This window comes from Schistocerca serialis, chromosome 2 (genome assembly GCF_023864345.2).
Source record: "Schistocerca serialis cubense isolate TAMUIC-IGC-003099 chromosome 2, iqSchSeri2.2, whole genome shotgun sequence".
Lineage (NCBI taxonomy): Eukaryota > Metazoa > Arthropoda > Insecta > Orthoptera > Acrididae > Schistocerca > Schistocerca serialis.
Genome location: NC_064639.1, coordinates 470,342,621 through 470,414,709, shown reverse-complemented (window position 1 = coordinate 470,414,709; position 72,089 = coordinate 470,342,621).

Sequence of the window (72,089 nt, the reverse complement as noted above, 5' to 3'; positions counted from 1 at the left end):
TGTTAAAATGGACCGTTTATCAATTGCGGAAAAGGTCGATATCGTGTCGATGTACGGCTATTGTGATCAAAATGCCCAACGGGAGTGTGCTTTGTATGATGCTCGGTATCCTGGACGACATCGTCCAAGCGTCCGGACCTTTCGTCGGATAGTTAGGTTATTTAAGGAAACAGGAAGTGTTCAGCCACATGTGAAAACGTCAACACGACCTGCAACAACTGATGATGCCCAAGTAGGTGTTTTATCTGCTGTAGCGGCTAATCCGCACATCAGTAGCCGACATATTGCGCGAGAATCGGGAATCTCAAAAACGTCGGTGTTGAAAATGCTACATCAACATCGATTTCACTCTTACCACATTTCCATGCACCAGGAATTGCATGGCGACGACTTTGAACGTAGTGTACAGTTCTGACACTGGGCAAAAGAGAAATTACGGGACGATGACAGATATTTTGCACGCGTTCTATTTAGCGAGGAAGCGTCATTCACCAACAGCGGTAACGTAAACTGGCATAATATGCACTACTGAAAAACGGAAAATCAACGATGGCTGCGACAAGTGGAACATCAGCGACCTTGGCGGGTTAATTTATGGTGCGGCATTATGGGAGGAAGAATAATTGGCCCCCATTTTATCGATGGCAATCTAAATGGTACAATGTGTGCTGATTTCCAACGTAATGTTCAACAGATGTTACTACAAGATGTTTCACTGCATGACAGAATGGCGATGTACTTCCAACATGATGGATGTCCAGCACATAGCTCGCCTGTGGTTGAAGCGGTACTGAATAGCATATTTCATGACAGGTGGATTGGTCGTCGGAGCTCCATACCATGGCCCGCACGTTCACCGGATCTGAAGTCCCCGGATTTCTGTCTGTGGGGAAAGTTGAAGGGTATTTGCTATCGTGATCGACCGACAACGCCTGACAACATGCGTCCGCGCATTGTCAATGCATGCTGCGAGCATTACGGAAGGCGAACTACTCACTGTTATGAGGAACGTCGTTACACGTATTGCCAAATTCATTGAGGTTGACGGACATCGTTTTGAGCATTTATTGCATTAATATGGTATTTACAGGTAATCACGCTGTAACAGCAAGCGTTCTCAGAAATGATAAGTTCACAAAGGTACATGTATCACACTGGAACAACCGAAATAAAATGTTCAAACGTACCTATGTTCTGTATTTTAATTTAAAAAAAACCTTCCTGTTACCAACTGTACGTCTAAAATTGTGATCACATGTTTGTGACTATTACAGCGCCATCTATCAGAAAGCGAAAAAAGTGGGCCAACTAAAACATTCATATTTCCTTAAGTAGTACACGAATATGTAATAAAAATGGGGGTTCCTATTTAAAAAAAACTCAGTTAATATCCGTTTGACCTATGGCAGCGCCATGTAGCGAGCCAACCATAGCGCCATCTCCTTTCCCCCTTCAAGCCATACAAGTTTCGTCCTTTGTGGTTTTTTCGTTTGACGCTCATTTCGTGAAATATTTGGCCCGGTCGTGATCAATGGACCACCCTGTATAATGTCAGTTAAGGTTATTTATACCTGTATTTGATGGTTTCTTTAGTACTGCACCAATGACTCGATAGTTTTGATGCTTGAGCGTACCTTACTTTATTCCTTATGCACAAGTTTTCTAACAAAAAGTACTTTTAGCCAGATCTGTACTATTCAAGCAGTATGTTACTGTTGTTCACTTAAGTGTACAGTAATATTCTTTGTTTGGTTATCACTTATTTCTTACGATATGTTCAAGTAAGCACGTTTCAAGTAATAATTTATATGGCTGTATTGTAATAATAACTTTTGTCAGTATTATTATCAGTAGATAAGAACGTACATGTGACAAATCGTATTATTTTCTACTCAAGGTTCTTTGTGACCTGCAATTTTTCTATTATGTTATTCGCGACGGGATCTTAACAATTTTTGTCCACATGTGTGACCATGCCTCGCGAATTTCTGTACGTCATATTGCACTACCTGCGAGGGCACAGACAATATATCCGCCATTGACACGGTTTATCGCTCAGTCCATGGATGGACATTCCCTCCTGCATCCCCATGCATCGCGGTCTGCAATATTTTACGGTACGTTATTTTCATTGAAATTTCCCCATGAGTTACCTTCTTCATACTGTCTTTATTACTAAGAAGGTTCTTGTCAATACTTCCACATTTCCCAATAACTATCAGGGGCTCTGGATGGATTACGCCCCCCATATCTAAGCGGTTATGTTCAGCATACTGTCATCGATTGCGGATTTATGGAAGGTTTTTAAATTTTTGACTTGGTGTTCTGACCCATTCTTGGTTCAAATGATATAAAACAAACAAATCTTCAACATGTGAAATTTACTGAATAATTTATGACTTTTAAACCATTGCAAGTACAGAGTAGAGCGAGTGCTGATTTGAAACGCCTCGTCGAAACGGAACGACTGGATACTTTTCAGCAGTAATATTTCACTGATAAAAAAATCAGTTTCATTGATTTGTTGCTAATAATTAATTAAAACAAATCATACAAGATAGATACACAAATAGCAGGGCAGTGTATGATAGCGGGTGTCGTTATACACATTTCAACGTGATTGGTTTGTGATATTTGTAGTTATGATGTGCTGTCTTTGTTTATCAATAATTTTTGCGTGTTTCGCCCATATTTGTTTAACCTTTGTACATAAGTAAATTCTGATCAGTGCATGGGAAAGAGCTTCGAATTCGTACGGAAAGTGGTGTCTCATAAATAACTGTATTGTTATGTAGTGCCACAAGTGGACAAAAACTATTCGCACTCTACAAAGATAACTGCAAGACATTAAAACATTAATCCTGACCGAACTATTACACCTTCAAATTTATGTAATGTATTTTTTGAGAATTTCAGCTCACATATAATGGCGCAAACAGAATTAAGATCGCTCTCCTATGTAGAGTCTTATGCAAAGAAGTGGCGATCAATGGAAGTAAGTTATGCGACGTAGCTTGGGGAATTTTGGATTGGTTTCACAGTTTCTGCTTTGTTAGGCCTGCTTTGGTTTCTCTCGGGTTCTTTGTCAAGGTGTGAGCGTGGGGTTGATCGGCTATTCTGTTGTTCTGCGCAAAAGATTAATCTGAGATGTACCCTTTACCCTGTGGCTCCTGCAAGATGCAGTTTCCATCCCCACACTAGTACAGAAGTCAGACAAATGCTCCTAACGTTCTAAAGAGAAATGCCTGAAAAACTTTCAGCAATAAATATCTTCTGGAGTCGTCCGCTGTAAGGAAAAGCCACAAAAATTCGCAAAATTCCTTACGTAACTAGTGAGATACTTGGGTACAGGAGTAGTGCTAGTTAGTGTAAGAAAAACATGAAACTAACGAAAATTATTATTTATTTTGCGAAAATTCTAAGAAATCACAATGGCACTTTTAGTTATGAACTGATCAAGTTATTTCCAGGTTCTTTTCGGAATGTAAATTTACCTCTTAAGGATACGATTCGCGAATGAAATTTCTATACAAAGTTTAATATTGTTATTGACTTGGCAGAATGGCTGAGAGCCACGCCTACTCAACTTGAATAATTATCCATTGGAATGTTGCTAGGTACAGTCAAGACTGTCGCGTGTGAAATGCAGTGAAGTGTACTGTTGTGGAGGAAATATGGGGCTCGCAAGAGCTGTATCGTACGATACAATAAGCAGCAATGACTGCTGTCTGCGCCGCTCGCTGCTGACAAATAAGATAACTCTTGTTCTGTCTGCATTGACCTTCACCAATCAAACTCTCCCTATGCCTTGATGAAGTCAAGGACTCCTATTCGCCCCTAGTCTAACTATTGGAGTGGTACATCCGTCAGATAACCAGTCCACCCCGATGCCTCTCAAAAATTCGCTCGCAGGCGTTTAACTATAACTCTGTCCGTTCACACCGCACAATAAGTGTGTCGGCCAACACAGTGAACATCGCTTAATCGCAAGGACTCAATATAGAGTCGCACTTCGATCGCTCTCGACAGAGGTGCTCTCCCACTGAAGTACTGAGGAGAGACTTGTTCCTGGCTCCAAGAGCGACAACGGAACGGCGTCTCTCCACGCCATGCGTGAAGGGATATATCTTTCGGTCTCTTCCATTACTCCTTCAGCTCAAGGCGTCAGATCAGCATTGCTGTTCTAAAATGGGAGAATGACAATTCGTTTAAGGTGACCAATCCGGAAACCTGTAGTATCGGCGCTTGGCGTTTGCTGTCTCCCTGTGAAAACCTCTGAAACTGCGTGCTATGTGTAAAGAATACGTAGGCTGGCCGCTCCCACACAATGAAGCGGCATTTGCTTTTAAGCCGAACACGGGGTCGCTCCTCCTTTCCCTCGGGCGGACGCTGTCCGCTCCACGGGCGGCCACCGGCTAACTAAAAGCTCCTGTGACCGTATGTATGTGTGTACGCCAGCCGCGAGTATTTCAAACACGGTGCGCACTTGCGATTTATTAGTTATTTGCATATCGTATACATGCATTCATACAACATTGACTTTATCTTATCGAGTTAGGGTTCGACTGAAGCGTCTTGATGTGCGGAATATGATTGTGAGGGCGGAATATGTAAGCAATGAAGGTCAGGAGACAACAACGTCTTACAAAGGAGGAGCCTCTTGTAAGGATTACAGACTATCTTCACGGCAGAGTGTGTTGACACACTTCTGCTACACGTTGGTTTTGTTGAAGTTTAAGGGTTTGGATGTGCATAATTTTCATTACTCGTGATTTTACAGAGAGTACTTTACTTGTATGCTCGATCACTTCTTCCTCATTTCTAGCTTGTGATTACGGATTGGATATAGTCACCACGAAGTCTAAACCGCCAAAAATATGTGGCTCCAATAGCCAGATTCCAATTTTGGAGGAGCTACTGATAACACTTCGTACTGTCGCAGCTCTACTATATGACTCCCCTGAAAACCGAGCAGTCTTTGTCTAACTAATTTTGCTCTCAGAGTTTGTGCGATGTTATTTGTCAGCTGCTACGTTGTAAGAAGCTGCACTTAAAAGTTTCAACGTCTATTGGCTGTAGCCGACGAGTGCAGGCAAAGCGTGATTACACCATCAAAAACATGTGTATTTGTAAGTACCGGTACGACGTACACGGTATTTGTTTACTTTAAAATGTACCGGTAAAATGTACAAGGCGTTTGTTTTAACTTCATACAACTAAATATATCGAAAACTACGCATCGAAAGGGAAAAATACGGTATGCCTAAAGTTAATATTAGTAAATGGGACAATCTGCCTGTGATATAATTGGCCACATCCTATCCACCTCTCCTGAGCTGGAGGGGTCAAGTTAGTACTTTCGAATTGGACACCCCAATTCCAAGGCATATTTGGATGCTAAGCCAAAAAATACGTACCGTATACTCAAACCGCTTTCTTCCATTCGTGGTAGCTGTCACTGTAATGGATAAATACTTTTAATGTCTGATTTTGCAGTTAAGAACCGACGCATCTGACTCTACATTTCATTTGCGATGCGGAGGTATACTTTTCTGTTATAAGCCTTGACATTTTTGTTTGAAATTTACTGTAGCGTGGGAAGTTTGATCGAACACTACAAAATTTTTAGCCTGTAACACGCCCGGGAGTACTAATGGGGGGTGGGGTCCTTTAAACTGTTTGTCGTTTCGGACTGTTGCTTGACCGTGCGCCCTGTCCACACCACGTACCTGATAATCCCTCGGCGGTCGTACTGTCCTGCTCCACACTGCTGTTGGCTTGCCTGAAATTATCTATCGAAATATGCAAACGGGTTCAGGGTAGCCACTGAACGTTAAAACACAACACTGTCCGACTTCTGGTATGAACATCTATATTCTGAGACGATAAAAGAAAGTCACACGTTGCACTGTTTACATTGGAATTCGTGTTTATCCCAATTAATGAATGATTATCTGTCCACAAAAATCACTAGGACCAGCGTACGCGTAACCGAACACGGCGCGGATGATTGTTGATGATGCGGAAGCCGAATGATCGCACGAAAGTTCTTACGCTCGTCACGCATACACAGATATCTGGTACCAGTCCTCCTTGACACTAGTAATGATATTTTAACACTGGTCGTAAAGTTAATATTTCAGTTCTCAGTTCTCACTTGTACGAGCGTGTGAGTAACCTTCGTGGCGCGACTGATTGTTGATAATGCGGAAACGCGATGATCGAACGCACGTCCTCACGCTCGCTAAAAGACACTGGCACTTTTTTGCACTCTTCTGTGATAACTAATTTCTGCTGATTCACGTTAGTTCATTCTGGGAGACCGAACAAGGCGCGGATGATTGATATTGTACGGTACGACACGCAACGAGAGGATACACAAATACGTTATCAGCGACACTACTCATTTTTAAATTACTTCCTGATGCACTTTCCTCTCAATTATTTACTTATTTTATCACTTTACTGTAATAGCACTTGTAGCAACACTTCAACTTCCATGCCTACAATGCCTTTCACATCCAGAGCTACACACAAGGCAACATAACAGTTCCATGTCCCGCGCTCGACTCTCTAAACGCAGCTGCCCGCAAACATACTCCACAACTAAGCCAGCGATATGACAATACGCTTACAACCCGTATCAATGTCAGCTTAGGAATCAGATTTAGCGCTGTCCAGGGCAACGATGTGGATATGGACGCTTCATATCGGTGAGTCGGCATTGGGTTGTCTGATTTCGATGAGTATCCTCGGCAGCCGCACCTGTCACTATCGCCAATTAGACATTTTACTTCATTACAAAGGTTGTTTCATAGTGTTCCTCTGGTAGCCAGCGCAAGAGTTAGCGCGGTTTGATGGAATCACACGGAAATCAGTAAACCTGATGGCGGGTTACGAGAGCGGCCATCGAAATCAAGAATCCTGACGATTTGGAGCCTCACCGCAATCAACCCCGTACGGAACAGAAAACTACGTTACCACAAAAGGAGCTTGTCTGCCAGAAATGTCAAAGCCATATTACGTAAGGTACTGTACAATCACACTGCAAAATTCAAACAATGTTTCAATAACAGTATCAACCGTTAGAACACAAAAGTTTACTTTTACATCGTAAATGAAAAGTAGAATCAAATACGTCAGTTCTTAATAGCGAATGTAGGCATACTTGACAATTGCCGATTACAGCGCCACCGGTCATGAATGGGAAACAATGGTTTGAGAAAGTCGTACGTTCTTTGTGGCGTAGCATCCGGATATGCAATAAAAATGGGGCGGGGGTCCCATTTCAAAAAAGAAACTTGACCTCGAATGTGTAGGAGTAGTTGTAGTAGTAGTTTTAGTACAGACAGATGTTCCAGTAACTAATACTTACTTTCACCTAGAACGTTGTCTTCGTATGATGCGTCGTTTTCAAGATAGTTAGTTCTCTCCAGTTAAAACTCTCTATAGGGAATGTAAGGGTACAATTTATGGGACGAGGCCATACTTTTTAGACTTATTTTTCACTGCACAGAGCATTGAGTGATGTAATGTCTTTCTACGCCAAATTATTAATAAAGAAACGTAGTTGCATGTTATACGAATTGCAAACAAGTGTTATACGTGTGTAAGGGTTAACATATTTAGATTTAGAAACAAATATTTACTTTCTCAGAGCACAAAATGAACTTGGACCACTCCACGCCAAAATTAATTACGGTCTGTAGGGCTAGATACGTGAAACAGCTACATACAAATTCACACACATTCTGTCGAGCATGTGGCATCAACAAACAGGTAATTTTCTAGGTATGTTACAGGCATAGTTTAACAAGTGGTAAAATTCATAAGTCCTTACACTTCCGGCAGAAGAAAAACATGCAGGCAGTGAGTCATGCCAGGATAGTTCGGTGAGTAGAGTATTTGCTCGCGAATGCCAGATATACCTGGTTCGAGTCCCGTTCTGCCGCAGACCTTTGAGGCAGACGTTTTGAGGCCTAGTGAGCCACTGCACCGATGAACTCCGTGGAATAATAATACATTCTAATTAAACTCTTTCTCGCTGTTAATTCGTAAATATTCCATAACATACATTTTGTGCAAAGGTGTGGGGAGTAGGTGATTATGGTGTTGTCAGTAAGCGGTGTGCATGGTGCATTGTGTAGGGCTGCTGCCGTACGTCACATGTTTCTTATCATCAATACAGCCAGGAATAGTGACGTTGTTCTGCATGCTCCTTGAGTAACTGTTTCATATTTGTTACACACCGTCTTGTATGAGCGACAGCCATAGCCATAAGTAGACATGGTGAATTACAAAAAGCGTTCGCTACAATCCTGTTCGAATTATATTTACAAGCCGGCCAGAGTGGCCGTGCGGTTGTAGGCGCTACAGTCTGGAGCCGAGCGACCGCTACGGTAGCAAGTTCGAATCCTGCCTCGGGCATGGATGTGTGTGCTGTCCTTGGGTTGTTGTTGTTGTGGTCTTCAGTGCTGAGACTGGTTTGATGCAGCTCTCCATGCTACTCTATCCTGTGCAAGCTTCTTCATCTCCCAGTACTTACTGCAACTTACATCCTTTTGAATCTGCTTATTGCACTCATCTCTTGGTCTCCCTCTACGATTTTTACCCTCCACACTGCCCTCCAATGCTAAATTTGTGGTCCCTTGATACCTCAGAACATGTCCTACCAACCGGTCCCTTCTTCTTGTCAAGTTGTGCCACAAACTCCTCTTCTCCTCAATTCTATTCAATACCTCCTCATTAGTTATGTGAGCTACCCATCTAATCTTCAGCATTCTAGTGTAGCACCACATTTCGAAAGCTTCTATTCTCTTCTTGTCTAAACTATTTATCGTCCATGTTTCACTTCCATACATGGCTACACTCCATACAAATACTTTCAGAAATGACTTCCCGACACTTAAATCTATACTCCATGTTAACAAATTTCTCTTCTTCAGAAACGATTTCCTTGCCATTGCCAGTCTACATTTTATATCCTCTCTACTTCGACCATCATCAGTTATTTTGCTCCCCAAATAGCAAAACTCCTTTACTACTTCAAGTGTCTCATTTCCTAATCTAATTCCCTCAGCATCACCCGACTTAATTCGACTACATTCCATTATCCTCGTTTTGCTTTTGTTGATGTTCATCTTATATTCTCCTTTCAAGACACGGTCCATTCCGTCAACTGCTCTTCCAAGTCCTTTGCTGTCTCTGGCAGAATTAAAATGTCATCGGCGAACCTCAAAGTTTTTATATCTTCTCCATGGATTTTAATACCTACTCCGAATTTTTCTTTTGTTTCCTTTACTGCTTGCTCAATATACAGATTGAATAACATCGGGGAGAGGCTACAACCCTGTCTCACACCCTTCCCAACCGCTGCTTCCCTTTCATGCCCCTCGACTCTTATAACTGCCATCTGGTTTTTGTACAAATTGTAAACAGCCTTTCGCTCCCTGTATTTTACCTCTGCCACCTTTAGAATTTGAAAGAGAATATTCCAGTCAACACTGTCAAAAGCTTCCTCTAAATTTACAAATGCTAGAACCGTAGGTTTGCCTTTCCTTAATCTATTTTCTAAGATAAGTCGTAGGCTCAGTATTGCCTCACGTATTCCAACATTTCTACTGAATCCAAACAGATCTTCCCCGAGGTTGGCTCCTACCAGTTTTTCCATTCGTTGTAAAGGATACGCGTTAGTATTTTGCAGCTGTGACTTATTAAACTGGTAGTTCGGTAATTATCACATCTGTGAACACCTGATTTCTTTGGGATTGGAATTATTATATTCTTCTTGAAGTCTGAGGGTATTTCGCCTGTCTCATACATCTTGCTCACAAGATGGTAGAGTTTTGTCAGGACTGGCTCTCCCAAGGCCGTCAGTAGTTCCAATGGAATGTTGTCTACTCCGGGGGCCAAGTTTCGACTCAGGTCTTTCAGTGGTCTGTCAAACTCTTCACACAGTTTCATGTCTCCCATTTCACCATCATCTATATCCTCTTCCATTTCCATAATATTGTCCTCAAGTACATCGCCCTTGTATAGACTCTCTATCTACTCCTTTCACCTTTCTGCGTTTCCTTCTTTGTTTAGAACTGGGTTTCCATCTGAGCTCTTGATATTCATACAAGTGGCACTCTTTTCTCTAAAGGTCTCTTTAATTTTTCTGTAGTCAGTATCTATCCTACCCCTAGAGAGATAAGCCTCTACACGCTTACATTTGTCCTCTAGCCATCCCTGCTTAGCCATTTTTCACTTACTGTCGATCTCATTTTCGAGACGTTTGTATTCCTTTTTGCCTGTTTCATTTACTGCATATTTATATTTTCTCCTTTCATAAATTGAATTCAATATTTCTTCTCTTACCCAACGATTTCTGCTAGAACCTTGTCTTTTTACCTATTTGATCCTCTGCTGCCTTCACTATTTCATCCCTCAAAGCTACCCATTTTTCTTCTACTGTATTTCTTTCCCCCAATCCTGTCAATTGTTCCCTTATGCTTTCCCTGAAACTCTGTACAACCTCTGGTTCTTTCATTTCATAGAGGTCCCATCTCCTTAAATTACCACCTTTTTGCAGTTTATTCACTTTTAATCTACACCTTGGGTTAGTTAGGTTTAATTAGTTCGAAGTTCTAGGCGACTGATGACCTCAGAAGTTAAGTCACATAGTGCTCAGAGCCATTTTAACCATTTTTTTAATATTTACAATCAATGTTGAGAAATAGACCAAATTATCTGCGTGGTGAATCATGACGTTACAGTTGTAACATGGACAGGCCCGAACAGTCCTTGTCCATGAATAAATGATGCAGTTAGTGGATCGTGAGGTAAGCGAAAGTTGTGGGTCCATGATTCCTCAACCGTGCATATAGATAATAAGAACCGTGAAGTAACATCCTCCCAACTAAATGGAATAAAAGACGAATAATAGGATAGAACACACAGACAAAAATTAAAACACGTCGAAGAATCCTAAACGCACGACACTAGACCGGATATAACTAGTTTACCGTAAGATAATGTAAGAAAATGTGGGAAGTATTGACAAGAACCCGCTTAGCAATAAACACTGTATAAAGATGGTACCTAATGGAGAAATTTGCATGAAAATAATTTACCAAAAAACGCAGCAGATCGCAATACAAGGAGATGCAGGTGGAAAAGGACTCATCTACTGACTGAGCGATAAGCCCTATCGGTGGCGCTAATCGGGTCTGCGCTTTCGCAGTGAGGCAAATGATCAGCAAAACTTCGCGTTGTGTGGTCACATTCGTTGATAAAACATGTTAAGATGCTGCTCCGAATAATATAACACAACAATTAGAGATGGCAAGAACCATGAGCAGAAAATACTACGATTTGTCATATTTATGTACTTAACTACCAAGAATAATCGTGGCGAAAATCGTTATCAGGATATAACTGTATTTTCGTGTGCTTATTTGAGTGTATTATAAGAAATAAGTAATATGGAACAAACTATATTAATGAACAATTCTGTGCCTTCGGTAACATAATGCTTGCATAGTACAGATCTGACTAAAAATAGTGTATGTTGTAAAATCTGTGTGTACCGAAACCCAAACCATAAGCGTAAAGTGATGAATACTGAAGCAGTAAAAATACGTAGTCATTGGACCAGCACTAAAGAAACGACCAAGTGCAGAAGATATAGACAAGAGCCATTTTTATTAAAGAAATCCAAGTTGTCCAGAATACCGCGATGACGTAGTTCGAGTTGTTCGTTTAAGAGTCTGCTCGGGAAACTGCTCAATGGACCTCACAGTTTCATTTCCATAATGATTCTAAGTGTTTTTCCCCTATTTTTTTGGTACAAAATGGAAAAGTTTGAGGTCGCATCAATAGTCTTATGCTCTTGTTTCCGAAAACGGGCATTTAGCGCAGATCGAGGAGCCGAGCCATGAAAATTTTCTTTACATCTGATATTAGTAACCCTACCGGTTCGACCTTAGTAACGTTTTGGACAATTATTCCACACCTGCTGCTTTGAATTGAGGACTTGAAGACCGGACTCTATGCCTATACCTATCACCTTATTTATAAGGAACAAAAAAGACATGTTTGATAATTTTCACCCCAACTGACGCCCAATGTTTCCCGAGACAGTACCGAAATATTGGATCTTGTGGCGTGTATATGTTTCTATTCTGTCATACATACGCGTAAAGGTAGTAGATGCGCTAACGATCTTCATTTTTTTTACATTTAGCTGTACTACAGCTGTCATCTACGAACTTCCAATCCCAGCCATTTTAAGAGCAATGTGAATAATGATTTTCTACTCTGTTTCAAAGGCTTCCCTAGATACGGATACAGAAGCAGGAACCTAAAGACGGCTATCTTATGCTGCACAGGGTGACATGATTTTCTACGGATGATTACATCCGATGTTGTCGCTCTTTCTGTACATCTCGAACAGCACCTGATCGACATGTAAACCAATGTTGAAATCTAAATAGGTTAGCTTCCCGTCTTCGCTATACTGCGCAGAGAGTGGAATGTTATCACAGAGCCTGCTAATATCCTTAATGACTGACATGTAATGTTTCAGTATATCGTTACGAACTAGAAGTACGTCTAAGCGTAGGCTTCCGCGGTCATTGTCACAATCAATAAATTTTTTCTGGGTTTTTGCAGCATTGTCAAGGCGGTAACAAACCCAGAAGAGAATTGTAGACTAGAATTACGCTGTCCACGTAGCTACTCCATACGGTGATTCTATTAGTGTGGGTAGGGAAGTGGATCATGTCGTCAGATTCTAACATGTTGCCAGTCAATACATCAATGGTGATCCCATCGCAAGGGCCACTTTTTGTACTAAAATATCATAAGCCAAATGGAAAATAATTGAATGTGGAGATGACTTCCAAGAACCTGAGAGCGTTATTAATCTCTCTGTAAGATCTAGCACTATATATTTTTAGATTACGGAGTACCATGCCTTGAACTTAGTTCTTGAGAATATTCATGTACATATTTTTGACATTAAAGGTGACCATTCGCATTCGGGGTTGGACTTGAAGTAGAAAAACTCTCTATAATATGCTGCCCGGTACGGACGTTATAATAAGCTGATGTTGATCATACCGGTTTATGTACCTGGGTTAAGGGTTATCAGTATTGTAACGTGCACCACTCCGAGCATTCACTGTCTTTACCACTGGGTATTATTATTTCTTTTTTTGCGAAGTTGCAAGTACTGCTCTGAGATGAATACGTTGGCACAAGAGAGGAAGTCGTGGCTGGCCGCATAAAGCCAGTCAGAAGGCTGATGACCTAAAAAAAAAAAAAAAAGAAAAAACAAAATTTGCCCAGGGCCTTGGAGCGGAAGGAAAATTATATATATAATTTTTTGATCGGTTCTGGTAAAGATGGGGTACCTATAGAGCCTTTTCCAAAGTAGCAAAATAAAATCTGATAAAAGAAAAAAGGCATCAATTTTGTCAGAGACGCAAAATGTTGACGAAGCCCATAATTTTCTTGCAGAGAATGATATAACCAGTTCTAATATGGACACAATCAATAGATTTTCTGCTACTTGGAAGAAGGCCCTTAAAGCTACCACGCACTGCATGAACAGGGAGTTACCAGTGTCATGCTTCTTAGCCAGACATCCTCGGAATACGACGACATGACCCACTTCCTTACCAAGAGAGTAACTGCCCAAAATAATATGTAGACGACCTTCATTTATATTGGGACACAGGAACAGCGCAACTCGTTCATTTATGATATTAACCGGCTCCACTGAAACAATCAGCTCTCTCTGTAGCAACGCTCATAGTTAGATATCAGCCCGCATCTCGTGGCCGTGCGGTAGCGTTATCGCTTCCCACGCCCGGGTTCCCGGGTTCGATTCCCGGCGGGGTCAGGGATTTTCTCTGCCTCGTGATGGCTGGGTGTTGTGTGCTGTCCTTAGGTTAGTTAGGTTTAAGTAGTTCTAAGTTCTAGGGGACTTATGACCACAGCAGTTGAGTCCCATAGTGCTCAGAGCCAGTTAGATATCAACGTTGGTGACTTTCCAGATTTACAGAAAGTCATCAACAACGGATGTAGTCATCCACAGAACATCGTGTCAACCAAATCAACATAAAGCAACCACCTTTGTCACATAGACTCCATTCTGTACCTATGTCAAAGGAAGTCTTCGAGAAGGAGTAGGAGATTGTTTTTTACGTTGTTGTTAAAAATGCCAACCATTTGAAGTTCGTAGATGACATTACATGTAGTACTGTTAAAAGTATAAAATAGAATATGACCATAATTCCATCTACATCCGTTATGAGTATGTAAGACAAAAGAAATACATATCAAAAGAGCCCTGATGTCGGTACCGTCCCTTATAAAATAAGTGACAGGTACAGGCATGAGGGCGGTCTTCAAGCAACAGGCTTGTCCAAAATTATGCGTAACAACTGTTCAAAGTTTCGCACATGGCACAAAGGTATAACCTTTTAACTTTTCGTCTCCTAGATCGGCACTAGGTGCCCGTTTCTGGGAACAAGGGTATACGGCTATTGCTGCCACCTCATAATTGTCCACTTTGTATAGAGAAAATAAGAGAAAACACTTATCATCATTTAGGAAGTGCAGTAAAGAGATCCATTAAACAGTTTCCAGTGTAGTCGTTATACAGAGAGCTGTAATGCGTCATCGTAACATTCTGGATAGCTTTGATTTTTTAAATAAAAATGTCAATTAACACTATATGGGACATATCGGCTTGAGAGAAGACACTAACTGCACATATGTAGGTATTTAAGATGATTGTCGTTTATTTATCCGTCTCAGTTGCACACATTTTTTATTTTCTTACATGTTTCGATCACTCTGGATCATATTCAGATCTAAGTAACTGCATCAGTAACCCTTCTTGTCTACCCTGAATAACATACCACAGTACTGACAGTACACTTATACGTTGTGAGTAGATGACGAGAAATAGAGAAAATTATTTACGTAGTGAAACACTGCATTATAGTTGTAGCGTGGACGGGAACGAACATTCCTTTTCCCTGAATAATGGAAAAAAAACCGGTTTGAGAGCACAGTATTTTTTGACGTATCATCCGAAAATCCGTGAAATCGGGATGAGGGTTGAGCAAGAATGTGTAAGTAGGCTGTTTAGGTTTTTTTTATTGGTAACGCCACCTCTGTATGAAAATCACTGGCTGTGCTGTGTGCAGTCTGTGGCTGCTTTGCATTGTTGTAATACTCGCCATTGTAGTGTTAGGCAGCTGGCTGTGAACAGCGCGTAGCGTTGCGCAGTTGGAGGTGAGCCGCCAGGAGTGGTGGATGTGGGGAGAGATATGGCGGAGTTTTGTAATTTGTGATGAACTGCTATATATATATATATATATATATATATATATATATATATATATATATATATATATATATATATATATATATATATATATTATGACTATTAAGGTAAATACATTGTTTGTTCTCTATTAATATCTTTCATTTGCTAACTATCCCCGTCAGTAGTTAGTGCCTTCCGTAGTTTGAATCTTTTATTTAGCCGGCAGTAGTGGCGCTCGCTGTATTGCAGTAGTTCGAGTAATGAAGATTTTTGTGAGGTAAGTGATTTCTGAAAGGTATAGTTTAATGTTACTCAGCGCCATTCTTTTGCAAGGATCTTTGATAGTCAGATTGCGTTGCGCTAAAAATATTGTGTGTCAGTTTAAGCACAGTCCTGTATAATTTTTAAAAAGGGGACGTTTCATATGTCGACCCTTAGCCGAGGATACCTCACTGGAATCTTCTGATTTTTTCTTGTAGTTTGTGTAATTAGTGTAGATTTTGTTTATTGCTAGCGCGTAATTGTAGAGAGAATCTCCTTTGTAGTTGCAGTCTTTCATTGTTGTACAGTAAAACAGTTTTGGCATTCATGTAGATTTGCACCAAGTATTTCGCAGCTGCGCTTGCAATTAAGTAGACATTATTTCCATTGCTATGTTATTTTATTTTGCTCTTCAAATTGTGCTTTTCTGTGTTATCGTGTGAAATATTGTGAAAATTATGGCGTGTGAAAAACGTAATACTAGGCTCCAAAGTAAACTGAGAAATGACAGTGAAGACGAAAGCAGTGTGTTAGCGCCGCAGAGTAATGAATTAACTAATGTTCAAAGTAGTAATTTGGTAATTTCGCATAGGGAAATGGAGCGGGTTGCAAATAATGGTGTACACAGTGAAACAATTAGTGAACAGGGAAGCATTATCGATCGATCGGTCGGCAACAGCTCGCCTCAGGAATCCGAAATGACAGGAAACAATCTCGCAAATACTGTAGATTCAGGTTTTGGGTCCTCACCGTTTTCTCAGATAAGTCAAGACACATTTTCTGTTTGTCAAAATGTGAATGTTGCCGGTGCAAATGCACTGCCGAAAAGCATAGAGGAACAGGTTCCAGACACTAATACATTATTATTGCAATTAATGCAACAAATGAAACAAAATCAGAGACAAACACAGCTACAGTTAGACACAATGGAACAAAATCTTAAAAAGTTAGACACAATGGAACAAAATCTTCAAAAGTTAGACACCACGCTTGAACACACACGTGAAGATTTAAATACTGAGTTACATAACATCGAATCGAAATGTCAAAAAGTCTGTAATGACGTAAAAACACAAATTTGTGAGCATTTCCAACCTATTTTTTCGCGTCATGAAAATGCATTACAGAATCACGAAGCAGCCATAAAAGAACTGCAAACTATTGGTCATGAAAAACACGATACCTTGCAAGCTAAAATTGACTCAGTTGCATCTACCGATTCGGTTACGCAACTTGCAAAAACTCAAGAAAACTTAAAGGACACAGTAGATTCGATTTCAACACAAATGGACACTCTGAAACTTGGTTCAGAAAAACACACTGAGGAAATGTGTTCACTATCGGAGAAAGTAGCCGAACGTTCGGATCAGGTCACTAATTTATCTACGAAGGTAGATGATAATCTGAATGACACAGAAGAGTGCAAACAAATTAGGAAATTCAAACAAAATCAGAATGAAATTAATACGCAACACCAAAGAGAAATCCGGGAAGTACAAGATCAGCTGACACAGGTAATACAAGAATTACGTATTTCAGAGGACACTCGCGCCCCAATACGGGAAGAGGGACATACAAATACGGAACAGCCACAAAATAATAACACAGCGCATTTCGGAAATTATGAAAGAAATTGGCAAGGTGCACCGAATTTGGAAATGGAACCGCCGAAACGACGTAACAATGACCGATATGCGACTCGCCCACATGATGACTTTGACTATAAGCTGTTCATAACTACACGTAAATTCAGAACATTTAAGAATTCTGGCAACGACATTCATCCACAAGCGTGGCTCCATCAATTCTCTCATTGTTTTCCTCCCAACAGGTCATTAGAGCACAGATTAGAATTTATGTGTGGCTACTTAGAGAATGAACCAGCTGTAAGAATGCGATCAGTCATTCACGATTGCCACAGTGAAGGAAAGTTTTACCATGCCTTCCTCTCAGCATATTGGTCTCAAGCTACACAAGACCGAGTAAAACATAGCATCATGATGATGAAACACTTTGAACAATCTGAATTTTCCAGTCTTGTCAAATATTTTGAGGACATGTTGCACAAGAATCAGTACCTGTCAAACCCATACAGCCCCTCAGAACTCATCCGCATTTGCTTAATCAAATTACCTGAACATTTACGACATATTATTTTGGCAGGACGTTGCAAAGACGACATTGAAGCTTTTCAGGGACTGTTACAAGAACTGGAAATTGACACTGACAATCGGGGAACGCGGAAACAGGAGCACTACAATTACAGGTCACATCTGTCACAATTCCGCGATGAAAGAAATAATAACTGGACACGACAAGGCTATTCTCACAACACACATCGTGACCAAAACAGACACCACCCGTATGACAACCGTTGGCAGAGTAGTAATAATTACAGGGAAAGATCACCTCTCCGTGGTAGTGACTATCACAGAGACAATCAGAGATACAGACAATTTGGGAACCAAAATAATTATTATCATGGGAGACAGAATAGCTTTAGACGCAACGGTCCAGCGCGCAGTTACGATTCAGGGAGAAATTCTCCACCACATGACCGACAAGAAAGAAACTATGGCATCTACCGACATGGCGACACACGATATGATCGTAACGACAGACCTGAATTGCATCAGAACTGGCGGGATTCAAACAGAGCAGGGCACTTTCGACAACGTGAATTTGTAGAAGCTAGGTCTCCTAATCCCAATAACGACGCGCGCCAACAAAGGGACAGACAATGACTCGCACCGCAGGCAGCCGCTTGCGCCGGCTGGCTCAGAGAAAAATAATATAGACGCTAACCTTAAGAAAAATTCCAGTATTGTTTAACGACGTATACCGCACGATAATTGCGTTGAAGCTGAAACTCTGCGTACTAGGAAGAGTAAAGGTTTACACCACATTTCACATGTAAAACCGTTTATTGAAAGATAATCTGCTTTTTAACTTTGTCTTTGCCATATAACTTTTCACTTCACATAACTAGTATGCTTTGTCAGACTTAAGAAACTGTTAACATGCAACAATGTTTGAAGTTAAATATCCACTCAAGAACCAAGAGAACTTATTTAAACAGAAATTATGAATGCATTGTTATAGTGAACAGACGACACAGTGTTGTTATTTGTACATTCTTGCTTGTTAGTTACACGATTACGTAACGACTATCAGGCTTACATACTTCGAACATATACTGGTACTGCTAATGAGATTTTCATGCAACATTTTGGTTTACTTGAAAAGACATTCTTTATTTGAAGTACTTTCTGTGGGATTCAAGATGACTTAGCACTTGGTATCTTTGACAGCTACACAATTTTATCACGACGCTACTAATGTGTGACACAATTTACATTGCTGCTTTTGTGCTGTATCTGCTTTATATCTGCACAGTTTTTCTGAATTCTTCTGGAAAGTAAAACTTGTTTAATAGTAACTTTTGTGGTATAGCTACAAGGAGACAGCCTTTTCTGTAGCACAACAATACGTTACAGCACAGTACTTTCTTCATCACGGCAATGAGCGTAATAACTAAGATATCTATATGCAAAGCATTTCACTTTTGTTTATCATGAGGTAAGTACATTGACTTCTGCAGAACTTAGCTTTCGGAGGACAATAGCTACGACACTTCCACAGAGATTATCTTACAGCAAGACGCACATTTAGCGCTACAGGACACGCATTTGAGTGATTAATTTTGTACTTAAAACATTTATTTTTAAAGATATTTGAAGTACAATAATACAAAGAAAGTTTTCCGTGATACATTTCATTCCATTGCTGTAATCTGTAACACCTGAGGGTATAATTACATTAATCCTCAGGGGGGTACACGCTTACTTTGTGTACCATGTGTTTGGCAAGTACAAGGAGCCCTAGCTAATATGCTATTTGCTTATACAACTTTACACTTCGGTACCATATTTCTCTAACACAGAATTACACAGCTATCTGATTATTTAACAGAGAAACAAACATTTCTTTACTACATTAGTGACAGATGTTTACGTAATTATACAGTTGGATAACTTCACACTTATGAAATTGTATTTTGTCAGTACTTTGTGAACTGTTCATATTTTTTTCGGAACCATTGTGATACTACGAGAGCTTTGAATGATGTATTTGGTATGGGATCATGATTTTTAAAGTGCGTTTGAGGCAGATGACACCTTTGACATGAGCAGAGAATTTTTTTAGGTTTTGAAATTATTGGAGGAAGCTACGACGATTTTGAGAGTTGACAGAGGTGTTATGATGTTATTATTACGATGACTATGTGTATTATGCTGTTGCGGTATGTTTATGATCAATAAGCTAATGCTATATAAGTCATTTGAGTATGCTACGTGAGTTATGAAATGTATGTAAATGCGTGAATGTATCAGAATGCCGACGAAAATTTTTTGGACACTGTTATATCAATAGGATTTTGTTTCTACAGATTTGTAACTCAAATTCTTGCCCTGTGAAATATTTTTATATGAGACTGTCATTGTAGTAGAAACTGGTGTCGTAAATATTTCCGTAAGAAAGTTAACGGACCACCTGCACGTAATGCGTCGTGGGCACCCAGCTGTGTCAGACGCCTGAAAAAAAGCCATTAGTGAGGGCCTGTTCTGAGGCACAGGTGGAGAAAAAAAAAAGGGAGGCCATTATCCTCGCTATTGACATTCCTTTGTAGAAAGCACCGCAAATACGACACGCTCATTACTTTGAAAGATACTTACATCTGCAGACCTGATTATGACAAGCGTCTTTCTCGAAAATTGAGAGAATTTTTTACTACCTTATGAAATGCCATATGGCTAATGAATGATGTTTCATGTCTTCCTTTGTACATATTTGCTCATTTTCTTTAATATCTAGTTTCTAGCTGCACTGCAGCATTGCTTATTATAAAATTTAATAGATGTACTAATATCACTATTTTCTGTCCACAGACCCAGTATAGAATACGTTTCTGATAAACTTTCTTGGAAAAGAGAGCACAAATAGACATTTCCCTTCACAGGAATTGCATAAATACTATTTTTAATGACTTGGTAATTTCTTTTCAGAATAAATTGTGATGCATCACTCTAGTGTTAAGATGTGACATAGGTATTAGACATGGTCATTTTCAGTGTAATATTTTTTCTGCTTGAGTTTTGTCATGTTTAGATATAAGCTGCTGTTTGCCAGGCATAGTGCTACTGAATTTTAATGTATGTTATTCTGCTAAGCCAGATTTATTTTTCTTGTTTGCTGCATGTTGCCTTATATTAGTTGTAATATTGCAATTGCTTTGCCAGTTTGAATTTTTCGTCATTGATGTTTGTGTTACTTGTTTTGTGCTGCTGCATTGCCTCGTCCCTTAGTTTAGCATCTGAGCTCAGTAGATTTAAGTTAGCTTAAGAGGGGGTAGACTATATAAGAAACTATGATGAATTGGAAGAAATGCATTGAGAAGCTATAAGAAACAGATTTGGCAAAAATGAGTATTTTGCACTGAGAAATAATTATTTTGAAAGAAATATGAATAGAATACAGAAAGCAGGTATAGATAGGACTTTTTGAGAATAATGATGAATGAAGGGAGATCTCCAAGAAGTAAAGAAAGTTTTGTTTGCAAAATACTGCAGTAAAACAAACCCTATCCTTTCCTTTTGTATTATTATGCTATGTGTTTGTGTACCCTTGTGTATTTCTTTTCTTCCTGTCTCTGTGTACTGTTTCATAGAAAAAATTTTCTGTTCTAGTACTAAGCTACATTCACTATGATGAGGAATACTGTTATCCTCAAATATAATTTGCATTTATAATATGTTATTTTCTTTGTAAAGATGTTTAGACATTATTTACTTTGTTCTGTTTTAATGCTCATGTGTGAAGTTGATGTTTCAAAAGTTATTCTGATCTTTTATGTATTTACTTATGTCATAATTCCTGTAACACTGATGTATATATCTATTTCTATTCTTTTGTAAAGCCTGTATTACTACAAATGTTATCTGTGTCATTATGTCTTTAATGATGTATTTTGTACCTTTGTTATTGTTTTCTTATGTTATAAAATTGTATAGACACCAGTTCTTCAAATTAAGTTACATTTCACTGCACACGTTTCTGTTGGTCATAGTACATGGACAATATGTGAGAAGTAGGGACTGATAGTGTTTGCACATGTGTTAATGATTCAGCAAGGGACTGGATAACAGCATTGCTGGTTCTAAGGACAATTCCAGAAATTTTGTGTGGACAAGTGGTGGTTTATGGACTTGCTATATTATCTGCAAGACTCTTCAGTGGTGCTTGTGCACCTGCACAGTCACAACAGATGGCTGCTGGCCATCTCTACAAGGACTGCAGTGGGTCTGCACCTTTGGTGACCCACCAATATCGTAATCTCTACCAGGACTACAATGGGTATGCTCTGTGATGACCTACCTACCAATATTCTTCAAAACTTCGAATGACTCTGCTGTGGGTTTACTCTGTTGTGACCCATTACTTGTCTGCATGTTGAGAGTCAGCACTGTCTTTCCATTGGAAGGACAACACTACTTCTTCAAGACTGCATGGAAATCCACTACTTCCGTGAGCATTTCTTTTACTGCTCAGACTTTGAGAAAAACAGTGCTATTTTATTGTGATGAACGATCAGGACTGTCTTTATGGACTTTGACCAACATTGTATCAATAAGTGTGTGCAATTGATATCTTTGTTATTGTAATTATGAAAAATTTTATCAAATCATTATTGGCCACTGCCCAAAACAATTTGTAAAATTTTTTGTGGGGAGCATGGGGGCTATGTAAGTAGGCTGTTTAGGTTTATTTATTGGTAACGCCACCTCTGTATGAAAATCACTGGCTGTGCTGTGTGCAGTCTGTGGCTGCTTTGCATTGTTGTAATACTCGCCATTGTAGTGTTAGGCAGCTGGATGTGAACAGCGCGTAGCGTTGCGCAGTTGGAGGTGAGCCGCCAGCAGTGGTGGATGTGGGGAGAGAGATGGCGGAGTTTTGTAATTTGTCATGAACTGCTCTATATATATTATGACTATTAAGGTAAATACATTGTTTGTTCTCTATTAATATCTTTCATTTGCTAACTATCCCTATCAGTAGTTAGTGCCTTCCGTAGTTTGAATCTTTTATTTAGCTGGCAGTAGTGGCGCTCGCTGTATTGCAGTAGTTCGAGTAATGAAGATTTTTGTGAGGTAAGTGATTTCTGAAAGGTATAGTTTAATGTTACTCAGGGCCATTCTTTTGCAGGGATCTTTGATAGTCAGATTGCGTTGCGCTAAAAATATTGTGTGTCAGTTTAAGCACAGTCCTGTATAATTTTTGAAAAGGGGATGTTTCAAATGTTCCAGTTGTAGCACATCCAGATTGTCCCCTTTACTAATGTTAACTTTACACCTACACCTTTTTTTTTTCTTTCTATGCATAGTTTTCGAGATATTTAACTGTCTCAAGTTAAAACAAACATCTTCTATATTGTACCGGTACATTTTAAAGTAATCAAACGTCATGTATGTCGTACCGCTACTTTTAAAAGTAATGTTCATTATACATGTTTTGACAACTGATTTTATCTAATAATGGATTTAAAAATTGTAGTGCTGTACGTGTTGCCTACTAGAACTTCAAGAGATGATGGTGTAATCGTGCTATGGCTGCACTCGTTGGTTACAGAGAGATAATGTTGAAATTTTTGAGAGCAGCGGATTACAACTTAGCAGCTGACAAACGGTTCCGCACAAACGCTGAAAGCAAGATTAGTTAGACGAGGAATGCTCTGCTGTTAGGAGAGTTATATGGCAGGGCCGCGACCCTACGAAATGCTAACAGTAGCTCCTCCAAAATTGGAATCTTGGTGTTGGAGCCACACATTTTTTGGGGTTCAGACTTCTTGGTGAATCTATCCTGTCCGTGACCAAAAACTAGATACGAAGAAGAAAAAATGAGTGAGTATATAAGACAAGATCGGTAAAATCACAGCCAAAGGAAATTACGCACTCCTAAACCCTTAAAGTTCCGCAAAAGAAACCTGTAATAAGATAGTGTTTTTAGGTCCTCAAGCTACTTCCCTCATCACAATTCTATAACAGAGAATAAGAAGTTAAGCAACATAGTCTGTTGTAAAGATCGTCGATAATCCTTGCAAGAAGTTCAGCCTTGACAAACTGAGAGAAACTGAAGTAGGCCTAAAAAAGCTGAAACCAGTGAAACCAAAAGTGACAGTAATTTTCAACTGTTTTTGCAAGATCTGCCAAAGAGCCCCACACGCCACTGCTTTCCATAGAGCCTGGTGTGGGATTTATTGTGAAAATTCAGGTTGTTGTTGCACTTTGAGTACTAATCTTCAACTGGTGGCTTAATATGATATGTACTGATTTCTGCAGTAGGTTAATTCAGTTGGTTTCTTAATTTATCGATCTATTACTAGGCTTGCCACTCGAGAAAATTCTCGTTTTTTTAAGCTATATGACTAGTGTGAGAGTGATGTATTTTGGGTTCATGGTCAGTATTATATAGAAGTTGGGTTTACTACATTTGACACGCTCAGTCTGTATACCCATGAAGCTATGTTTTAAGGGTGAAGCAGCATGTTGAAGCTCTGTTAGAAATACGTTATATTAAAATTTTAGTGTTTTATTATTGATTTCTGCTCAGCACGCATTTTTGAGAGGTAAGAGACCGAAGTTCTACTATGTTTAAAGTACGATAATTTAACACGATTATTAATGTACGTATCTTTCATGAATATAGGACTTCGTTACAAGGAAGATGTACCTCGATTTTGTGTCCGATGTTATGTAATGCTTTTATACCTGACTGAGTGATTTTACCACTATTTTATGTCTGACATTTATGTTATGATTTTATACTTGACTGTGTGTTTTTATTCGTGTTGGACTATACTATCTTCCTATTACGTTCTGCCTTTTAAGCTTGTCTATGATTCTATGTGTTGGTGTTCTGAAAATATGTTTTTGTGTTATTACGTTCGTCGAGGCGTGCAAAGCTTCTTTCATCGACGTTCTGAGTATAGCGTTCGCATGATGAAGCACAGGCGCCTTCTTGTTTCCTTTACAAATTATAACTTAAATATATGAAGCTGGTATCTGTATAGATACCATTGGTGATCTTGCAGCTGTCGCAGAATGGAATTATAATGAAATCCAGACCTTTAGTTGCTTACAGGCGTTGATAAATATCAACGGAGAGAACTGAAAAATGTGTGCCCCGACACGGATTCGAACCCGGGACCTCCTTTAAGAAGCTAAGGATATGCATTTCATTATAATTTCATATGACTTAAGTATCTTTGTGTACAGATTCTTGCTCCTATTTGAAATATATATTTGTAGTGCATGTTAGCACATGCGTGGTTAACTGCTTTATGAAAAATTGAGAAAAGATGAAATAAATCCGTAAAATGTAGCTGCTTGTTGGCTGCGTAGTTCCAATAAGCGCCCCCTATCCTGGTCTTCGTGATATCTTCCACAGTTCGCTGTGTCATTTAGATGAACGAGATACAGTCTTGTACTGCTATAAACCGAAAATGTCTTTAACTAAAGTTAACATCCATGTGGCTGCTGTAATGTATGTTACTGCATAGTTTATTGGTATGTGCCGATTGTCATCAGATATCTCTGTCCTGGGGCACAGTTTTGTAACGTGCGAACTGCTTACTATCATGTTTCTGTATCTTAGGATGACTTGATAATGAGATTATGATTAAAACTAGTCCATAGTTCTAAGTAATTTTTTTGCATAATTTGGTTAGAAACGACAAAGTTCATCAAATGTGGTGTATGGCTGCATAAACCGTACGAAAGAGTAACTATGAAGAAAAATATATTTGATTGTTGTAGATTCGTACCTGAATCAGTAGCAAATGTTGAAACTGTTCAGTGTAAGCCCAAAAACAGCCTAGTATTTTATATAATAAAAAGAAAAGATTCAAATTTGTTTTATAATGTCTCAAGAATTCAAATAAAGATTGGTTATACTCACCAAATTTCTGTGTTTCTTCCTGTAACTGTAAATTTCAGCGGTGCAGTTGTGTAAGTAGCAATAAAGTGATGGCGAAACAAATATAAAAAGTAAAGAAACTTTATTTGAAAAATTTCATATTACGCCATTGAGCTGCTGATAAAATTCTTTATTTACAAAACCAGTTGCAGTCGTCTGACCATCATCAGGTTCATACAAATATGCACATCATGTTGGGCGAAATATATAACCATTATCGTCATATGATAAAACCATGAATTATAGACTGTTATCATATTGTATTGTAAGTTACATCGTCAATGTACCGTTACATTACGATATCACAACAGTTCATGGCCTTATCATCTGACGATCATGATTTTATATTTCACCTAACATGATATTGTGAATACATGTATGAACATGATGTAGGTCAGACGACTGACCCAGCTTGTGCAAATAAAGAAATTTACCAGTAGCTCCAGGAGGTAATACGACACTTTTTCAAATATGTAAGAGCTATGGGGCACCACCTCCTAAAAATTAACCATTTATTTATCCCACTGTGAAATAAAACGGTCAATGCCTACATACAAATGGTTCAAATGGCTATGAGTACTATGGGTCTTAACATCTAAGCCCATCAGTCCACTAGAACTTAGAAGTGCTGGAACCTAACTAACCTAAGGACATCACACACATCCATGCCCGCGGCTCGAGGCAGGATTCGAACCAGCGACAGCAGCGGTCGCGCGGTTCCAGACTGAAGCGCCTACATACAAAACCGTTTGCGACTGCTTACGGTATCATTGTTGTACATAGGCGTATACCTCTTGTACGGAGAAAATAGACGGCCACGAATGACTTTCTACAGTGCTCCAAAAATATGGGAACTACACGGAGAGAGATCGGGGCTGTATGGAGGATGTGTAAAGGCTTCCCAGCGGAACACGTGCAGTGTAGTCAACACGACCTAGGGAAAATGTGGGCTAGCATTATCCTGCAATAGAATGATGCCGTCCATCAACAATCCTGGGCTTTTAACATTGATGGCACGCTTCATTTTTACAGCCTGACAACGTACCACTGTGTTTCAATTCTGGCACCGGTGCCACACCGTCAGTGACCATGGGGCCCTTCGACTAAGCTATGGAAGAATCGTTGGGAAGCTCTTACACATCTCCCATACACTACCGGTAGCTCTCCACTGCGATTTCCATATTTTTAGAGCCCTGAAGGAAGACATTCGTGGCCTCCTATTTGCTTCGGAGTAAGGAGTGTACACCTGGGTACAATCATGGTTCGGCAGGCAAACACAAACATTGTTCCATGAATGCATTGATCACCTTGCATACAATCGGATAAGGCTGTGATTGCTGTTTGTGGTGATTACTTTTGAAATAGTAAACAGTTTACTTACCTTTTTTCGTCTGATTGCCCCTTACGCTGTTTAGAAGACATGCTTATAAATTGCACCCCTATGCACTTCTTCGCCTTTTGTGTAGAAAATTCGTTTTCGAATGTTTCAGCAAATGCCTGAGAGAAAGTTTTTACTATTACAGTTAGTATATACGCATTATATATCAAGAAAATCAGAAAAATATGACACAATTTATGAGACTTTATCCTACTTTTCTCCTACATTCCACACTTCAAGGGAGTTGATCGGTATAACTTGCAGCACTCCCGGAGGGAAGAGTAAGCGCGGAAAAATGGCTTAACTAAAGCCCAGGAGTTTCTTTATAAAATGAATTTTCCCACTGCAGAGGAGTGTTCACTGATTTGGAATTTCCTCGCACATTAACCTGTGCCCCACACCAGAATTCGAACATGAATCAATTCCAGAGATTCTGGAGAACCAAAAAAATATACTCCCTTTATTAACATTCAGTCGCTGTTGTTCCAAAGTACAGTGTGCTTCATGATATCAAATAGATATTTTTTAGAAATGTTATCTTGGAATCTCAGCTATGTTGTAGATTATACAGATGGTTCGGAGCAGGTGCACTCTTTTGCCTGCTCTGTTGTATTCTATGACCGTCTATTCAACACAGTTAATAAGATTATTGCCTTTCATAATCGTGTCTCGTATCAAGCGACTGCAAAAGAATTTTTATGTACCGATGAACTTGTAGCGGAAACGGAAAATCACGTTAAGTCACGTCCATTGTATTATGAAGGATTAGTAAGTACCTTTTTTGACGAAGGAACTGAAAGTCGCTATTGTGATTACGTGATTTAGCTGAGTAGAACAATAGCGCAGCGCATGAGATAAGCACGGCCATTCTGCGGCACAGCAACGAGGTGTTGTTTCATCCAATCCCGGAAAGTTACTCGCACGATGCGTAACACAATAGCTTTGTGTTCCTGCAGTTTAATTTAGATGTAATCAACGCTTGTTTGCTTTGCTTCGTGTATCAGTTGTTAAAGTTTAAATGAACAGCTTTGCGCCCTTTCTATCTCATTACACAACATATGGAGAGAGAATAGTAGTTAACTGTTGTCAGAAGTAGTTCCACACAGTATTCAGCATGTTTAGAGAATTCAAAATGTATTATCCAGTGAGGCGTCGGAGTTTTTGGAAAGAAACGACATTCCATTTGAGTAGACGATGATGACTTATCGTAAGATTTTACTTTTTTATTTTTGACTCATTTTCTTATGGTACAATCATAACCGGTTTCAGCCTTCGATTGCCATCTTTATCACTTGTTGAACAACTGTACATGCAATGATCACGCACGAACAATTAATCGTCAGATGTCGCCCATGGTAAATGAAGTTGGCGTTTGATGGCCGAAACCGGTTACAAAATGATTCAAATGGCTCTGAGTATTATGGGACTTAAAATCTGAGGTCATCAGTCCCCTAGAACTTAGAACTACTTAAACCTAACTAACCTTAGGACATCACACACATTCATTCCCGAGGCAGGATTCGAACCTGCGACCGTAGCGGTCGCGCTGTTCCAGACTGAAGTGCCTAGAACCGCTCGGCCACATCGGCCAGCGAAACCGGTTATCATAAAAAAGTAATTGAGTCAGAAATAAAAAATATACCTTTGGTGGTGGAGTGTTTAACCACTGAATTAGCATTAATGACAACTGGGACTGACATCTTATTCTGCCATCCAACTTTAGCTTCGCCGTTGATTCCTTAGAAAAATTCTGGTGTGGTTTCTTTGAATGGGCACTGCTAGTTCCTGCTTCAACCTTGACCAATTTGATTTCTCGTTTGACTTTAATGAGAACACACTCTTAAAATAATTCTTTCCTGCAAAATAACTGTTACACACACTTTGTTCTCAAAGCGTATTGCAAATGTACGTTATGCTTATCAGAGCAGTTCCTGACTCGCCGAACTCGCAAAGCCAATTGATCTAAACCAACATGGCCGCTTCCATAATACAGGGTTAATTCTAAATACGTGCAACGTTTCAGAAGACGACTGGATGGAAATTACGGGACATACAGAAAACTGAAACATATCAGTGGATAGAGCATCTTTTCAAGTTTCTATTCGAAATCGTGTCAGAAAATGTAAGCAAGTCATCCGCTCGGTATTGGGGTATCGAACTAGTTCGCACCTGCAGACATGCAACCCATCGTACAGATTTCCTAGGTTCGTGTCATCTAATGAAGTTTGCTGCATCCAAACGGTGCCCATCTTACGCGCCTGCAGTGTGAGTTGAGAACTTGAAGAGATGCTCTGATATGTTTGTATTTTCTCTATGTCTGTTTTCTGTAAGTCTTTTAGTTTTTTAGTAGTCATCTTCTGAAACCTTGGATTTACATACGAATAATCCTGTACAGGCTCGACCTCTCATAACAAAATCACCAATATTACACTTACTGTGCATCAGTGGATTCCACCCCAGGGGTAATTACCTGCTGAGGGGTAAAATGAAATTTTCTGAGGGGTAAGAACTAAGAGATTCGATTATGTTTCTGTTAATTGTTTCAAAAGATCATTACTATCATTACAGTTTTGCAAGACCCTAATATTGCTTATATATCAACAATTACTTTTTCTCAATTACTATCATTAATGCAGTCGAGCTCACAGGTTCCTCACATACTCCGCGCACCACATACGTACCTTGTGCTTTGTCCCACACATCGCCGATGACAAAACTGAGTCATATACGTAAAAAATGCTAAGTATCTCATGTAAACCTCTTCTTCCTGTTGTACATAGTATCTGCAGTAGTCCAGAAATTTGTTCATTACTGTCTTCGAAACAGATAAATGAAGTAATTGTCAGCACAACACAGCAGAAACTACATAAGGCTACTATAGTGCTGTACACAGTACTATTATTAATAATATTATTACGGCTAGACACAAATCGTTGGAAGGTATCTCCAAATTCAGAAGTAAGGAGCGCAGGGCTCAAGTGATTTACAGTCAGTGCAGTGCCCACATCTGAACATGTTTGATTTAAAATGAGGTCGCAGTGTGAAGATCAGGCAAGTGCTGCAGTGGAAAGGAGTAATGCAGGATAAGTGTTTTTTGTAGCAAGTGTCTACCCTCACTACGAATAATCAGCTTTCTAATCTGAAAAGTAATTGTGGGTAGCACTTGCGATGCACCTCGATTTCCTTCATCCTTCATTCTAACGCACAGAGACACACAGGCACACAAACACAAAATAAATCTCATTCATTTTTCATCATTTTAAAAATAAAAGCGTTCTAATAATAGCCTTTCATTCTACACTTTAGTTAGGTTCTACAGTTGGTGACAATGTGGGGGAGCAGTGGGAGGCAACAGACGGCAAGGGGTGGGCGGAGATACAAGCTAATATGTGATCGCACTCAGGGGTTATGGTCTAAGAAAGGTTTGGAAACCCCTGTTGTACATATTACTATAATAACTACACATCTAAACATTTTACATTATGCGCTTACACGACGATTCCATTGAAATGTTAGAAACGTCAGTTTGGCGGTGTTTCCTAACCAGTAAACCAAACACTACGTCTCTCATAGATTGCATATGAACTTCATAATGAATAAACATTACACTTCCCTTACGACACATAAACCAGCGAAAAAATGCTCCTATTTGATCAGAAAAAGGCTCTATGCTCCTGTTTTAAACGACAGACTGAAAAGTCTGATACCAGCTGCCTCATTCTACATATTTCAGCCCATCAGAAGTTTTCCCAAAAAATTTGTAATGCGGACATATTCGCGCTCCTTTTAACATGCAACGCACATCTCATTCCCGCAATCTGTCCTAACGGTAACTCGCTCACACCCACTAGTCCATCACTGTACACTGCCACTTGCCCTTTCTCTATTTCATCTTGCGGTATCGTTCCCCATCGATACCATGCCAAGCCAGTCCACATTCTGGAGTTGGCAGTAACCATATGACTGTACCACCAATCGGTACCCTCATCAGACTGCTCTGACATTGTGACTATGGAGAAGACGCCGCACCTCATAGCAACAAGTCTGCCAAGAGCGGACCTGCTGTATCTCATTCCGTACGACGACGACACAGCGCTCTTGTCTACGAGCATGAGCGCCGTCATCCCCCATCGATGACTGCTTATTCCCTCTGCCACGGAGCAAGGAAATGGAGGATTTCCTCAATAGCGTGAAGATTCAGACACTCATCGTCACCAGGAAATGTATGTCAACAAATCTGCTGCGTCTCACAGTCAGATGAACCGCTGTCCCTGCTTACCTCGGAAAAGTATTGGGGGTACGCTGTAAGGGAGACTGAGGTGGAAACAACACGTAGATCACATCACCAGGATAGGCAGAGGTCACCTGACCTAACTCCATCCGTTCTTGAAACCCACGTCAATGCTCCCGCTACACCTTGGAGCGGGATTCTACGTCACAGTCGTCGGGTCGATGTTCGAGTCTGGGGCAACGCGACGGAGATACACATCGGCCGTCTCAGACGGCTTCAGAACTTGGCTCTGAGAGTTGCGGTGCATCTACCACGAGGCTTCCCTGAGGCTGCCGTTATGTGTGATACTTCGGCAGGCTGCACGGATGTTTAATGGGAGCACTGCCTCATCCGCTACATTGACAAAGGCCACATCTGCTTCGTGACGCCTAGATCACCAAGTCGCCAGGACATCGTTACCAGACGCTAACAATCAGAACTCCCTTCAGTTAGGTGGACTCACTGTCCTCATCCACGTTAGTCTCGGAGGCATGGCCGTGCAGCCTGCACTCCACCGGCATATCGAGACCCATGTGTGCCGTGCGGGTACATCGTGGCGGCATTCAGAGATCTGTCTGGTAGGCAGCATCAGTAGCGGTGGTAGAGTCAAAGCGATTTTCCACCGTCGGAAGGAACTCCAGTAACGATTATGGCGATTGTAGTGCGGCCGTGAGGAAGGTTGTTATCTCTCAGTGATCGGGTGTCAAGCGGTTTGTGACGTAGTGACCGATAAGATCCTTAGGTCGCTGTTGCATTTCTAATGTTAGTCAGGTAGGGTTATGTCATGTCTTGTGTCGGCCGGATCAGTTGAGACTGCCCGATGCAGAACTTGTTCCGGTATGTGCTTGGGCGCCTACTTGTAGTTGGATTTTGTTTTCTCCAAGGAGCCTGTGTCCATTGTGGTGCCGAATTAGTTTCCCGTCGGCCACTACCAAAGGACTGAATACGAGGGCGACTGCAGCCACTGATTAGGCGGTTTTGGCTTATGTTTCTGCTTCTTGCGAATTATGGTGAACATTCAATTACTCAGTCCCAACTTTTATACTTTGCGCGTGTAAAAGCTATTCTCATACTTGTGTAATGATAATTCACCGTTTTCTGTAAAGCAGTTTTTGTAAACTGTTGAAGGGATTAAAGTCATTGTACCGGGTATTAAACTGGAAGTGTGGAAGCCTCGTACTTGGGTTTGGACGCTCTAATTGGCATTATGTAAACTAAGCAGTACATAACATGATTTCAGCACGTCTCACTTTTCATTATTTTTTCACTGTCTTTCGGTATTGCAATTTTTTCTAAACATGTTAACTAGTAACTTACGTGTTATAGGATACACATGTGATAATGTTGTGCATATTGTGAGTTCCACTAAAATGGTCTTGAGTGAAAGAAAATATTTATTCTAAAGTGGTAGCTTTCATAGTTAACAGAGCCAAAGCGAGAGTCTAAAAATTCAGATGGCCAACCGGGTTGGGTGTTGTTCGTAAACAAAAGGAAGATGTTGCTTTTGGCCTACACGGGCATCTTGTTGGCACGACCAAATTATCGCATTTTATGTCAACTTGTCATCAGCTTATTTACTTGTGTTGCTTGTTTTTCCTAATTACATACGAGCTGTTTTACTTGCCAGTGGACGTCCTATGTTTCTTGCCTGTTAATCATTTACGTAGGTTTCTATAGCTCAAATTCTGAATGTCTTGCTAAGAGCCACATTGTTGATCTTATCGAACATCTGTGTTAAGGCTTGGATTTAATGTCAAGATTTCAGAAAAATTTTCTTAAGATTGTTCTCTTAAAATTTGTCCATAAATTTTATGTTAGAGGTTTTGTAAATTCTATCATCAGTTGCTTGCTTCCCCAAGAAAGGTTTTGATTTGGCTATCAAATGGTTTATATTTTATTAAACGTTTTAGTAAAATTATGGCCGAGTATCCTACCAATCAACACCAACCCTCTACCGCATTTCACCTCCTGTCTTTGTCAGCATCTACCAGTCTGTGTAGCTCACGGTCTACTCGTTGTGCCTCGACACTCAGCCTCTGCTACTACTGTGGATATATGGCTTCGACCTGGCTGAAATACTTATACTTTTTATTGATCTAGACCTGTAGCTGGAAACGAGTTAAGTAAAAGTTTATCAAACGACTTCATTCTTTTGCTCCCTGTCATAGAACGCACCAACTCCTTGGTCTCGACCACAGGATGACCAAAGACGTATCGTACATTTATCTGTTTCGTACATTTTTATGCATTTCACTTAAGTTGCGGCCGTGAATTACGTTGCGGGCTTCGAGTTTTCACCATGGCGGCACCCTCACGCTACGGGATTAATTGCAATGGCCACTCACCAGCAGAAAACCACTTTCAAGAACCGTTCGGACTACCTACCACCCGTGTGATAACTGGCTTACTTCGTGGCTCGTATATTTCGCCAGTACCAAGGGCTCAGGTAACGTCCTCAGGTCAGGCAGACATCCCATCGCAAGCTGTACCCGCCTGTGGGACTCGCAAAGCACAACGCCTGTCAAACCAGCGCATTATCTTGCCTCGCTGTCTGTTATTTTATACAAAATGGAGGATCTGGAAGGCTGCACAGGGAATTGTGGAAATTCAATGGCGGAAGTTGAAAATTTGTGTCGGAGAGGAAGTTGAACCCGGATTTATCGTTTCTCATGGGCAGTAGCGGTAATGTCTTCGACCATTCGGACACGCTTATTTATGGACTCATGCTTTCAACTTATCGAAGACTGCAATGCAGAGTCCATCATCCATTAATTAATGCCCTACACAAAAATTACTGATTGCCGTAGCAGTTGGGACGAAATTAGTGCATCCACACTGAGTGAAATGTCACGGAGCCGCCACGCTACCATAGAAAAAAATTATACATATAAAAATCAGTTTTATCTATCTTTCATTCATCATTCACTTTCTACACTTATTTTTCATTAAAATGACTCCGAAACAACTCCGATATCTAGGAAGTCATCTGTCATATCAACATCACCATATTTTTTCCCTCCAACGTAACATGTTCTACATAGGTAGAAGATCGATATCGGAATATACCCCTTACATTACATGAGGACGATAGCTCTTTCTTTCTCAGATACCTTCGGTCATTGCGTTACTCTTTGAAGAAAATTTGATATATTCTTTGATTTGGTGTGGCCAAGTCCTGAGTTATACATCACAGAAAGTCATTTGGATCAGCAATCTGTTGTAAGATGGATTAGTTAGCCAAAAACACTGCAATAACTGCTCACTGTGTTGAAGAAAACTTTATACAAATCAACAGCAGATGAATTTAATGTCGTGTTTTGCAAGAGATTACACGTTGTAAAAGTATGTCTCAGTAATATAACTACATTTTTGGAAAGAAATTGCTCACATAGTCTTTTTTATTGTTTTGAAATTTTTCAGTAGTGTTAGATTGAAATGGCTATGGCCACAGCTTTAATAGAGTCAACGATAGAGCATATGGTGTATTTTCTTTAAATTATTTCATTCATTTCTAAAAACATCTTTTAATTAAGTGCTATATATTAACAAATTTAGTAGTTAACATGTCTTTCGTCATCAATGTCCTATGTAACTTATTGTAACTAGTGCACCTATTGCATCCGTGAGGAACGTACGACGAGAAATGGGGAGCACGACCGCGGTTGAAACGCCGTCCCGTCATTTAGTTTTAGTTTTTCCAAGTTTTCCCTAAATCGGCAAGGGCAAATATTCCTTTACGTACATCTGCGTAGTCGGAGGATGTGGTCTGCCTCTAATGAGCACGTCATCTAGGGAGCGTTAAATCATGTTTCCTTTTTGCCAACAGAATACCTTCCAAACTTCGGCTCACTGACCGTCAAGCCCCTCTGGGCATTATAGTCTGAAGCGCAGAGCAAAATGCAACAACCGTGAAACGTGCCAGCTGCTCTCTGCTTCGTTTTCATGCCCTGTTGGCAGACTGGAATGGCCTGAGCTGGCTAGAATGAAGGCTATCAATTATTTATGGTCGAGTACTCCACCTTTTCAGAAAATTCCATTTGCCGCCCTTTTGAGTACTGTTTTCGTGGAATATGTTTTCAGGGTGTGACGTCCTTCTAAGACTTTCTAGTTAGGCTAAAAAAATGGTTCAAATGGCTCTGAGCACTATGGGACTCAACTGCTGAGGTCATAAGTCCCCTAGAACTTAGAACTACTTAAACCTAACTAACATAAGGACAACACACACATCCATGCCCGAGGCAGGATTCTAACCTGCGACCGAAGCGGTCGCGCGGTTCCAGACTGTAGCGCCAGAACCGCTCGGCCACCAGCGGCCGGCTAGTAAGGCTAGCAGCAGCAAAAATCTTTAATCATCAACAAATCATCATATATGGCTATGAACTCTAAGACGATGAGCCTCCGTTGTACACTGTTGCATTGTCTGTGAACAACATCAGAGAGTTATATTCGTTAAGCACCAGGTCTGCTACGGCTTTTGCGAAAAATATTTGTCCTATTACGCTTCCTACAGGTGCACATGACCCTGGCTTTGCATTTACTGATGTCTGTATGACAGAATTAACACAGAAAGACATAGTTAAGAAGTTCGTTAGATATAAAAAATGGCTAATAATGAACAACGCATTTTACGACTACTGGACATTAATCTATAAAAATACGAGGGTGAGTCAAATGAAAACTTTAAATATTTTTGAAATATTATTTATTGTGCAGAAGTGGTACAAAGCTGTATCACTTTTAAACATACTCTCCCCCACGTTCAATGCAACTCCTCCAGTGCTTACAAAGTGCATAAATTCCTTTAGAAAAAAATTCTTTTGGTAGACCACTCGTGCATCGCGTGGCCTACCTTTTCATCAGAACGGAACTTCTTTCCTCCCATTGCGAGTGGTCCAAACATATGGGAATCACTTGGGGCAAGGTCTGGTGACTATCGTGTGTGAGAAAGACAATCAAAATGCAGGTATGTGATTGTTGCAAATGTTGTACGGGCAGTGTGGGGCTTTGCATTGCCATGTTGCAAAAGGACACCTGCTGACAGCAATCCACGTCGCTTTGGTTTGACTACAGGCCACAGATGATTTTTTAGTTTTGTGCTTGATGCACTGTTGACAGTGGTCTCTTTAGGCATGTAATGCTCCAAAATGACGCCTTTTATCATCCCAAAAGAGAGTCAGCTGATGGTTCTGTTCGAAAATTCTTTGGTTTTGGTGATGAGGAATGGCGCCATTCCACGCTGGCTCTCTCTTCGTTTCCGGTTGGTGGAAGTTAACCCAGGTTTCGACCCCAATAACAATTCTTGCAAGGAAGCCATCACCTTCTCGTTCAAAGCGCCGAAGAAGTTTTCACAAACATCAACATGTCGTTCTCTCATTTCAGGAGTCAGCTGCCGTGGCTTCCATCTTGCAGACTCTTTGTGAAACTGAAGAACGTCATGCACAATGTGGTGTGCTGGCCCATGACTAATGGGTAACCATGCTGCAATGTCATTCAGGGTCACTCGGCGGTTTTCCTTCACTATAGCTTCATCTGCTGCATTGTTCTGTGGAGTGACAACTCGTTGTGCCTGACCTGGACGAGGAGCACCTTCCACTGAAGTCACACCATATGCGAACTTCCTACTCCATTCGTAGACTTGCTGCTGTGACAAACATGCATCACCGTACTGAACCTTCATTCGTCGATGAATTTCAATAGGTTTCATACCTTCACTACGCGAAAACCGAATAACAGAACGCTGTTCCTCCCTGGTACAAGTCACAAGTGGGGCGGGCATCTTTATACTGATACTGCGACGGTATGTGTGCATCTGCACTATGCTGCAACCTATAGGCCATTCTGCATGCTGTTTGTAGCACTCTTACCAACTTACTGGACAACGGCGCGAAATTTCGATTTGTTATTAGAAATTTAAGGTTTTCATTTGACTCACCCTCGTACGTAATGTAATGTGGGTAAGTGTTCGATAGTTCCCGAAGTGGACCAAATGTATTTATCCAAGGCGAGGATATATACAGGTGCAGTATCCAGTCGATCCATCCTCTGGAAGAGTGATAGGGTTATGAAGGATGATGTTTACAAAACATTCGTTTCTGCTTCATTCTTCGACCGCCTTGGAATCTTAAAAGTTAAATTAACGAAAGTGTGTCAAGAATTAATTGTTCAGCGTCCGAGATCAACAGGAAAGGACTAAAATTTCTTTACAAGAGAAAAGCTGTACGTCGCGGACATCCTTATTTTCGAAATTCCGAGGAAACACTTTGCTACACATAGCAGAATACATTTTACTACCTCCAACAGAAGACTCGCATCTTTAATCACAAGGACCAAATTAAAGAAACTCGAATTTATATGGAAGGTTGCCGAAAATCTTTCACCCTGCGTATAGTCCGAGGGTGAAACGGGAATAAAAAGATGTGACTCTGCTACACTATGTGTCATTCGCTATAGAGTGACTTGCAGGCTAGAGGGTGAGATGGAAGCCAAATGCTATCCTGTTCATACTTTTCCTGCCTAAACGCCAGTTTTCGACTAACATTGTCTTAAGAGGAGCACAGGTTCAGTGCATCTCGATCACGTGAACACGTGATAATTTGATAACTAGTAACTAACAGAAATTCTGTGTCCGAGTTTCATCTTCAAGAGGGGTGTGACTCTAAATCTTGTAACGAATGTGAAACCATATGCTGTATGCATGGTTCGGAAACCAGACGTATACAAATATTTTCGAGTTAACATAAGGCTATGTATCAAAGACTTACATTTCAGAATCAGTTTTAGATTGTGTTGTTTGTTTGTACAGTTGCATGAGCAGGTCTGACCTGTGTGCAGGTATTGGTTGTGATAAAATAGAAAGCGCATTTCATTTTATGACAGCGTCGTTATTTTAAGTAGTTGTCGTGAATTAAATCTCCTGTCGTACCACAGAAACTACCACATGCCGTCGTCTATCGCAAATGACATCACAATTGCCTGATGTAACAGCCGGTTACCAAAGGGTAACGCCAGATTTACTGTAATAACGTGTAAACGAATCATGTTCGCAAAGTGGGCATAATAACAGTATATAACTGCGAAGAGCTCTTCCCGTTGTAATTGTGGTAGCAGAGATCAAGCGATAACGTGTGTCCAAAAGCTGAAGAGATACAAGTCAGATGCCTTTTCTGCCATGTGTGAACGCTGTAGCAACCAAGTAATTTTTAGAGACATCGTGCAATACCGTGGATTTCACTACTTGATGTTAGTACAGTTATTAATTAATTGCCAACTGAACGTAAAAATGAAAAACTCTTAGCACAATAGGCAGAAATATACTGATTCAAAAAAAGTGCTGAATATAAGTAAGAAACGAAGTGAAACTTCACTGCTGTTGATTTGAAATCACATTACTTTAATGTATTCTCATTTGTATATGAAACCAGCTCAAAACTATATTTGTTACCTGACAGTTCAAAAATAAAAATGTATTAGACGGATTATTCCACAATGCAATATACTGTGATGACTCTAGAATAGTATTATAAAGAAGAAAATAGTAACGCACTCAGATGCATAACTCATGAAGATCGCTGACTACAAATAATGTGTCTAGGTATCGTACGACCTCTGCTCTTTGTGACGATGCCTTTCTGCCTTTCATAAGGCGATGAAAATATGGATCCACGAGAATGACAAAAAACGTATATACTTGGCTTGAGCTTTTCTCACCATTTATGAATATGAAATGTTTCTCGACTACACTGTGAAGGAGCAAGAAACCAGCATGACCAATTTCATACTGAAACTGGAACAGATTCAGTGGCGCCATTTAAAACGCAACATTCGGTAATTACGGCGGTACTCTTTCGGGATCAATCAGGAAAATATACAATCAACCGGACGATTCCAGACTGCTGTCGGACAAAGAGTTATTATAAGGGGGGACGTATGCGAAAGCGACTAAATTGTGAAAATATTTTTGTTGGATCTCCATTTACCACATGCTACTGGAATTTCAATTCCTTAATATTACGTTCTAATTCCACTCCTAAGTGAGATAAAAATAATAATTAACAAAAGCTTCCACAGGACCACGCCCCTATGCTATTTTGTATTTCCTCATATTATTTATTCCTGTCGCGTTTTCTTCCAGTTGTACGCAGCCACAATGTGGGGTACTTTCGGTAATCACCAGATCCAGAACTTCCACCAAAGTGTGTGCATGGAAACACTCATAATCCTAATCAAAGTCACAACTCTCTGATAGGAAAACCTCACCACAAGACAATATTTGTTTCCACAGCTACTGATGAAATTACAGCGTATGATGCCTGTTTAATTTGTCACTGTGCTAATGTTGGCAGACTACGGACTAAGGAGGCTAGAATTTCGTCTAGGCTCTTTCACACTGTCGATACAGAAGGAAACCGATAACAGGAGACTAAATGTTACTGGCATCATTGTTACTCAATTTGTAAATCAGGTTATCCTAAAAGGACAAATAAATAAAAGACTGCTTGTGGATGAAGAGAAGAATGCATATGGTTTGCACCAGTTCACCCAGATCAGGTACGGCCTAATACAAACACTGTCAAATCTTTGATTCTGGTTTCCCGTTACTTACATTTTGGCAACTTTCTTTACCTTTTTTCACAAACCACTGAGATTGCATTACCTAAATTTCGCATGCAATTTGTGAATACTATAGTGAAACCTTCTGTGCAAGGAATTTTCGTTTACTGCAATAGAAGGCACTTCTGTAGGAAAAAAGCCCGAAGATTTGGTATACTTTTTATCATACATATTTGTCACACAAATTTGAAAAAAGAAGATAACCATATTCTGTTCCACGTATATTTGTAATAACGGTATATCAAACTTTGTACAAAATACGATAAATAGTTCTTACACATTTAAAAAAAAGGGGCATTTGTACTCACAATGTTAAAAAAATTTCAACTGTTTGTAATTAAGAACTTGTTACTTCTATAAGCATGAAAACATATGTGAGTATCTACATAGCATTCCTTAATAACTCTGACAAGCTTAGTTACATTGCCTAGAAAACTTTGGACTTTATAAGGTTTTCTTCAGAGTTTGCTAATTCACATGCGTCCCTCAATAAGCGGCTTCCACAGTTCACTCAACAGAGCGGCGTGCGGTTTTACACAATGAAGCTCTTCTTACATTGCTCACTAAACTTGCCGACTCCGACAACAGATTTTGTTAGGAATCCGCGAACCGAACCACTCTGGTTGCCGTAACAAAACACCAGTTTATTTCTCTTTGGCTATTTTCAAGGACATGTAAGTGAGAAATATTTGTAGTACAGATCATGAACAGGAGAATGCCATGTAGCCATCGTCAAGTAAGCTGTTACCCCACTGCACCCAATGCTTGGAATGTGTATGAAGACGTAGCGTGAAGCTGCTCGCTAATAATGAAGATACATTATAAGAAAGTCGAAAAGCCAGATGATTGTAGAGAAGTGTGCAAAGACTGGCAGATAGAAGAAAGTCACTGATTACGAAATTCGAGGAGTGAGTGAAAGTAAAATGCTGAAACAGGAAATATTACCAAATTCCCAACCCTGTTCAGCTACTGAGACGAAAACAGCTAATCTTAGGTAATAGTGTACATGTACTCTCAGAACTGTCAGACAAAATAAAAGTTTTTTACAGTACCATCTTCCTGGTTTAGACGAAGATGTATACGGAACGATCTGTGAAAGTCAACAGCGACAAAGTATGATGCTCATATATACAGTCACAAAGTAAAAAATCAAGTCCGATATTTCCCTAAGTAACATAGCCACAGTCTACTGTTAGCAAGGTATAGCAGTTAGGAAAGGAATAAAATATGACAGATCTTGCACACGAAGTAGTAGGGTGAAGCGAACCGGATACATAACTGCTCAGAGCCTCAGTAAAACGGAATAGAACAAAACGCTAAAGACTGTAATCGTGGAAACTGCTAAAGAAGTATAGATAGTAACAGAATTTGTGGATTACAGAGCACTGTGGCATATTTTATAATGACAAAATAGGCATGAAATGTGAAATTCTAAAGGTCGGACTTCCCGAAAAAGATATGATAAGCCTAACGAATGAAAAATAGAGAAATGACTGGCACACGCAATGGGACTGGACCAAGTTCCCAAAAGGAGTTTAATGTGATCGGATAGAACCTAAAATAGCACTATATGCTTGGTTTACTCGCTGGAATAGAAATACACGTTACATAACAATACACGTTACATAACATACACTTAAGACATGGCAGATATCCAGGCCATACTTTCGGAGTAGGGTTGAAGGTGCCACCATCGTGGTACCCGAAACACCCCATTTACTCCGCGAGCGGTTCCGCAAGCCACGACCACGCCTCCCGGTGCCACGCAGGAGCACATGGTGTCCACCAGTTTAAACCGGTTCGAAATAAAGGTGCAACTTCCCCTAACGAAGGACCACTTGCTTGTTGTCCCCCTCAGAACTCAGACCGCGATCTGACTATTATCGTCATCCGATCAATGGTTCAGCAACATTGGCTGCCGTGCTGTTGTTTACACGCAAGAGAGAACCAGTATTCAGAGTGGTGTTCGATCATTTAGTATGTGTGATCCAGAAATGGTGCTGTCAGTCCCATTCCCCTAAGATTAGTCTCTTAGAATTTAGTAACATGTAATTAACATATGAGTAACAATGAACATCATCTTTTACTACTGTGAAGTGTCTCTAGACGAAAAATGAGCGGGTGTTGGTGTATTATGTGACTAGCTTAGGGCCCGCTGCTTCGATAGCGTAGACCGCATAATATGCACAGATTCTTTTTTTTCTTTGATCGAATTTTATGTTGTTACGTCCATTGCTCGTGGGTAAATGAACTCATTGTGGAAACAGCGTATCTAGTAAACGCAAACTAAGATGCAGACATGGAATTAAAATGTAATAAAGCAATTCTCTATAAAAGATTGACACATTTTTTAAAATGTAATGGGATTATATGTTCTTACGTGTAATGTTCATATACTAATCGACAATCAAGAAATAGAGTACCTGGTCATCTCAAACGAACGTTCCTGCACATGGGATCGCAACTAAACGTAGTGTCTGTTTTGTCACCAGTAACAATTAGTTTGCCTAATAATTACAACAAAAATAAATTTATCAATATATATTGGGCCTACAGAAAAATGAATGTAACAGATATCCGTTTTTTCCTCTAAGCAGTTTTGACAGCGTCGATTTAACGTGGATACTGTTAAACAGCTTTCTTTGATTTAGTTCACAGGTTGCAACACCTTGCAAAGTATTCACGCTAATTAAGGCCATAGAAGAACGTTCATTTCCGAATATACTACTGAGCAAAAAGCGATTCCGGTAGCTGGGGGTTAACACAGTGTGGTATGACTACAGACAAAGAACGAAGATCTAGTCTGCTGCTTAACACGTTAACGTTAGGCGAATAACGTGAAAGAGATCTCAGAAGCTTCGTAAATATATACAGGTTTAACTGACGAGTGTGACAACTCATGGGAGCTAAACACATAGGTTTGTAGACACACATGTTCATGTAGCATCACGGATATGTGTTTCGACACTAAGCGACGCCTTACATGTAAAATTCGAATAAATGCGACGAGAAAAATAGCTCCAAGGCAATCACTGAATTACCTTGTGACCGAAACAAGTTGAAACTAGATACACATCGAAATGAATCAAACTGTTATCCAGCGAGTAAGCTCAGGGGATTACACTCATACACTCTCGCGTCCCTGAAGGAAACTGCTGGACCATTCGCAATTTTGGTCGGACACGTTTGTCCGAGGAAAATGATGAGGAGTGTCTGAATTATTAGTTGCTACAACAACTCCTAACTAGGTTTTAAGGCAAATGGTACTCACCCTGCGTTTACTGCTAATCCCCAAATACTAGAACGTCTTTATGTCTGTACAGTTCAGGTAGGTGTTAGTCTCTGATCCCTTGCGGTGCATTCAAAATAGACCCATTCACATATCGAAAAGATTCAAGTACTTTGTAAGTTCACAAATAAAGCGCAATCCCAGGAGCACGTGAACGCAAGTAGATGAAAGTAGATGGCACGATATGAAAGTTTTATCTTCTTTAAAATATCCACTTTCATTCTCAACAGAAAACCTGATTTTTTACGCCCTCCGTAAGAGACTAAAATTACTCAACTACCTTTAAAACAGCACCCGTCAGTTTATATAGATACTGTGGACATCATGTGCAGATGAATTGTATTGTGCGATATTCCTTTTATGTCTATTTTATTGTGTGTTTACTTCCGCTGATTTCTAATGATGTCATGCATCATCCATTAATTTATATTCCTTTTCCTTTAAAGTAACAATAAACCATGGCAACAGCAGAATAGCCACCAAGACTGATTGCCAAGGTCTTGGCTGCATTTAAAGAGATGACAAAATACAGCATGACCGGACGCAGATTTGAACTGTAGTCCTCCAGAATTCGAGTCCACTGACCTAACCACTGCGCCACCACGCTCGGTACGAATTCTCGTAAACTTTCATGTCAAATGAGTATCCTAGAGAGGAAAAATCGTTGTCGAAATGTACACTTTACGACCGACAGTGTGCTGCTACTAAACATTATCGCACGAAATGTCATTACTGCAGCAACGATGTATAGTAAGTTGAATTCATGTTTTGATGTTATTTATGAATTATGTCTTCATGTTGTTGTAATTTGTACTGCTCGTAAGAAACTAAAAAAGGTGTTCTCTTCATGGTCCTGTTTTTGTTAACTATGAACAAAGGAAAAATGATATAATTTGTACTGTGAATCTTTCCGTCTGATTTTGTAATAGCTACAATTTGTTGAACATTAGAAATTTGTTATGTGTTACGACGCTATATGTAAAATGTTGCAATAAAAACTTTTATGAAATACTGGAATTAATATAAAGATGTTTATATGTGAATAATTTTTTCAAAATATTATACTGAGAAGAGTAGTGTCATCTTCAGAGACTACGAAATTACCACATTAGATCTCTCCACTGGGTGTCATGTACCACGAGTAGCTCAAGCATGACTCCTACCAATCATGCTAGCAGCAATACATAAACTTGTCATGTACTACCCGCCAGACAGATGCAAAGGACCGTTATGTATACAATTTTGTGTGACCGTTCAACGAGAGAGCTTTCTGAACAAATCAGATATCACATAATTTATGATTAATATAGTGTAGAAACATATTGCGTTTTCAGTCGTTTTTCTTTTAAGTGTGGACTTCCGACTTTCAGAATGAAAGGTTGAAATATTAAAACAGTAGCCTCAGGCTTTTTGAATAAGAACACCACCCCAGGACGAGAAACGGGGAAAGGAGCACCGGCAGGTAAAGGGAAGCGTGAATTCGTGCACCGCCCCTACCCCAGAAACACTGTTCACAACATCGACGTAAACGTGTTAAAGATGAGATTCTTATTGACGCTTAGGAAACATAAAAGTTACCGTTGGCTGATAAAAATTTTCGTAAGTGGAAATGAGAGCCTTATTAATCCGACTAGTGATACGAAATTGATAGCTAAGACTGAAATATTCTTTATTTAGAACGTTACAGAAGGCTGAGTGAAGTGAGTGTTGATAATTAAAGTAAGTTTGATTTAAATCTAGGTATAACGTGTAAGGGACTATATCATTTAACTGCGTGAACGTAGTTATGATCTGTGGTAAAACAATACTGCACGGATAATTAGGAAATAATGCATATAACTGACCATACATCTTCGATAAGTGAAGAATATTTCAAATTAGTCAGTGTTCATAAGGAAACAATACGGTATGTGTTTGTTTTGATTAGATATTGTGACTAGCCGAGTTGACAGATGGTAAAAATTCTACAGTTAAGGGTAGCCAAACCTCTGCGTTGTTGTAGAAACAGATAAATCAGCGATTCCGACTGCAGATGATGGTAAAACTTTGGTTAATGACAGTATTTATTTGATACATTGTAGAAATAATGCCAACATTCCCACCGCGAAAGCGAACAAGAATCTGTAATCACTGAATTATCTTTGGATTCATGTGAGTTATGGTCTTCGTGGGTGTAGCTCGCTGTCTGACGAAGAGTAGGTACGTCGTCTTAGATACGCACTGCTGGCTGAATAACGACATTAAGTATGTCGTACCAAGCAATCCGACACAGCAGTCATCAGCTGTTTCTTCAGCCGGCAGATGTCATCATTTTAAACTTTCATCTATTCATGAATAATTCTGTGCATCGTGGGCCCACCACATTACACTTCTGTTCCCACAGACGTGACATCACCAGATGAAGAAAGTTAGCTTATTAGCGAGGGCCAAAAGCGAAAAGGAAATTCGACAGCGTCACCTGGAGCGACAGGTCGTTAGGGAGTTTCACGGTCTTTTGTCTTTGTGTTCTCTCTCTCTCTCTGCGACTGACTTGCAGAAGGAAAGTTTCTGTACAATGCCGTTAGACGGCACTACTTCTGTCGTAGACGATATAACACCATTAAAGGGACTGGAAAGGTAAAAGAAGAAAAGGTTACTTAAATTTTGCGAGATCGGTAATCTTTAGTTGAGGTTAGCTAGCTGTGGCAACTCTAACGTACATTCACACAGTTCATAAGGCACGGAACGGAGGGACCACTATCAGAGACAGGAGAGGGGTGGCGAGGGACGCCGCATCCATTTCAAACAGACCATCTAGAAATAGCGAAAACCTAAATTCGGATGTCCAGACAGTGATTTGAACTCCAGTCGTTGACATTTCTAATCAATGCACGATCTGTCTCGGTATGTTCAGCTACAGCTGTCATACAATGAAGAATTCATTCTCCTTGGTTATATACTCTGTCATGCTTTCACTACTATTCAATCTTTTACGTTTCACGGCAGTATTAGTTTGTTCAGTTTCCTCTAATTTAGTTTTATACATGACAAATGGTGTACTTGGTAAGAGCATTAATGGAAATGTTGGACAATGTATGATCTTCTACATCTACATGGATACTCTGTAAATCAAATTCACTATGATTCTCTGTTATTCCAATCTCGTACAGCGCGCGCAAAAAACGAATACCTTTATCTTTCGGTGCGAACCCAGATCTCCCTTCGTGATCGTTTCTCCCTACGTAGGTCGGTGTCAAAAAAATATTTTCGCGTTCGGAGGAGAAGGTTGGTGATTGAAATTTCGTGAGAAGAACGCCTTTGTTTTGAGGATGTTCACCCCCAAACCGGTATCATTTCAGTGACACTCTCTCTCCCTATTTCACGATAATACAACTCGTGCTGCCCTTCTTTGAACTTCGTTGAAGCAGTCCGTCAGTTCGATCTGGTAAGGATACCACACCGCGAAGCAGTACTCTAAAAGAGGACGGACATACGTAATCAGTCCCTGTAAAGGTCTGTTACATTTTGTATGTGTCCTGCCAATAGAACGCAGCCTTTTGTTAGCCTTCTCCACCACACATCCTACGTGTTACTTCCAATTTAAGTTGTTCGTAATTGTAATTCCTAGGTATTTGGTTGGATGTACAGCCCTTAGATTTGACATATTTATCGTGTAACCAAAGTTTAACGGATTTCTTTTAGCACTCATATGGATGATCTCACACTATTATTCAGGGTTAACTGCCAATTTTCGCACCATACAGATATCTTTCTTAAATCCTTTTGCAATTCGTTTTGATCTTCTGATGACTTTATTAGTCAATGAACGACAGCGTCATCTGCAAATAACCTAACACGTCTCCTAGAATTGTCTCTTAAATGGTCTATATAGACGAGGAACAGTAATGGGCAAATAACACTACCTTGGGGAACGCCAGAATTGATTTACGTTTTACTCGATGACTTTACGTCAATTACTACAACCTGTGACCTCTCTGACAGGAAATCGCGAATCCAGCCACTTAACTGAGACGATATTACATATGCACGCAATTTTACTACAGGCCAGTTGTATGGTACATTGTCAAAAGCCTTCTGGTAATCTAAAAATGCAGAATCAATTTAAAATCCCTTGTCAATAGCAACCGAGACTTCGTGTGGTAAAGAGCTAGTTGTGTTTCACAAGAAGGATGTTTTCTAAATTCGTGTTGACTATGTGACAATACATCGTTTAGTTCGGGGTAAATTATAATGTTAGAACACAACATATGTTCTCAAAGTTTGCTGCATATCGACGCTACTGATATGGGCCTGTAATTTCTAACTTTCTCGAATACTGGTGTGACCTGTGCAACTTCCCAGTCTTTGGGTGCGGATCGGGAGAAGGATTGTATGTCATTGTTAAGTATTATGTCATTGTTAAGTATGGGGATTTGTATCAGCATTCACTGAAAAGAATCTAACTGGTATTCAGTCTGGACCGGAAGACTTGCTTTTGATAAGTGATTTAAGTTGGTTCTCTCCTCTGAGGATATTTACTTCTACGTTACTCACGTTGGCGGCTGTTTTTCATTCGAATTTTGGAATATTTACTTCGTCTTCTTTGGTGAACGAATGTCGGAAGGCTGTGTTTAGTAACTCTGCTTTGGCAGCACTGTCTTGATAGTATTTCCATTGCTATCGCGCAGAGAAGGCATTGATTGTGTCTTGCCGCTAGCATTCTTCATATACGAGCAAAATCTCTTTGGATTTTCTGCCAGGTTTCGAGACAATGTTGGTTGTGGAAACTACTGCAAGCATATAGCACTGAACTTCTGTAAATGATTGCCAGTCTTGGAGATTTTGCGTCCGTATAGATTTGGCATGATTTTTTCGTTGTTTCTGCAAGAGTGTGTACCAAGGAGGATCAGCTGCGTGGTTTGCTGGTATATTTGGTATAAGTGTCTCAATTGCTATTCCTTTGAATTCAAGTCACATCTTGTTAATTTTGAAGGAGTGGAGCTCAGGAAAGCGGAAGTAATTTTTATCAGCTTTTTTGAATAGATATATTTTTCGTTTCTGTTTGGAGCATTTGTGGGTTACAGTGGTCAGTCTCCCCACGACAATAATGTGTTCACTAATCCCTGTATTCGTTTGATGCTCAGGATTATTTGGTGCTAAGAGGTCTTGAATGTTTTCACAAAACCGTTTACTATTCGCGTGGCTCATGATCTAACTGCTAGAAATAATTTTCAGAGAATGCGTTTAGCTCAATTTCGGATTTTATGCTTACCTTCAAAACTAAACATGTGTTTTCGCAAACATATCGAACTTAAATTAAAGTCACCACCAACTATAACTGTATGAGTAGGGTACGACTTTGAAATCAAACACAAGTTTTCTTTGAACCTTTCAGTGATTGTACAATCTGAAGAGGGAGGTCGGTAAAAGGATCCAATTATCATTTTATTCCGGTTTTAAAGAATGTCCTCTTCCCCTGTTAACTCACAGGAGCTATATACTTCAATTTAGCAACAAACTAAACTGCTTATAACAGGAAACAAAAAAAACCACCAGGGCCAACTATGCTTAGCCTGTTCTTTTGGAACACCGTTAGGTTCTTCGCAAAAATTTTGGCTAAACTCATCTCCGGCTTCAGCAACATTTCAGTGACTATAACGACTTAAGCAACAGTGTTTTCTATTTGCACTTGGAGCTCTGGTACTTTCTCAACACAGCTACGACAATTTACAACTGTTACACCGTTCGTACCTTTATCTTCCAGTGTTTGGCCTAATTCCTTTGTGACTGAAGTCCTTTTTGTATTTTTTCGAGGCCCTCTAACATAAAAGACCGCCCAGTCCACGCCACACACCTCATCCTACCCGTGGAGTCGCCTTCTGCGTGCAATGGATTCCTGACCTATTCAGCGGAACCTGAAATCCAACCACCCTGCGGCGCAAGTCGAGGAATTTGAAGCCAACAGGTTGTGGAACCGTCTGAGCCTCTGATTCAGACCCTCGACTCAGTTGTGTATCAAACGTCCGCAGTCGGTCCTGTCGATTTTCGTGCAAATATTTGGCTCTGCTTTTATCTAGCAAGAAGGACAGGCAGCCGCTCGAAATAAAAGAGAATCTTTTCCGGTCCAAAGCGACATACATCATTGGTACCAACGCGAGCCACCATTTGCAGCTGGCTGCTCTTCATTCCATCCAGAAGGACCTGTTCAGGTCTGGAATGAGTCTTCGGTATGCACACGGAGTGGCTTTCTTCCCTTTATTTGCAGCGATGTCCCTAACGGGTGTGGCCGAGCGCTTCAGTCTGGAACCACGTGACATCTACAGTCGCAGGTTCTAATCCTGCCTCTGGCATGGATGTGTGTGATATCTTTAGGCTAGTTGGGTTTAAGTAGTTCTAAAGGACTGATGACCTGAGATGCTAAGTCCCATAGTGCTCAGAGCCATTTCAACCATTTGAACCTGACAGACCCCATAACGTGCCTAACATTGGAGCTCCCAACTACCAATAATCCCGCCTTCTGTGATTGCCCAGATCTTGCAGGCTGAAAGGTTTCCTTTGAAACAGGACAAACGACTGCACCTGGTTGGGCGACAGTGTCAGCCATAGACAGCACCTGGAACCTGCTTGTCAGACTAACCAGGGAGGCCTTACTTGCAGCCCCTTGGGAAGTCTTTCGCCACCTGCCACACCCCGAGGTGACCTCCCACTCGGCCACAGGTGAGGGGCTAATCTTGGTGGGCTGGCCACTGGTGAGGACCCATCGCAGGACTCTCAAGTGCTGGACGTCCGTTGGGTCACCATGGCCAGCACACAACAGCGGTGCCCATCCACTGAAACTTCCAGCTGTTCAACTGAAGCCACTGGAGCCTGTAGCTAAGAGCCAAGTGTCACCAACTCGGCTCACATCTGCACAAAACAATCACAGTTCCTATCCATACTAAAGCCTGGAAAACGCACAATGAATATTGTCACGTTGCAGCGGAATTCTACAGTACATCCTGATGAAAACGCTACCATCCAGGTGGTAGAGAAAAATTATCGATCATTAATGTCGTTCTCCACGATTACTTGGACCAATTATCGATCATCAAATGGAATTAGGTAAAAGTTTAACATGTTTATATTTCAGTCTCTGTTCTGGAATTCTTATTTTGGTTTCCAATTTGCTTTAATTTAGTTACATAATTCATGTATTATTAATCAATAAGCTCTCTTTTTCAGTTCTAAAAAAGATTAACTGTATGTGTAACAAATACTCTCAATCTTTTTTTGTTGGTTTTGATGCCACTTTTCTAATACCAAACATTGCATTGAAAATTGATAAACGGTATTATAATAAGGAAATAATAGATATTCCTGTCGTTTGAAAAACTTGAAAAATTTATTAATTGAAAAAACCTTATATACATGTAAACGAATATAAAATTTTAAATAGAGTTACTCTCAGAAGTGACATTCAATTACCCATGGATAAAAAAGATGGTAATGGTTAAATTTTGGGTGTAATGGTTAAATCATTGAGCCAAATCAAAAAACTGCTGGTAGTAATTCACAGAAAATAATACCATTCGAATTAATAAGTATAAATTTTAATCTGGCCAATGGAATGTTCGTGAAAAATGCTGATCAGAGTCATTGAGAAACTTGTTATTTCTTCATTTAAACCAAATGCTGTATTAGGAGGATCAGTAATTTATGAACCACATTATCCAATTTTTGATTAGAAATGATTGGAATGGATGAATCTGAATGACTTTAGCAGTCCAAGTGTTACAGTTATTTTAAAAATGCCTTAATATATTTTTCCTTCATAAATAGTAATGTACAGAGTGTGAACAAAAAATTAAAGGAAGCAAAATTACCAAATGGAGAATATTACCATCTGTGATTTAATGAATCTTTCATTTCAGATGAAAATTTTAATCTTGCAGAATTAACCTCAGAAAAATGATGTACTAAAAATTTAGAATAATATACAAACTCTGTAATAAATCTGATGTGTAATATTATTGGATATTTTCGAAAATATTAGTAATGCTTAAATTACATATTATAAACTTGATCCAAGTTGGTTTATTACAGATCCATGTTCACCTTGGGATTCAATGTCTAAAATGATTAAAAAGGAATAAAAGTTATTAAATAATTATGACATGACTTCATTTGTTGTAAAAGGAATTCGAGGAGGAATTTCTCAAAGTGTTGAAAGATATGCCAAATCTAATAAAAATATTAAAAAATTTAAAATTAGAAAAAGAATCCATTAAATTAAACATTTGGATGCAAATTTTTACCATTTAAATATTGCAGTGGGTTATATCCAGAAAAATGAAATATTGAAAAAGTAATAAAAACACCAGATGATAAATGTGGATTTATTTTAGAAGTCGATTCAGAATATGCTACTGAATAACATGATTCACACCTCTATTACCAGAAGCAAAACGTAAACTATTAACATTAAACAATAAAGAAAAATATCTTTAATTTGTTGTTGTTGTGATCTTCAGTCCAGATATGGTTTGACACAGCTCTCCATGCTGCTCTATCCTGTGCAAGCTTCTTCATCTCTGAGTAACTATTGCAACCTACATGCTTCTGAATCTGCATAGTGTATTCATCCCTTAGTCCCCCTCTATGACTTTTACCCTGCACCCTTCCCTCCAGTACAATTCACTACCTCCTTGTTAGTTACATGATCTACCCACCTAATCCTCATCATTCATCTGTAGCAACCTGTTTTGAAAGCTTCTATTCTCTTCCTGTCTAAACTATCTATAGTCCATGTTTAACTTCCATACATTGTCACACACCATACAAATACTTTCAGAAAAGACTTCCTAACACGTAAATCTATACATGACGTTAACAAATTTCTCTTCGTCAGAAACACTTTCCTTGCCAGAGCCAGGTTCATTTTATATCCTATCTACTTCGACTGCCATCAGTTATTTTACTTCCTAGGTAGTGAAATTCATCCGCTACCTTCAGTGACTCATTTCCAAATCTAATTTCCTCAGCATCCCATGATATAATTTGACTACATTCTATTAACTACATTTTGCTTTTGTTCATGTTCATCTTATATCCTCCTTTAACGACACTGTCCAATCTGTGCAACTGCTCTTCCAGGTCCTTTTATATTACAGAAATCTTAAACAGTGTCTAAATCATTGATTAATATTAACAAGAGTCCACATTAAGATTTTCATTCTGCACTAGGAGTGTACTGGCAGAAATGAAGCTGTGGGGACGGGGTGTGAGTCATGCTTGGGTAGCTCAGTTGGTTGAGCACTTGTCCACGAAAGCCAAAGGTCCTGAGTGTGAGTCTCGGTCCTGCACACAGTTTTAATCTGCCGTAAAGTTTCATATCAGCGCATATTCCGCTGCAGAGTGAAAATCTCATTCTGGAAACATCCCCCAGGCTGTGGCAAAGTCATGTCTACGCAATATCCTTTCTTTCAGGAGTGCTAGTTCTGCCAGGTTCGCAGGAGAGCTTCTGTAAAGTTTGGAAGGTAGGAGACGAGGTACTAGCAAAAGTGAAGCTGTGAGGATGCGGCGTGAACCGTGCTTAGGTAGCTCAGTTCATTGAGCACTTGTCTGCAAAAGGCAAGGGTCCTGAGTGTGAGTCTCGGTCCGGCACACAGTTTTAATCTGCCAGGAAGTTTCAAGAGTCCACATAATTTAGGATTTAATCAATAGGTATGGTTAAAAACATACACTGATTTTAATACAGAAATGAGGAAAAATGTGGTTAACTTTATTGGAAAAGAGTGTTATTAGCTAATGATGATATTAACAGAAGCAGTACAATACACCAAATACATTTCCAAACCAAATCGTGAATATAAAACCGTATTTTCGGAAAATGTTTCGGAAATTCATTAAAAAACCCAACAAAAATTCAATAAACGATTTTGTTTTGGGATGAAGAGATAAGATATTTCGAAAATAAAAATGTTTGATTTTCATTATAAGGTCATAAAACCCAAATGTGGAGTAAATATTGATTTATGTTATGTGGATGCAGATGTCAGATCCAAATATTTATATGAAGACATGAGTTACATAAACTGATGGAAAATGTACTTTGTTTTGGTACTGATGATGTATGAAAATAGATTCAGGTAATTGAAAGGAATTTCAAAAATAAATAAAAGATATAATTATTTATTAATTATAATTAGTGTTTCTTAGAAATTTTCTTGGATCTTTGAAGTTGAAGATAAAACACATTAAAATGTGGTTTATGCTTTTGAAAAAATATTCAACACAGGATGTCCAAGATATTTACAAATGGATAATAGAAAAGAAGTTCATAATAAAGAATTATAAGAATCAATTAAGAAATGTAATATTAACCACTATTCCACTGTTCCTGAATTAGCAGTTTCCGTCACTGAAAGATTTAGCAGAACATGGAAAGAAAAATTGTGAAATAAATTTGACTTACAGAAATTTATTAACAGATCAGTTTAGTTGAATATCTAGTTGTAAATATAATAACACAAATCTTTATTTTATGGATCTGTCTCGATGAGATTAATTTTTAACATTTCACTATGACCAATTTCGGCCACAGCCATCTTCAGATCATAACATATTCTGATGTACTATCAACATCAACCTAAATGTGTAAGAACATAGTAAGTGGCTGAAACTGCTCATAGTGAAACATTGACGAATTTATGTGATTAAGACAGAGCTGTAAAATAAAGTGCCAAAAATATGATAATGTACTCATTTTCAGCGTTTATGTCTTCAATTGATAATACAAATCATTCAAAAATAAATATGAACCCGAACGATGAAAGTAAAGAAAATGAAAGTGTTACTGAAAATATCTTATAGAACATATTTATCACATACTAATGTACCCGTGGTCTAGGGGTAGCGTCTTTGATTCATAATTAAATCGTCTTTGGTCCCGGGTTTGATCCCCGCCACTGCCTATATTTTGATAAATAATCAGCATTGGCAGCTGAAGACTTCTGGCATAAGAAGTCAGCCTCATTCTGCCAACGGCCTTGTCAAAGAGGGCGGAGGAGCGGATAGAGGTTCGGGGCACTCTCTTGTCTTAGGGGTGGGAAATTGGCCCTAAAGGCGGAAGAATCAGCAATGATCAACGACATGAGGATGCAGAAGGCAATGGAAACCACTGCATTAAAGACACGTAACGTGTGTCCACAGGACATGTGGCCTGTAATTGAAGAAGTGTCATGATGATCTCTCCATTGGCAAAAGATTCCGGAATAGTCCCCCATTCGGATCTCCAGGAGGAGACTGCCAAGGGGGAGGTTACCATGAGAAAAAGATTGAATAATGTAGGAAAGTATAACGTTCTACGAGTCGGGGCGTGGAATGTCAGAAGCTTGAATGTGGTAGGGAAACTAGAAAATCTGAAAAGGGAAATGCAAAGGCTCAATCTAGATATAGTAGGGGTCAGTGAAGTGAAGTGGAAGGAAGAAAAGGATTTCTGGTCAGATGAGTATCGGGTAATATCAACAGCAGCAGAAATCGATATAACAGGTGTAGGATTCGTTATGAATAGGAAGGTAGGGCAGAGGGTGTGTTACTGTGAACAATTCAGTGACCAGGTTGTTCTAATCAGAATCGACAACGATAGTTCAGGTATACATGCCGACGTCGCAAGCTGAAGATGAACAGATAGAGAAAGTGTATGAGGATATTGAAAGGGTAATGCAGTATGTAAAGGGGGCCGAAAATCTAATAGTCATGGGCGACTGGAATGCAGTTGTATGGGAAGAAGTAGAAGAAAAGGTTACTGGAGAATATGGGCTTGGGACAAGGAATGAAAGAGGAGAAGGACTAATTGAGTTGTGTAACAAGTTTCAGCTAGTAATAGCGAATACCCTGTTCAAGAATCACAAGAGGAGGAGGTATACTTGGAAAAGGCCGGGAGATACGGGAAGATTTCAATTCGATTACATCATGGTCAGACAGGGATTCCGAAATCAGATACTGGATTGTAAGGCGTACCCAGGAGCAGATATAGACTCAGATCACAATATAATAGTGATGAAGAGTAGGCTGAAGTTCAAGACATTAGTCAGGAAGAATCAATACGCAAAGAAGTAGGATACGGAAGTACTAAGGAATGACGAGATACAAAAATGGCTCTGAGCAGTATGGGACTTAACATCTATAGTCATCAGTCCCCTAGAACTTAAGAACTACTTAAACCTAACTAACCTAAGGACATCACACAACACCCAGTCATCACGAGGTAGAGAAAAGCCCTCACCCCGCCGGGAATCGAACCCGGGAACCCGGGCACGGGAAGCGAGAATGCTACCGCACGACCACTTAGCTGCGGACAATGACGAGATACGTTTGAAGTTCTCTAACGCTATAGATACAGCAATAAGGAATCGCGCAGTAGGCAGTACAGTGGAAGAGGAATGGACATCTCTAAAAAGGGCCATCACAGATGTTGGGAAGGAAAACGTAGGTACAAAGAAGGTAGCTGCGAAGAAACCATGGGAAACAGAAGAAATACTTCAGTTGACTGATGAAAGGAGGAAGTACAAATATGTTCCGGGAAAATCAGGAATACAGAAATACAAATCGCTGAGGAATGAAATAAATAGGAAGTGCAGGGAAGCTAAGACGAAATGGCTGCAGGAAAAATGTGAAGACATTGAAAAAGTTATGATTGTTGGAAGGACAGACTCAGCATACAGGAAAGTCAAAACAACGTTTGGTGACACTAAAAGTAACGGTGGTAACATTAAGAGTGCAACGGGAATTCCTGGCGATATACCATCTGACTTTCGGAAAAGCATCATCCACACAATTCCGAAGACTGCAACATCTGACAAGTGCGAGAATTATCGCACAATAAGCTTAACAGCTCATGCATCGAAGCTGCTTACAAGAATAATATACAGAAGAATGGAAAAGAAAATTGAGAATGCGCTAGGTGACGATCAGTTAGGCTTTAGGAAAAGTAAAGGGACGAGAGAGGCAATTCTGACGTTACGGCTAATAATGGAAGCAAGGCTAAAGGAAAATCAAGACACTTTCATAGCATTTGTCGACCTGGAAAAAGCGTTCGACAATATGAAATGGTGCAAGCTGTTTGAGATTCTGGAAAAAGTAGGGGTAAGCTATAGGGAGAGACGGGTCATATACAATATGTACAACAACCAAGAGGGAATAATAAGAGTGGACGATCAAGAAAGAAATGCTCGTATTAAGAGGGGTGTAAGACAAGGCTGTAGCCTTTCGCCCCTACTCTTCAATCTGTACATCGAGGAAGCAATGATGGAAATAAAAGAAAGGTTCAGGAGTGGAATTAAAATACAAGGTGAAAGGATATCAATGATACGATTCGCTGATGACATTGCTATCCTGAGTAAAAGTGAAGAAGAATTAAATGATCTGCTGAACGGAATGAACAGTCTAATGAGTACACAGTATGGTTTGAGAGAAAATCGGAGAAGGACAAAGGTAATGAGAAGTAGTAGAAATGAGAACAGCGAGAAACTTAACATCAGTATTGATGGTCACGAAGTCAATGAAGTTAAGGAATTCAGCTACCTAGGCAGTAAAATAATCAATGACGAATGGAGCAAGGAGGACATAAAAAGCAGACTCGCTAAGGCAACAAAGGCATTTGTGGCCAAGAGAAGTCTACTAATATCAAATACCGGCTTTAATTTGAGGAAGAAATTTCTGAGGATGTACATCTGGAGTTCAGCATTGTATGGTAGTGAAACATAGACTGTGGGAAAACCGGAACAGAAGAGAATCGAAGCATTTGAGATGTGGTGCTATAGACGAATGTTGAAAATTAGGTGGACTGATAAGGTAAGGAATGAGGAGGTTCAACGCAGAATCGGAGAGGAAAGGAATATGTGGAAAACACTGATAAGTAGAAGGACAGGATGATAGGACATCTGCTAAAACATGAGGGAATGACTTCCATGGTACTAGAGGGAGCTGTAGAGGGCTATAACTGTAGAGTAAGACAGAGATTGGAATACATCAAGCAAATAATTGAGGACGTAGGTTGCAAGTGCTACTCTGAGATGAAGAGGTTAGCACAGGAAAGGAATTTGTGGCGGGCCGTAAATACGCAATAGGTTATAAAATAAGAATAAAATAATAATGGATAAACTGCCAGTTGATTAGCAGATAAATGTGAAATTTCAGATATTATTCATTCTAAATCAGTAACATATAAGTTAATGGATTTTAATAGAAAAGAAGTAAAGGGAAACTTTTATGAACAAGAATTGTTGAAAACGAATTATCCAGACATCTTCCTTGTTGAAAAGGTTTTTAGAAAGAAAGGTAATAAAGTATGTGTTAAGTGGTTATAATTCGATAATTCACACAATAGTTGGATCAGTTAACATAAAATAGTATTATAGAAATTAATTCATATAAATGCAACTCATTACTGAATATTTAAACATGTCAGAATTGAATATAATATTCTTTCCATTAATTGTTCTATTATAAAAGACAGAGTTTATTTTGCCATGAAAATAAAAGTTTCTAAAATCTTTTCAATGTCCATAGTTTTTGAAAATATCAAAGTTTGAGTTATTTGAAACAGATGGTTTTAATGAATATCGTTTATTAGCTGTATATAAAAATCGTTATGAATGTCATATAAACTGCAATATGAGAAAAGCAGTGGGATTTTTAGCTTTATTCATGAAGTATAATTATATTGTAGGTTTTACGATTTAAAAGCTTATTAAATTTGATTTTTTAATTCTACTAATTTCTTATATATAAATGAAAAGTTCAAATAAAATAATTTGTTCATTGTGTAAACACGAAAATGAAAATAATAAACAAATAAAAATAGCAAAACTGAAATTACCCTCAAATGCAGATTGTATTGACTGTAAACAAACAGCATACAGTGAAAATTATTTAGAACATATGAAAGAAATAATAGTCAAAGATTTACTTGTGAAATCTGTAAAGTGTACTTAAAACATTCTAAATTTACTCACAATTGTACTGAAGCAAAAGAAAGAATATGGTTGAAAAAAGACGATTATTATCAAATCATAGGGTAAGTATTATTAGAAATCTATATGTTTTTATGGAAAATTTGTTTGCAACACATGTTTGAAAACACAAAAAATTAATTTCTCATACAAAATATTAGAAAATACCAAATAAATTTATTTTGTAACTTTAAATCTATTTATTTATTAAACTATAATGGAACTTCATTATAACTGTTTGTAATTGTTTTCCAATTGTTTAGTATCTTAACACATTTTTCAAGCTAAATCAACAACCTAAATTTTAACTATTAAAATAAAACATTTTAATTGTTTTTTTTTCTTTAAAGTGAGCCACAATCCCATAGGTATACTGCCTTCTATTACCATGTAATCCTACTTCTTTTCCCTATTAAAGGGTCTAAAATGTTCTTCTAGGGCTGCTGAGATAAGTATTGGTGATCGTAAATTTCCTTACCTTATCCTTCTCTCAATTATTAATCTCCCACAGTATTCAACTTATTTGTAACTGGATGTAGCCTTTGACTCAACACATAATTATTTTATCTCCTGGATTCAATTGTACTGCCAGCAGTACAAATGCTCCTGATTCTATGAGATGAACTTGCCAGGAAAGTCTAAGGAATTATGTGATTATTTTGTTTCCTTAGGGGCTTTGAAACTGAATCAAATGTTTGTAGAGAATTACCAAAACCCAGGAAAGAGTTTTATTTGTGCTCTTTGCTCTTTTCTGTGATTGCATTACTGACCATCCACTTCTGAAACAAATTTATTTATTTTCTCTATAAATAGCCTATGTAACTGGTAGATATTTTAGTGAATATCTATTACAGAGGTGAGTGTGGTAAGTCTGCAGCTACTTGTATCTTACATTTCTTCCTTTCCAGTCATATATACTATTTAAGTTTTGGGAAGAATGTTCAATTACAAACATTATAAATTTTGTACGTTTTACCAAAAGAAACGACAGTTAATAGTTTCCTGATTGACACATGGCGGCATATCATGTAATGATTATACTGGGTGATCAAAAAGTCAGTATGAATTTGAAAACTTAATAAACCACAGAATAATGTAGATAGAGAGGCAAAAATTGACATACATGCTTCGAATGACACGGGGTTTTATTAGATCCACCCCATATAGCTAGACACGTGAAACATCTCTTGCCTGCGACGTTTGGTGATGATCATGTGCTCACCCGCCACTTTCGTCATGCTTGGCCTCCCAGGTCCACAGACCTCAGTCCGTGCGATTATTGGCTTTGGGGTTACCCGGTGTCGCAAGTGAATCATGGTCGACCGACATCTCTAGGGATGCTGTAAGACAACATCTGATGCCAATGCCTCACCATAACTCCGTACATGCTTTACAGTGCTGTTCACAACATTATTCCTTGACTGCAGCTGTTGTTGAGGAATGATGGTGGACATATTGAGCATTTACAGTAATGAACATAATCTTTGCTTAGTCTTAGTTTGTTATACTAATTATTGCTATTTCGATCAGATGAAGCGCCATCTGTCGGACATTTTTTGAACTTTCGTAGTTTTTTGGTTCTAATAAAACCCCATGTCATTCCAAGCATGTGTGCCAATTTGTACCTCTCTATCTACATTATTCCGTGATTTATTCAGTTTTCAAATTTATACTGACTTTTTGATCACCCAGTATATTGTGTGTGTGTGTTTGTGAGGGTCGGTTGGTTGACTGTTGTACATGTAAGACTAGAGGAAACAGTTCATGTCACACTGTAAAGTGCTATGATTCATTGTTTAGCATTGACATCGTCCACAAAACAGTTCAGATCATCTAAGCAGAGCTTTCTGGCACCTCTGGTTATTGCTCTATGTTATACTGCGTTATTAACTTGGTTACATACAAATTTTGGTTAATAACTGAATCTCTTCATCCGTGATACTAGAACTCAAATTATACTCAAAAATTACATTTTGATTGGTTGCCAGCAGAGCAATGTCACAGATATCATTTCCTCTCGAGTTCATTTCAGAAGAGCCAATAGAGGCCATGACCATTTAAGCAATGGATGGAACAACTTGATGGACAATATTGGAAAATATTTCACATATGCAGCTCTTACAGACATTCATATTCGTGGATCGCTGATTCTGAGTCGTAAGTTATTCGTTTCCTGTTCTAGTTTGACGATCCATGTCTACTTTCCCAATATGTGATTCACTGTTTTGTTGTAGTTTATCCTGTGAAAATATTTTTAGATTTGTACATCATCGAAATAGTCCTAATCTCCCTCTTATAAAGAGTTACCAAGTCTTGCCCATGACACATATAACCTATCTTCTCTGGTGTATTCATTAACTTCAAGTTGGTACATTCCACATTTCTGGGATGTCGGAAGTTTACAACACAATTTATTTTTGCTCGCACACCCGTAAAGCGACTATTTATGAAATAGTTACGAGAGACAAAGCTCTTCGGAATTTGTACAGTTAGCTATTTTTTAGATATCGTTTTAACAAGTACTGTTATTATGCACTGAGGTTGGAGACAAGCACCACCTTGGCATTTTAAGGGGCACAGAGCCGTTTTAGATATGACTACATGACCTTCTACGTTTAGTAAATGTAAGCTTGACAGCATTTTAAAGAAAAGGGAACAATTTTATCCAAGCGGACATTGATTATTAACTGAACAGTTCGCTCACTTTCCCTAAATACTTCTACAGGATTCGATTCCCAAATGAAAATAGAGTCTATGGTGCACAACATTAAGCAATGTTGAAAGATCTGGGGTACATGGGTTGTGAGCCCGCATCTCGTGGTCGTGCGGTAGCGTTCTCGCTTCCCACGCCCGGGTTCCCGGGTTCGATTCCCGGCGGGGTCAGGGATTTTCTCTGCCTCGTGATGGCTGGGTGTTGTGTGCTGTCCTTAGGTTAGTTAGGTTTAAGTAGTTCTAAGTTCTAGGCGACTGATGACCATCGATGTTAAGTCCCATAGTGCTCAGAGCCATTTGAACCATTTTTGTCTCATCTGCTTCTTTTCCCTTAGTGCCCTTCAAGTGATTTCACAGTTGTATCCTCCAGAAATGCTGCAGATTCCCTTATCCATCCACATGTCCAAGGAAACGAAGAAGTGTTCTACCGGGTGCCTGGGACCGGCGGAATTCAGGGAAATGAGGGGACTGACATGGCGGCCAAGGTATGTGGGTCAGGGGCACTGTAGAATTGTAAGCTGTACCCTCACGAACCGTTCCCTCGATGTTGGGCAAGGAGTTCATTAGCCGTTGGAAAAAGAATGGCTGGAAGTGAACAAGAACTGCAAAAACGATTTATGACATCTTCTTGTTGGATAGGTTTTAAGAAAGAAAGGTAATGAAGTATGTGTTAATGGGTTGGGATTTGATAATTCACACAATAGTTGGATCAGTTAAAATAAAATACGCATCCATGAGTTTGCGATTCTTGTGGACTTCGCGCATTGCGCGTTAAACGCTCCATGTTCACCGACACCCGAATGATTGAGTGCAAGTCACAGTATCAAAAACTGTTCGCTAAAATATCATATAACGACCAAAGGGCTAAGACATAACCCCCACACACTGTGCGTTAAACGCCTCATTGTATGTCTTCCCACATGCCAACTTGTTTCATTTAAGAAAGAGGCAAAATCGCGACTCGTCGCGCAATGCTACACGTGTTCAGGCCACTCCTCTATCCTTTCTGAGTTGTTTGTCACATTTAAGCCTCATGTGCTGTTTGTAGCAATAGTCTTTAGCGAGGTACTCGATATCGAACTTCGATTGTATGCAGTTCCGTTCGCAGTTTTCACTCGGAATTTCGCTTAATATTGACCTGTTTTCATTCCAGTTTCTGCTTCTGTCAGGTTTGAAACCGACTGTCATTGACAAGGGACAATTCTAGTATCTGATCCTGGCCGGTAAGTTTACGACCATCGGTTTCGGTTTGAAGTTTCACGATGAAACTTACATTTCCTGCGTTAATTACTGTCGTCTGAAAGAGGATAGTAGCTGCAGACGTATCAAGTGACGTCTACTCTCATTTCTCTTTTTTCCCATCCTGAAATTACCGTTATTTCTTGTAAATGTCGCACAGTTGAAACAGTAATGGATTATGTCGTACAAGAGGTTATTTCAGCCGTTTTTCATGGATATTCTGTTCGCTTATACCTAAAAATCACGTCCTTTCTAATGTTCCAAAGCTATGAAACTGTTGTCGTGGTCAAATTTGCACAGATTGGCTCGATTTAACTCTCCACACTAATGTGTCGTGTGCAAGACCATTTATCTGCGCATAACTTGTGCAACATGCATCTACCTGAACCTTCTTGCTGTGACCTAGCGATAGTATCCCTCTAAAATTTTCCATCCTTTACGTTTACCTCTAGTACCAAAACGAGTTTTCTATGCCTGAGGGACAGTGGTGGACCAACGCGTTACAGACTTGCACAATTAGTGAAACTCACTCTCTTGAATAAATCATCTAAATTTTGTAAAACAGTTTTTACGTATATGAAAATAACAAATACAGATTTCCATCCCACTCGGATAATTCTTTCGTATTGCATCGTTCTTTTATTTATTTATTTACTTTTTAGAGTGTACTGAGCAATGAAGAGATGGACTTGAAGTTTTATTAATCTGTAGATACTGCGATAATGAATAGCGAAGTGGGTGGCTCAGTGGAAGATGAATGAAAATCTCTGAAAAGGGCAATCATAGCAGTTGAGAAGAAAAACATAGGTACAAGAAAGGAAACTGCGAAGAAATCACGGGCAACAGAAGACCACACTGCAGTTCCTTCTCTAAATCCTCGCACAAACGAAAAAATAGCTGACATCGAAATAAGTGTCCAAGGAATAGAAAAGCAACTGGAATCACTCAATAGAGGAAAGTCCACTGGACCTGACGGGATACCAATTCGATTCTACACAGAGTACGCGAAAGAGCTTGCCCCCCTTCTAACAGCCGTGTACCGCAAGTCTCTGGAGGAACGGAAGGTTCCAAATGATTGGAAAAGAGCACAGGTAGTCCCAGTCTTCAAGAAGGGTCGTCGAGCAGATGCGCAAAACTATAGACCTATATATCTGACGTCGATCTGTTGTAGAATTTTAGAACATGTTTTTCTGCTCGAGTATCATGTCGTTTTCGGAAACCCAGAATCTACTCTGTAGGAATCAACAAGGATTCCGGAAACAGCGATCGTGTGACACCCAACTCGCTTTATTTGTTCATGAAATCCGGAAAATATTAGATACAGACTCCCTGGTAGGTGCTATTTTCCTTGACTTCCGGAAGGCGTTCGGTACAGTTCCGCACTGTCGCCTGATAAACAAAGTAAGAGCCTACGGAATATCAAACCAGCAGTCTGGCTGGATTGAAGAGTTTTTAGAAAACAGAACACAGCATGTTGTTATCAAAGGAGAGACGTCTACAGACGTTAAAGTATCTCTGGCGCGCCACAGGGGAGTGTTATATGACCATTGCTTTTCAAAATATATATAAATGACCTAGTAGATAGTGTCGGAAGTTCCATGCGGCTTTTCGCGGATGATGCTGTAGTATACAGAGAAGTTGCAGCATTAGAAAATTGTAGCGAAATCCAGGAAGATCTGCAGCGGATAGGCACTTGGTGCAGGGATTGGCAACTGACCCTTAACATAGACAAATGTAATGTATTGCGAATACATAGAAAGGAGGATCCTTTATTGTATGATTATGTGATAGCGGAACAAACACTGGAAGCAGTTACTTCTGTAAAATATCTGGGAGTATGCGTGCGGAACGATTTAAAGTGGAACGATCATATAAAATTAATTGTTGGTAAGGCAGGTACCAGGTTGAGAGTCATTGGGAGAGTCATTAGAAAATGTAGTCCATCAACAAAGGAGGTGACTTACAAAACACTCGTTCGACCTATACTTGAGTATTGCTCATCAGTGTGGGATCCGTACCAGATCGGGTTGACGGAGGAGATAGAGAAGATCCAAAGAAGAGCGGAGAGTCTCGTCACAGGGTTATTTGGTAACCGTGATAGCGTTACGGAGATGTTTAGCAAACTCAAGTGGCAGACTCTGCAAGAGAGGCGCTCTGCATCGCGGTGTAGCCTGCTCGCCAGGTTTCGAGAGGGTGCGTTTCTGGATGAGGTATCGAAGTTATTGCTTCCCCCTTCTTATACCTCCCGAGGAGATCACGAATGTAAAATTAGAGACATTCGAGCGCGCACGGAGGCATTCAGACAGTCGTTCTTCCCGCGAAACATACGCGACTGGAACAGAAGAGGGAGGTAATGACAGTGGCACGTAAAGTGCCCTCCGCCACACACCGTTGGGTGGCTTTCGGAGTATAAATGTAGATGTAGAACTACTTCAGTTGATCGACAAATGAAGGAAGTACAGAAACGTTCACAGATTTTTAGGTATAGATAAATACAAATCACTTAGGATTGAAATCAACACGAATAGCACGGAAGCCAAGGCGAAATGGCTCCACGAAAAACGTCAAGAACTCTAAAAAGTTATGACTGCCGAAGGTCTTACTCAGTATACAGGAATGCCAAAAGAACACCCTTGGTTACATTAAAACCAAGTACGACAACACTACGAGTACAATGGAAATTCCGCTGTTAAATGCTGAGGAGAGAGCAGATAGTGGAAAGACTACACTGAAGGTCTTTATGAGAGGAAGTTGACGTGTTGGAAAAAGAAACATAAGTCGAGAGGTATGAGATAGACTCAGAACTTAAAACAGGATTGAATGACAGAAAATGAAGACAAAAGGCCTAAATAACATTCCATCAGAACCTCGAAAATCATCAGAAGTGGCAACAAAATGACTATTCACTTAGGTGTGTAGAATGTATAGTACTGGAGACATACCACCAGACTCCCTGAAAGAAACAGGCTGGCAAGAATTATATACAGAAGAATTGAAGAGAAAACTGAAGATCTGTTAGATGATGATCAGTTTGGTTTTAGGAAATGTAAAGGCACAAGACAGGCAGCTCTCACATTGCAGTTGATAATGAAAGCAAGAGTGAAGAAAAACCAACACACGTTCATAGGATTTGTATGGGAAACAGAGTTCGACAATTTAAAATGATGCAACGTTCTAAGAAAAACAGGGGAAAGCTGTAGGGAAAGACGGGTAATAAAAATTATGTTCAAGGAACCAAAAGGGAACAACAGGAGTGGAAGACCAAGAACGAAGTTCCATCTATGCATCGAAGAAGCAATGACGGCCAGCCGGTGTGGGCGAGTGGTTCTACGTGCTTCAGTCTGGAACCGCACGACAGCTACGGTCGCAAGTTCGAATCCTGCCTCGGTCATGGATGTGCGTGATGTCCATAAGTTCGTTAGGTTTAACTAGTTCAATGTTCCAGGGGACTGATGACCTCAGATGTTAAGTCGCATAGTTCTCAGACCCATTTGAACCATTTTGAAGCAATGATTGAAATAAAATCAAGGTTCAAGACTGGTCTTATAAATCATGTTGAAGCAATGTCAGTAAGAAGATTCCCATCAGTGAAAGATAAGAAGACTTATAGGATTTGTTGAATGGAATGAACAGTTAGTTGAGTACAGTGTATGGATTGAGAGTAAATTGAAGAAAGGAAGGAATCAGAAGAAGCAGAAATGAGAACAGAAAAACTTAACACCAGCACTGGTGACCTCGAAGTAAGCGAAGCTAGGAATTTCTGCATCTAAGACAGCAAAAAAAAAAAAAAAAAAAATCTATGATGGAGGGAGCAAGTAAGACACAGAAAGTAGTCTAGCATTGTCAGAAACATCATTCCTGGCCAAGAGAATACGACTGGCACCAAAAATAGAACTTAATTTGAGGAAGAAGTTTCTGAGAATGTTCATCTGCAGCTCAAACAGCTTTGCATGGTCGTGACACTTGAATTGTGGGAAACCGGAACAGGAGCGAACCGAGGCAATTGAGATGGGGTACTGCGGAAGAATGTTGAAAATAGGATGGAGCCATAAAGTACTTGTAAGGAATGAGGGGCTCTCCGCAGAAACGGCTATGAATGGAATATATGGAAAACATTGGCGAGACGAAGGGACAGGATGATAGGACATCCGTTATGACATGAGGGAATAACTTCCGCGGTACTAGAGGGAGCTGTAGTGCATAGAGCCTGTAAGGGAAGTCATAGTTTGGAATACATCCAGCAAATAACTTAGATAGCAGTTGCTACTCTGAGGTGAAAATGTTGGCACAGGAGAGAATCTACTAGAGGGCCGCATGAAACCAGTCAGAATACTGATGGCTCCCGAGAAGCTCTTGTTGCCTGTACCCTTTATTATCTACTTTTCGCTTCTTTATTAATTAAAAATCCATTGACTCGCACTCAGCAAAGCCTTAACGTTTAGATACATATGGCACGTTAAAATATGTTTCTCATTTAAACATTTTTCTTCTGTTGCCAGTGTACCTATTTCTCTCTGTCTCGCGTTTTTTCAAATATTTAGTAGCCCAAATAGAATATAACATGTATTATTCATATCTAATTTCTTCAGCATCACCTGCTTTAATTCGACTGCACTCCACTGCCTTTGTTCCATCCCATTGATGTTCATCTTACAATCTTATGCCACTATCTGTTACGTTTGACTTTTCTTTTAAGTACTTTACTGCTGCTGGTAAACCTTATCGTCTTTATTTCCTCTTCTCAAATTTTCCAGTTTTATGTTTGGTGTCGGCCGCGCGGAGTGGCCGCGGGGTTAGAGGCGTCATGTCAGTAATCGCGCGCCCACTCCCGCCGGAGGCTCGAGTCTTCCCTCGGGCATGGGTGTGTCTGTTGTCCTTAGCGTAAGTTAGTTTAAGTGGTGTGTAAGTCTAGGAACCGATGATCTCAGCAGTTTGGTCCCTTAGGAATTCACACACATTTCTACATTTTTGTTTACCGTGCGGGTTTAGCCGAGCGGTGTCGGCACTGCAGTCATGGACTGTGCGGCTTATCCCGGCGGAGGTTCGAGTCCTCCCTCGCGCATGGGTGTGTGTGTTTGTCCTTAGGATAATTTAGGTTAAGTAGTGTGTAAGATTAGGGACTGATGACCTTAGCAGTTAAGTCCCATGAGATTTCACACACATTTCGACATTTTTGACAACATTTTTGTTTGGTGTCCAGTACTGCTTCCTCATAGAAATGAACAGTAACACAGTTCGTCTCATTTATTAACTTCAGCCCTTTCCTTATTGCCCTTCAACTTGTTAATATAGTCTGGTCTCTCTACAAGTTGTAGGTAACCAATTGTTCTCTGTATTTCATGGATCAGATCTTCACGTTTTCAAACAGCGTACGAAACCATATCCCCAGATAATCGTCATGTTCATCCTTTTCTATTCTACCTGTGCACTGTATATCGAAGGAACTTGATTCCCCGCACAAGTAGCCACGCGGAAGACAGCGTGGAACGTGCCGAGTACGCGACGCTGCCAGATTTGTGCAGGCGTGGCAGCGAGGGAGGCAACGACGGCGGCGGCGGATGCGGGGTGGTGCGGGCACTTTGCTTATTCACGCCTGGGGAGGCGACCGCGCAGCCGTGCGGCTGAATTAATTCGGCGGCGGTTCGTTTGTAGTGTGGAGACACGTGGCAACGCCCGCTGCTGCCCTACCTGTGATGGCTGCCCGCGTCTCCGCCCACTCTCTCATGTTTCAACACTGCTCGCTGGAATTTGCACCTAATAAGGGCTCTCGGCCTTCAATTTGGCAAACGTGACCTCTCATACGTGCCGGTGGAAGTTCCTCCCACTCACATCTAATACTGTAATTCATAATTTTACCTCTACGTGCTACACATGAAAAGTGTGTGCATATATGAATAAAGAAGCAGCGGCAGCATCAGGATTCATCTACTGGCAATAACGGCTGAAGGGATTGGCGGGACTGGCGACATACAGGTCACATGTCTCACGATCATAGATCGCTCGTCTTGGTGCTTTGTAGGTAGACTTGGCTAGTCGTGAAGGGCATAGGGCCTGACCAGAGAGTGCTGTTACGTTTACACTTGAAAACGTAAGGAAAGATATTTGCCTATGATATGCTTTATTACACGTTCCAGATTTCACCCTTAGGCCATTATCAAGTGTTAAAAATGTCAAGAAACATTTGACATCTGACTCTTGTGGAACGCAAGTCATCGTTAAACTATGTATCTTCGGTTGTATAAACCTGATGTTTCGTAAGATGTATACCATTTATACAACCGAAAATGTATATTTTAACGGTGACTCGTGTTCCACAAAGATTTTAAGCACTTGAAAATGGTCTAAGGATGGTAATCTGGAGCTTGTAATAATGCGTATGCTAAAGTCAGATGGATTATATCATTCTGCAAGTTGCAAATTGCATGATACTTGCTTTCCGCAACCTCGGCAGGCCTCCTCAATTTTATAAATGGCACCTGTACTATAGAAGACGACGGCGGCCATTTGCAGCAACAAGCATCAATACTCAAACTAAAGTTTTATTCGGTGGTTTTGATCAAGTTAGAATTAGAATATTATTATAATGAAGTTTTAATACCACTTTACAGAGTTTATTAAATGAAATATGCCCATGAGTGGGACATAGACAGGCGATTAACTGAAATACGCATACCAAATATTCTGTGAAATGATATGGGAATATGGTGTGGCTGCGAGAAGTCACTGTAACATATTTATATTATAACACAATCACATTTATTCAATAAACATTACCATCTCAATTATTCCCTCTCACTTATCACGGAATGCTGGCGTGATACAAATAGTATCATATCTAAGTAAACGTAGTTAAACATCCGGCTAACATATGCCGTGAATCAACAATGACTACCGCCTGCACATTTCCATTACCATTTAGCCACACACACACACACACACACACACTAACATTCACTCTAATCATTTTATCTAACAGATAAAAGGGGAAGGTTCCCATATACCAAGTGGGACAACATTGGGAGAGAGCCCATGGTTCCAACTGTTACTTTAATTCGGGCAAGTCCCGTCTTCACGTTTAACTAACTCCGCGAGTTTTACTGGATATTATGAAGGAACAGTTAAATCACACGCGTGAATTTACGTAGAAGATCCAGCTCGATCACGAAATGTGATTACGTCGAGCTGAAGCTTCTCACAAAGAAATGCACGGGGTCTGCGGACAACGTGTTACCAACCTCTCCACAATCAGGAGTCAATAAACACATTTAAATAAAATACACTTTGCATATATACATCACACTCACACTGAAATGCAAATTGAGCAATTCTGAGTATTATTCGGCAATGAGCGCCTGTTCACTCCCAAGTGCAGTGAACACAATTCCCATGAAATTACTTGGCAAAAGAAATCATCTCCCTATCTCTCCTAACCGAGATGATTCTAGGAAATACCATAGTGGCTTTCCTCAGCAGGGAAGCTGCTTCCAAGTTTAAAGTGAACATGGAATTCTAAATCTTCGCTAACTATCAGAGCGATAGAGCAGAGCGTGCTTACTCACCCAGGTCTTCCCAGCAACTACCCCGATACGGTCTCCGTCATCCGGGTCCACCCATCGTGGCCGCAGGGACTCAGAGATACCGCACACGGTTATTTGCCAACCTAACGAGCGCTAATGACGCGCGTGGAGCTTATGCCTCTCTGGTCCAGTGCAGTCGCGCTCTACTAGATTCGAGGTTGGCTACACTTCCACTATGTATATAGCACACCCACAGCCGACATATCACGCATACCTCATCATACGTTCGCATTCACACCTTGCAGACAATTACCATATCTAATATTAAAATGATGGTCTATATTTAAATAACCCTATCTTACTAATTATCATCAGACTCTTCCCTGAGTGTCGGAAGGGCACTCTTTAGTTGTGGGGTCGAGCCATGTAGCGGCTTACATGGAGCCGTTACATAACCCTCCCCTTCTGACGAAAAATTGGGCAGCAAGTGTTCTTGCTTTTGGAAGGGCACATTCAATCATTTTTTTTTTCTAAACCTAGTGGTTGAGTGGTCGGAGGTGTGTCATTTATCCATCTGATTCTTTACTGAGTTTATTACACATCCTCCTCATCTGTTCCGTAGAACATAGTATTCAAATTCAAAACTCAGGCTACAAAATTTAACATTCAAAACCCTCAAACATGGTTGTCTCCTTCTGAAAGCATTATGCAGCTATTAACACATACCCCTCTTAAACATCATCATTGAAACATATACAATTTACCATTAATATTTCAATTTAACACAAATTTTACCTATCATCTAGGCCAAGCATCCGTTTTTCAAATGTAACATGGGTGAAAAGTTTAAATTTTTCGACAAACATAATCAGTTCTTATATACTAGACATTTAAATCTTTGTGGGCACTTAAATTATTGAAGTCCTGTTGCCAGTGCGTCCCACTTTGAAATATTTCACAAGATCTATCAAAACACCTAAATTCTTGAAATTGCACAATTTAAACAAATTATATAATGAATTCAATTTCATACAACATATAGATAAGTTGGTATTAAGATTGTGGGCATTTAAATTCTTAGCGTCTTTTCGCATTTGTATCCCACTTTGAAACATTTGCGAAGCATAGAAAACATACAAAATCTATTAGTTAGAGAAATTTTCAGTAAATCACATTACATCTTTAAGCAATTTCGTTCGTTCACTTCTGGAATGACGTATTAAATTTTTTTTCTTTATCTCTTTCCCTATTTACTTTAGTAACTAGCCATAATATATGCAAAATCAGTTCTGCTGAAAAGTAAACACACATGCTACATATTGAATGTAGGTAGCACTTTCAAACACCTCGCGCTTCACTATGGGATCGGAGTACTTGGAGGACCACAGTTTTGGGCTACTTGGAGGACAGGGGAGGAAGTTATTCTGCAGGTGTCAGCGACTGCAGGCTCTCCGTCGACCATGTCAGCCGCCTCCTTGAAACAGGCCGCTCCCTCACCTTTGTCAGCTTCCCAGGGCCCATGTTGCCTCGTGTTAATGGCTGCCTCAGGACGTGGTGGCACGCGTTTCTGCGTCAGGTGGGCGTCGACCTACAGGGCAGAATAGCATCCCCCTAGCAGTCATCGCCGCGTGCCGCATCGTGAGCGCCCGGACCCGTCTAGCTACCTCTCGTCAATATGTGAGCATATCCGCAATTATTGCTGACAGCCACACTCCTGACGTCACCCCCTCGGTAACGTCACTCGCCTCTCTCTTCCGTCTGCAGTCCCGGCATGTCCGACTCTAGTGGTGAGTTTGACATGCCTCTTGAATCGGTACTGCGGATGTTGTAGGTGTGGTGGTGACGTTGTTGACACGCCGCCACTGGTGCCACGCCGCTGGCGCCCACCGGTTCTCCATCCTTGATCTGCTGCACCACGACGCCTGTCCTGGATACGCCAAGCTCGCCTCTTGCAGGTGCTGCAGTTTCCATCCCGGGTCTGTTTGTGACTATGTCTACCAGGCGTGGCAGCGCGTCACCTCACGGGTCGTCCATATGGACAGCCGGTTACCATTTGCTGCTGTGCGGCGCCCTCAGAGTTGGGGGCGTTTCACCTGCTGGCGCGGGTGCTCGGCATATGTAGGTCACTGCCGCTCGCTGTTCGTCTGTTCCGTGATTGCGGCCAGCTACCTGGGTAGTCACCGCTTTGTTCCTGCGTGTGATAGGCCCGGTAATCGCCTCCAGCGCGTGTTGACACAGTCGCGGACAACGGTCGCCACTTAGGGAATCCCAAGTGCCGTGCGCTCGCCCGACGTCTAGCCGCTAATTGCTTGCATCGGCGACCCGGTCTCCTCGGCTGCATCCTCCCCTGGTTCCTAATCTAAACTCAGGGAAGCTTGGCTATACCGATACATTTAAGACAAATTTTCCATTACAGTCTCCGACTGTTCTGAGCAATCCATTAGGTCTTCCTACATTACTCAGATTCTATTTCTCTCTCTCCTT